The 60948-nt window shown below is 40.8% G+C and overlaps 5 protein-coding genes and 1 long non-coding RNA gene across 6 annotated transcripts in view; 2 read left to right on the forward strand and 4 right to left on the reverse strand.

Annotated features, from left to right (window-relative positions):
• Positions 1–2827, reverse strand: part of LOC145429425 (ubiquitin carboxyl-terminal hydrolase 37-like) — a 3553-nt gene extending 726 nt beyond the window's left edge. The window contains exons 1-6 of the mRNA XM_080302817.1: positions 2337–2827; positions 2121–2244; positions 1883–2034; positions 506–1777; positions 179–336; positions 1–92 (exon numbers count right to left, since the gene is read on the reverse strand). The exon at positions 1–92 is cut by the window's left edge and continues 726 nt beyond it. Coding sequence (XP_080158943.1) covers positions 1648–1777; positions 1883–2034; positions 2121–2244; positions 2337–2440 — 510 coding nt within the window. The 5' untranslated portion in view covers positions 2441–2827 and the 3' untranslated portion in view covers positions 1–92; positions 179–336; positions 506–1647. The remainder of the gene's footprint in view (positions 93–178; positions 337–505; positions 1778–1882; positions 2035–2120; positions 2245–2336) is intronic.
• Positions 2828–16997: 14170 nt separating this feature from the next.
• On the reverse strand, positions 16998–17991 carry LOC113024014 (ubiquitin carboxyl-terminal hydrolase 37-like). The gene is made up of 4 exons (XM_080302575.1): positions 17722–17991; positions 17506–17629; positions 17268–17419; positions 16998–17162 (listed from the first exon to the last, which is right to left on the reverse strand). Exons 1-4 carry the CDS (start codon positions 17823–17825, stop codon positions 17033–17035), a joined length of 510 nt encoding a protein of 169 aa, XP_080158701.1. The 5' UTR covers positions 17826–17991; the 3' UTR covers positions 16998–17032.
• Positions 17992–24153: 6162 nt separating this feature from the next.
• On the reverse strand, positions 24154–32223 carry LOC113023260 (uncharacterized). Its single transcript, XM_026169285.2, has 6 exons — positions 31660–32223; positions 29155–29255; positions 28586–28918; positions 26616–26714; positions 25889–26019; positions 24154–25323 (listed from the first exon to the last, which is right to left on the reverse strand). Exons 1-6 carry the CDS (start codon positions 31674–31676, stop codon positions 25177–25179), a joined length of 828 nt encoding a protein of 275 aa, XP_026025070.2. The 5' UTR covers positions 31677–32223; the 3' UTR covers positions 24154–25176.
• Positions 32224–36055: 3832 nt separating this feature from the next.
• LOC145429426 (uncharacterized) lies at positions 36056–37794 on the reverse strand. Its single transcript, XR_013909653.1, has 3 exons — positions 36935–37794; positions 36663–36828; positions 36056–36475 (listed from the first exon to the last, which is right to left on the reverse strand). It is a non-coding gene; the product is annotated as an uncharacterized LOC145429426 (long non-coding RNA).
• Positions 37795–38009: 215 nt separating this feature from the next.
• On the forward strand, positions 38010–40728 carry LOC113011376 (uncharacterized). The gene is made up of 3 exons (XM_080302818.1): positions 38010–38680; positions 38996–39131; positions 39414–40728. Exons 1-3 carry the CDS (start codon positions 38085–38087, stop codon positions 40164–40166), a joined length of 1485 nt encoding a protein of 494 aa, XP_080158944.1. The 5' UTR covers positions 38010–38084; the 3' UTR covers positions 40167–40728.
• Positions 40729–45102: 4374 nt separating this feature from the next.
• LOC145429297 (ubiquitin carboxyl-terminal hydrolase 37-like) lies at positions 45103–47173 on the forward strand. Its single transcript, XM_080302576.1, has 4 exons — positions 45103–45593; positions 45686–45809; positions 45896–46047; positions 46153–47173. Exons 1-4 carry the CDS (start codon positions 45490–45492, stop codon positions 46280–46282), a joined length of 510 nt encoding a protein of 169 aa, XP_080158702.1. The 5' UTR covers positions 45103–45489; the 3' UTR covers positions 46283–47173.
• Positions 47174–60948: the final 13775 nt, after the last annotated feature.

A 60948-nucleotide genomic window follows, 5' to 3' on the forward strand; every position in this document is an offset into this window, starting at 1 on the left:
GTACTTGTCCTCCAGTGTGCGATGGTGGGCTGGGACGAGTGTTGTTTCTTCTCAGCATGATGATGACCTTCCTTCCATTTCCTGTTTCAGAACTGAGAATGAAGACAAAACTGGTTAACAAGGTAACAGGACATTTAAAAATTCTCTCACTTCAGGATGAGATGCTGTGTCTTCTTACGTTTCTCTTGTAAAACAGCATGTAGGCCGAGTGCTGCTGTTCCTCACAAGCTGCCGATCCGGTTGTGTGGAGCACCTGTGCGTCATTATAGGTGAGCCAGCGATCTGATGTAGAGTGCTGACTCTCCTCAGGATGGACAGAACTACAGATGTAGTGTCCTGAAATCACATTAAGACAAATGAATCCAACTTCTGGAAGTCAGCTGATTCAAGCAAACAGTGATTTTGACTTAGTGCTTCTTAGAACATCAAAAGCTTTTGTGTGTGAGTCCTTCACTGAAAAGTAGAAAGTTTTCATTTTCTGTTTGTAACAAGTCTGTTGTTTTACCTGACTCTGTGCCTCCATAATGATTGATGATGCTGACAAGACTATAACAGCCACCACCCTGAGAAGGAACAAATCCAAAGAGTGTTAGTTTCACAAAGTCTCACATCAGAGCCATAATTAAGCTGATTTGCTGAGGCTACGTCCACACTAATGCGTTTTCGTTTGAAAACACATCGTTTTCTCTCCGCTTTGACCTCCCGTCCACACTGAGATGGCGTTTTCCTCAAGGAAAAACACAGCATCTTGAAAATGCTCTCGAAAACGCACACATTTCAAAACGGAGTTGTCCCGTCGCAGTGTGGACACTCGAAAACGCAGACTTTCTAAAACGATGACGCATTTTAGCCATGTGATGCAGTCATGTGAGCAATTAAACAAAGATAGCCGAGTGCATTATACAGCGGTTGTTTTGATTGCTCTCAACTTTGACAGCCCTAAAAAAGATTAATATCAGTTTGTACATGCTCCGGATAGCTTTTCTTCAAATTCTGTAATCCTCACTCACTTTTGCGCATGCGCAGGACTGGAACGTAAGCGTTTTCGGCCGTTTCAATGCAGACGCACAACTATTTGAAAATGACTGAAAACACTAGTGTGGACACGGAGTTTTCAAATCTATCAGGGCTAGTGTGGACGTAGCCTGAGACGTTCTGCAGTCTGTTTTTACCTGATTGGATGGCACCACCAAGTCCCTCTGCAGCCTGACGGGGTCATCCACCTTCTTAATGTTGTAGGTTTGTGTAAAGCCAAACCTCTTCAGATGCAAGATCAGGACTCTGGCAGAAAAGAAAAAAAAAACACAAACAAGGTAGAAAATAAGAAGAATGAGTGTCAAACACAAACAGAAGATGGGAGAAAACGACTGCTCAAGTATTGTCTCGAAAAACTCTGATATTTGATGCGCCACAGTTTGGAAACCTGGTCAGTCGATCACTTCTGATGTGACCTTACTCACCTTGGCAGTGTATCAAAAGACGACTTCAGTTCTGAGGCCGTCCCTCCACAATCACAGCGAAATTCTATTTCTTGTTCCTGAACAACAGCACAGAGAAAACAGGCTTTATGGTAGAAAGAAATCTCAACATATGCACACACACATACGCACAAACACTAACAAAAAAGGTGTGTTAAGATCGCTGACACTACAACTCTATTGGAATTTGTGATCTTACCTTCAAGTATGTCTCTAACATGTTTATAATAGACCCCTCTGGAACAAGGTCAAGAGACAAGCTGGTGAAGTCCTCGTGCTGTGATGATTGGTGACCACAGCTACACATTTCAGGAGTAACGTAGTTAAAGTAAAGATCAGGTAGGTGGAAAAGAGGTATATGAAAATATTGCAACCAGCTCTGCGTTTCTGAAAGACAGGCTTACCTCTTGCATGTCCTCATGTTTTCCATTTTAAAAATGTGATGCTCTTCTACTGGGCAGGTATAACTTTGGCCCAGGAGAGCTGCGTTCCTCTCCAGGTGAGGTGCGAGCCTTTTGACCTCATTGAGGAACAATGTTAGGAATTCATGAGCGTCCTGAAAGAAAAGCAGAGAGATTTAAAACAGTACATCAAAATCAGAAGGTAAAGCAAAAAAACAAAATGTCCAAATAGCTGACGCACTTTCTGTGCACTGCCGGTGTATTCAGGAGCTTGACTGCTGAATGCCTTCTTAAAAGCTCTTAGGTGGTGATCTTTAAGGCCATAATCTGTTGACTCATGACAGTCCCTGACATCAATGAGCCTTCTGTAGAAAGGAAAGGGTAAACAGACATTTCTGCTGTTAGATCTCTTTGTTCTTCAGGTTTTTGAAGAAAGTAGAAGGTTGACGTAGCGCACCTTAAGAGCTGAGCTTCTGGATCTGTGCTCCACAAAACCTCCTGACGCCTGATGTCTCTTATGAACTCCTCAATGTTGAGGAGGCTCTGCAGGCAGGAGTTCATATAGCAGGTGTTTCCGATGTTTGGAAACCTGACACACACGCACAACGTTTACAGTATCAGTGTAAAAGAATTCATTTTCTCCACTTTGACAAAGTGAGCTTTGGTCTTTGTGCACCACGTGTACTCACCCGAAGCAGTCTATAGTCCCAGTTTGACTTTCTATTATTTCTCCACCGCATGCTACACTGCTCCAAAAAGGTAAAAACACAAACACAAAATTAGGAAAGATGTCAGGATGCTGAGCAGTGTATGTGCATGGATGCATGAGCTTTGAAGTTGAAACATTTTGGAGGACGTCTTTCTCTTACCTGTTAAACACATGCTCCCATCCACTCTCTTGGTCCAGAAGCTCCATAATCCAAGTGTCCCAACTCAGGTCTGCTGGGATCGTTTCCGTGGTGCTTCTTACCTGATATAAATATATAGGACATAGCTGTGTGCCTCATTGCTCTTAATTGCTCTCATTTAACTGTGATGAGTAAATGCTTGATGACAGTGACTCTTTCCATAAAACATACCTTCCCGGATTTAAAAAGAGTCTTCACAGTGTTGCTCTCTGCCTCTGCATCGCTGTCAGTTTGCTGCAGAGGACGAACAAACATAAGTTTATTAAAAAGTACATTTTAAAGAGAATGTGTATTTCATATGTTTTGTGTAAAAGCAAACCGAGGAACAGCAGAAGATGTGTCTCCATTTTCTCTTCTTTTGGCCATTTTCAGGGTTAGCTGGTGTGGCAGCAACAGAAGCATCCGGGATGCTGATGAGGACAAAAGTGTAAATGTTGTGGAAATTTATAAGAAGGAGTACATTTTGCTAATACAGATTGCTAATAAAAGTGAATAACTGTAATGGAATACCAACATGAACAAAATCATGTATTTTATACATTTACACTCTACATTTTCAAACGCTAATCTCTGCATCCATATAAATAATAGACAAGACTAGAAGGAGTAAAAAAGATGTAAATACACAAGGTGGAAGAAAAATGCCAATAAAAGGGAAATAAAAGAGCTCCAACCAAACCACTGCTATAAATATCTCCAGCAGCATTAAAGACTGGCGCATTTCTTTACCTCTGATGAGACGTAGAAGGAATTTCCTTCTCTGCCACGTTTTGTTTGTGTAATTTCTGTTTAGAAACAAGAAAAGCAACATCAGTAATGGCATAAAACAAACATACCAAGTGGGTCTCTCCATGAAAAGTGTCCAGTTAGAGAATTTGGTATTATTTCATATTATTTATCACTTTAGTGAGCTGTCAGCTCATGAAGCAGATATAGGAATATCTTTAAATAAAATAAAAACAATTTATTCATGCCTTAAATTGAGTTTTAAAGTTTGTCCTATGAAATACAAAATCCTTCATTTGGTTCTGATCAAAATTCAGTTTTTACAGAAATCATCCATGAAGCTTCAAAAATGCTTATTCACCATAAAAAATATTTAGAGAAACATCCTGCAAGTCTCTTCGAACTTACCTTTCTGTGAAAAAAAAACGTTTAAACATCTTTGAACTTAATTTGAGGACATGGCTGTGTGCTAAATTGCTCTTAATTCTTCTCATTTAACTGTGATGAGTAAATGCTTGATGACAGTGACTCTTTCCATAAAACATACCTTCCAGAATTTAAAAAGAAACCAGCGACACTTTTTTTGTGTCTTCACAGTGTTGCTCTCTGCCTCTGCATCGCTGTCAGTTTGCTGCAGAGGACGAACAAACATACGTTTATTAAAAAAGTAAAGTCACTTTAAATTAACAAGTGCAATTTAAAGAGAATGTGCATTTCATATGTTTTGTGTAAAAGCAAACCGAGGAACAGCAGAGGTGTCTCCATTTTCTCTTCTTCTTTTGACCATTTTCAGTAACAGGAGCATCCGGGATGCTGATGAGGACAAAAGTGTAAATGTTATTTTTCAAAGTGCAAATTTTTAACAAGGAGTACATGCTGGAGATTGCAGATAAAAATTAATAACTGTAATGGAACAAAATCATGTATTTTGTACATTTACACTCTACATTTTCAAACGCTAATCTCTGAATCAATATAAATTATAGACAAGACTAGAAGTAGTAAAAAAGATGTAAATACACAAGGTGGAAGAAAAATGCCAATAAAAGGGAAATAAAAGAGCTCCAACCAAACCACTGCTATAAATATCTCCAGCAGCATTAAAGACTGGCGCATTTCTTTACCTCTGATGAGACGTAGAAGGAATTTCCTTCTCTGCCACGTTTTGTTTGTGTGATTTCTGTTTAGAAACAAGAAAAGCAACATCAGTAATGGCATAAAACAAAGTATATGGTATGAAAATACAAAATCCTTCATTTGGATTCAAAATTCAGTTTTTACAGAAATCATCCAAGAAGCTTCCTTAAAAGTTTCAAAAATGCTTGTTTACCATAAGAAAATATTCATAGAAATGTGCTGCGAGTCTCTTCAAACTTACCTTTCTGTGAAAAAGAAGTTTAAACATCTTTGGACTTGATGTGATCGCAGCCAAAATCTCCTCAGCTTTGCAAAAGTTCAACTGAAAACAAGCAGTCAAAGGTTGTATATTTATAAACTTTCAGCATAGAACGTTCATACCCTGAACAGCAAACATCATCATTATGATGTATGGGGCAAATTTGCATATTTTGGAATGTATGCTCATTTGAACTGTATGGTGCTCGTCTCCAAGCAACTGCTACACAAAACAGGTCAAGTCAAGTGGCTTTTATTGTCATTTTAACCACGTGCAGAGGTGCTGTACAGAGTGAAACGAGACAGCGTTCCTCCGAGACCCTGGTGCTATATATGACATATACGGACAAACCCAGGACTACATAAAGTGCAGTGTGCATAAATTGCAAAAATAAACAAGACAAAACAGTGCAAAACGTGACAGAACAGGACGAAACAGACACAAGACAATGGAAATGTGCAAAATGCTGAGTATTGTGCAAAAGTAACTTGGTGTCTGTATGTATGTATATGAGTGTGAGATACTGCAGATAAGTGCTTGGTAGTGACATGTGTGAAGGTGTGCGTGTGCCAGTGCAGTCACTGAGTGTTCAGGGGTCTGACGGCTTGTGGGAAGAAACTTTTCCGTAGTTTGGTAGCGAGGGCCCGGATGTTGTGGGACCTCTTTCCAGAAGGCAGCAGGGTGAAGAGTGTGTTTGAAGGCTGTGTGGGGTCCTCCAGCAAGCGGGTGTTATAAGGAGGGGAGAGGGGCTCCAATGACCTTCTTAGCTGCTCTCACAATCCGTTGTAGGGTACTGCGATCCAATACGCTGCAGTTACCATACCAGACAGTGATGCAGCTACTTAGGATGCTCTCATTAGTCCCACTGTAAAAGGTGGTGAGAATGGATGGTGGGAGATGGGCTTTCCTCAGCTTCTGCATGAAGTAGAGACGCTGCTGGGCCTTCTTGGTTATGGAGCTGGTGTTGAGGGAGCAGGAGTGGTTCTCCGCCAGGTGGACACCAAGAAATCTGGTGCTCTTGACGACCTCCACAGAGGATCCATTCATGTTAAGTGGGCAGTGATCCCACTGTGCTCTCCTGAAGTCAACGATCTCTTTTGTTTTGTTTTGGTGTGCTGGGGGAGCAGCACAGCAAAGAAGGACTCATCCAGGCTGGAGAAACTGATCAGGAGGGCTAGCTCTGTGGTCGGCATGAAGCTGGACACTCTGGTGACAGTGGCAGAGAAAAGGACATTAAAGAAACTGATGGACATTATGAACAATGCTGGGCATCCTCTGCACATGGCCATTAACAACCAGAAGAGTCTGTTCAGTGACAGGTTGCTTCTCCCAAAGACAAGAACTAACAGACTTAAAAACTCCTTTGTCCCACACGCCATCAGACTGTTTAACTCCTCTCTGGAGGGGAGAGGGAGGGGAAACAGGAGGACAAAGGAGGGGGGAACAACTAAGCTGTAGTGCCTCTTCACCTCACTGTGCAATACCTTTTGTGCAATACTTTTGTAAATAGTCAACAGTGCAATAGACTCAATACTTGAAATGTGCAATTCACTTGTATTTTTATTTTTTATTCCTATTTATTCTATTTATCCCCTTCGTATATTTTATTTATATTGTCTCTGTATTTATATATGTGTGTGTGTGTGTGTGTGTGTGTGTGTGTGTGTGTGTGTGTGTGTGTATATATATATAATATTCAGTAACTCTGTAACTTCTGTCGGTGCTGTGCTTTTTTGGAAATCGAATTTCCCAGAGGAACCCACCCGAGGGATTAATAAAGTTCTATCTAATCTAATCTAATCTAATCTAATCTAAACATTCAGAGACAGGTTGTTGACTCTACACCTCTACAGATGGCCCGCAGTGCAACCCTTCAGCTTCCTAGTAAATGCACCTATATACAAATTTAAAGACCTAGGAGACTTACTTCTCGTCACAGAGTTGTAGCATTCACAACATTTTCAGAAAACTTGAACTCAAGGTCAAAGTCACTGATATTCAAACTGACCCCAGAACTTTAGTAAATGCACCAATGGCATCAATTCAAAATCCTGCCCCTCGTTCTCGACCAAGCTGAGTATACAATTATGAAACAATCATTTCCCATTTTATTTCACTATCTGTAACTAAGACAAATAAACAGTATTTGGGACACAAGTCACTATTAAAGTGGTTAGTGAGACTGTGTCTTCTTACGTTAATCTTGTAAAACAGGATGTAGGCTGAGTGCTGCTGTTCCTCACAAGCTGCAGATCCAGTTGTGTGCAGCACCTGTGCATCATTATAGGTGAGCCAAGGATCTGATGTAGAGTGTGGACTCTCCTCAGGATGGACAGAATTACAGATGCAGCAGCTGTTTCCGATGTATGGAAACCTGACACACAAACAAAAGTTTACAGTATCAGTGTAAAATAATTCATTTTGTCCAGGTTGAGAAGGTGAGCTTTGGTCCTTGTGCACCACGTGTACTCACCTGAAGCCGTCTCTAGTCTGAATTTTATTTTCCATTATTTATCCACCGCCCAAATGTTTCACTACGCTACTGCAAAAAGGTAAAAACACAAACACACAATTAGACGCTGAGCACTAGATGTGCATGTATGCTAGTGATGTGTCGAGTAATGGAGGGGGCGTTTCCGCGATGCACGTATCGAGGCTTGCTTCATTTATGGGAGGAGCTGAAAATGATGACGTCCGAAGCCTCGCTGCCCGGCTGTACCACGTGACTGGTTCATGAAGTGGTTCGAACTTTGTCGCGAGATGTGACAGCGATACAAACCCCTCAGACTTCAATCAAAATGTGGGTGTTTGATGGAGAGCTGCGGTTAGTGAGAGTTGGAGACAGCTGGGAGGCAGTTTGGAGGTTTATGAGAGTGAGGAGAGAAACTCAGGAGAGAATGGAGCCAGCTAAGAAGAGGAGGATGTCCTCCCCTGTGTGGGAACATTTTGATCTTATTCCTCCCAACAAGGTATTTCTACAGAAGATGTATTTTCATAATACTGATGGTGCAATACAATTTATGTTAAGCTGTATTTACTTTTGTACAAGGTGAAGTGTTTGCTATGTGCCAGGGAGCTGGGATATAACAACAACACCTCATCCATGCTTAGGCACTACAGAGCTTTGCATGAGAATAAGGGGAACAGCGATTGTTGAGCAAGACCAGGTGAGCCATCAAATGCCATGATAATAATAGCATGCCGTAATGTTACTAAATGATATAACAATATTATACAGCTGTAATAAGTTACGTGTGTGATATTTATATTTGTGCTTTGTTTTTATTGTCTTTCCTCAGGAGAACAATCTCAAATAGATGAAGACCTGGTTAGCATGGTGATTGAGGACTCCCAGCCATTTAGCATTGTGGAGGACAAAGGATTTATAAGATTTGTTAAATCATTAAATCCTAGCTATGTTCTCCCCACTAAAAAGGTCATAAAAGCAGTGAAAATTTAGTTTTTACTGAATAAAATATGGGCAGGACTGACGCCTCAGTGTGTAGCTGTCCATACCTCAACGTTACAAAAGCACAACCACTGTCCACACCCCAACCACACCTCACCTCACAGTAAATGATCATTTCCATTTTAAGCATTTCCAAATAATCATTTTCCATACTGCCAGTATAAATACACACAGTATACTGCATCACTACAATATACATGTTTTACACACTCCTTTTGTTGTTGACATTTACAGGCTGTGTGCAAAAGGCCACACTCTTCAAATTCATGCCAACTAATATTTTTACGTCCAGTAGGTGTCCTACTAGAGCAAATAAAGCTTCAAGAAGCTTTGCGCTGGGGTGAACCAATTGGATGAAAAGCTTCAGTGCTTCATCTGCCCATCACTAATGTATGCATGAGCTTTGAAATTTAAACATTTTGGGGGACGTTATTCTCTTACTTATTAAACACATGCTCCCATCCACTCTCTTGGTCCAGAAGCTCCATAATCCAAGTGTCCCAACTCAGGTCTGATGGCATTTTTTCAGTGGTGTTTTTAACCTCTTGGGAACTTTCACTACATTCCTTACTTGATGCAGAAAGAAGAAACGAGTCCATATCCAACCTTCAGAGCAGAGGCGATTAAGATCGGTATGGGTGTCACAGGTGTACCAGTCCGCCTTTTCTTCCAGGGCGAGAGGGGTTGCCATTCTTGTTCGCAGAACTATTCCTTTTATATTCAAAACTCAGATATGTGATCCAGGTGGGAGGTTCATACTTGTTACAGGTACAGTCAACTCCACCCCTGTAGTCCTCTTGAAAATCTATGCCCCTAATTTTGACAACCCTGACTTCTTTAGTAAAATATTCAATCTTGTCTCACAATACAATGACCATAATATCATTATCGGTGGTGATTTTAATTGTTATTTCGATCCATTGTTGGATAGGTCTTCTGCGTCCCTGGCCCCAACCTTGAGAGCTGTTTCTGTACTCAATACTCTTACTAAATCTTTGGACTTGGTTGACATTTGGAGGCACCAGCATCCGTTAGAAAAGCAATACTCTTTCTTCTCCCCTGTCCATGGCAGCTTCAGTAGAATTGACTATTTTCTTATTGATTCCAGGCTTATTTCGAAAGTGGTTAGTTCCACTTATCACAGTATTTTAGTTTCGGACCACGCACCTCTCTCAACGGTAATTGACTTCAACCTATATACCCCCCAATACAATTGGAAATTTAACCCCTCTTTATATCTAAATGACTCTTTTACGGTTTACCTATCTACTAAAATCGCAGAATTTTTACAATTGAATGATAATGGTGTAGTTTCAGACTCTGTTTTGTGGGAGTCCTTTAAAGTCGTTATTAGAGGCCATATTATTGCTTATCAAGCTTCTCAGAAGAGGGACAAACTCAGGCTGCGTACTAATATTGAGGCAGAGCTGTCTGTGTTGGAGGAGAAGTATCGCGATACCGGGGCTGCTGACACACTTAATACCATTCTCAAATTGAAATATGACTACAACCACATGTTGGGGGAGCAGGTCATGAATTGTATTCGTCGATTAAAACAGAAGCATTTTGAGCTTGGTGAAAAGGCTGACAAGGTGCTTTCCAGACAGCTGAAGGGCATTCAAGCTGAAAGGGCGATACACAGAATTCTCTCTGCAACTGGCCAGTTGCTGTCCGATCACAAGCAGATAAATGACAGATTTCGCAGTTTTTATTGTCAGTTATACACATCTAGTACTACGGCCACAGTTGCTGAAATCACTAATTTTCTTAATGCTTTAGACATCCCGACTCTTCCTGAGGCTGCACGGGGCTTACTCGATGCAGACTTTACGCTGGAGGAAATTAGAAATGCAATCTGCTCCTTTCCTAATGGAAAAGCATGTGGTCCGGACGGTTTCGGGATAGAGCTTTATAAGACACATATTGACGTTATCGCTCCCCTGCTACTTCGGATGGTAAATTGCGCAGTGTTAAACGGCTCATTCCCTCATTCTTTCTACGATGCCCATATATGTCTCCTCCTGAAAAAAGACAGAGACGAAACTAATGTTTCTTCCTATCGTCCCCTAAGTCTTCTCAACTCAGACCAAAAGATAATTGCTAAAGTCCTAACCAACCGGTTAAATAAGCACATAGGCTCTATAATTCATCCTGACCAATCGGGTTTTATCCCCAATAGATTCTCTTTTTCTAATACTAGATGTCTCTTAAATGCGATGTACTCAACGACACTGCCCAATTCTGCGGTGATTTCACTCGATGCCCAGCAGGCTTTCGACCAAGTGGAATGGAGTTATTTGTTTGCTACTCTTGAAAAATTTGGTTTTGGGTCGAATTTTTTGAATATGATTAAGTTGCTTTACGCTTGCCCTCGTTCCTCGGTCCTTACCAACCATGAGAGGTCGCTCCCGTTCCTCTTACACCGTGGCACAAGGCAGGGTTGTTGCCTCTCTCCAATGCTTTTTGCTTTAGCTCTTGAGCCGTTGGCCATTGCCATCAGAGCCAATTCCCATATCTCTGGTATAAATTGTGGCACGTCAGAGTACACCATCGGTCTGTATGCAGATGATATCATATTGGCTCTTTCAGATTTAAAGATCTCCCTTCCTCCACTTCTTAAGCTGATTGACAGCTTTGGCCACCTATCAGGGTTCACCATAAATTGGAAGAAGTCTGTTCTTATGCCGCTGTCGTCTGGTCTGGGCCCTGATTTCCTGTCTAGTTTGCCCTTTAAGGTCTCCCAGGATTACTTTTCATACCTGGGTATTAACATCCCTAGGAACTCAAAACTCCTCTTCAGGCTTAATTATTCGGTTCTAACTGATGAGCTCAAGTGTATGATAGATAGGTGGAAACTTCTCCCACTTTCAATGATTGGCCGTATCAATATAATCAAAATGGTTGTGCTCCCTAAATTCATGTACCTATTCCAGAACGTTCCTATTTTTCTCAGGTCTTCCTTTTTCAAAGCGTTGGATGCCATTATCATGCCTTTCGTTTGGGCCTACAAGCCCCCCCGCATCTCGAAGTCTCACTTGCAAAAGCCCTCGGACGAGGGTGGTCTGGGCCTTCCAGTTTTCAGACATTATTACTGGGCCTGTAATGCCAGAGCCTGGGTCTTCTGGAATCTGCCTATAGTTGGTGATGCTGTGGGATGCAGGTCCAGCCCTAAATGGCTCGAATTGGAGCTTAGCACTGCTATCGAGCACACTGGAGCATCCTTGCCAGCTATCTTATTTTCAAAATCGGTTATTAAAAGTGCATGTGATGACTTTATTCTTTGCAACTCCGTAAAAATATTGAATCAAATTAAGAGAATCTTGAACCTCCCGGTAGTGTCAACTTTTGCCCCGATCTGCCACAATCCTAGCTTTACGCCTAGTACAATGGATGCTGCTTTCAAACAATGGCCTGTCAAAGGGTTAATTGCTATAAAGGATCTTTATATTGACAATCATTTTGCCTCTTTTGCTCAGCTTCAGACAAAGTACAATCTCCCTACAAGTCATTTTTTTCGGTACTTACAAATTAGGAATTATGTCAAGCAAGCATTCTCAAATTTAGATACCATCCCCATACAGCATGTCTTTTACAATATGATGAACGAACCTCCCACCTCAAAACACTTAATTTCTCGGCTTGTCAACCTTTTTTCTTCGGCAGCCCCCTCTTGCCATATTAAAGAGGCTTGGACAAGGGACACTGGTTTGGTTATCTCTGACGATCTATGGGCTGAAGTGTTAAGTCGGATAAAACTATGCTCTGTTAACGCCCGGCTTCAGTTAATTCAATTTAAGGTTGTCCATAGACTGCACTATTCCAAAACCAAATTGAACAAGATTTTTCCTAACGTTTCCCCCAAATGTGATAAATGTAAACTTGTGGACGGTACTCTTGGGCATCTTTTTTGGTCCTGTTCTACGCTTACAGCCTTTTGGACTAGTATTTTTAGTTTCTATAGCACTGTTTATGATAGGCAACTGTATCCTGACTGTCTTATGGTGATCCTGGGCTGCTCCGGCGACTCCTTGGCACTTCCCTTTGCTGTTCAACAGGCCCTCATGTTTGGTATGGTGATTGCCAAACGTTTGATTCTGGGGGAGTGGAAATCTGCCTCCCCTCCCTGCTTCAAGAGGTGGCTCGAGGAGATGGTCTCCTGTCTATACCTGGAAGAAATTCGGTTCTCTACGTCTGATTCCATGGAGAAGTTCAGGAAGATATGGGGGCCCTTTATAGACCACATTAAGAAGGACAGTCCACGCCCTGGGTCCTGACCACATTGTTTTAACTGCTTTCATTCTGAGCTGTTGCCCATAACTGTTTTTGCATGATTGTTATCAGCTCCTCCTAGCGATCTTTGGATTTGATCTTGTGGATTGGACTCACTAGATTGTGAGTTGTTTGACATGTATACCAGTTGCTTTGTTTGCTTCTCTGCTGTTTTTAATAAGTGCTGGCCTTGTACCCTGTTGTGTGGTTTGTTGCTCTGTTTTTTTTGTTTGTTTGTTTGTTTTTTTTGGTTGTTATTGTCTTTATTGTCTGTGTTCTTCTGTCCCGCTGTTTGTGAATGTGTAAAAAAATTTTGAAACTTGCATAAATAAATACATTAAAAAAAAGAAAAAAAAAGAAAGAAGAAACGAGTCAGGGATGCATAGCAAGCACAACAAGACACCAGCAGCCCAGACCTTTCACCAACTGAAGACATTTGCAGCACCATAAAACATGACAGAGAAGAGCTGGGACTATGTGAAAGGGTGAAGTGCTGCAGTAAAGTTGCAATGGTCCTATCTTTTATACAGTCTATAGTTCACTCTATTCGATTACCCTTTTCTCATGTTTTTGTTAGTTAGGGAGATAAGACATTGTTATTTGGTTTTATTCTTTTCATAAATAAGTTTTGTACATCCTTTAGATACGGTCCCTTTTGTTTGTTGTTTTGGGGTCCACCCCGAAGCTGTAGTTCGCTCCTTTCCTTTGTTAGAATTCAATCACTGTGAAAAAAAATCACCATCAAAATTGTACTGGTTGTGTGATGTGCTGCTTGGGGTCAGACAGGGGTGGATCACCCTTATATTATGGTCTGGCCACCCTTAGACAGGCCATAACACTAACTAAAATGAAAATTAAAACTAGACTTATAACTGGCTGGCTGGTGTCCTTACCAGTGTCCTTGGGTCTGAACTGTGGGCTCCTCTTTCCAGGTGTTCGTACTGCCTGAGTGGCACCAAGGTGTGCTGTCTTGCCTCTTTTGGCTTTTCTGCATGTTTCTGGCTCAACATGCAAGTATCCACTTCTTGACGTTCGCTGTTGGTTGCAGCCACTTGAGGTTTTTGGGCTCATTTGGGTTCTCAACACTGGGCGACTTTGATGGGAGTGAAAGCATCCTCACAACATAAATCACCACACTACCTGCTTTTGTTTCAGGTTTTTTCTTTATCCTTGTTAACATGTTTGGGTACTGGGTTTACCTGTAATGCATTTTGTGCTCCAAAAGCTGTTATTTTGTGCAGCTGTGCTCCAAAAGCTGTAAGCATGACCTTTCTTATCATTAGATTGTGCCACACCAGCACCTGAGAGAAAAGCTTTGAGTTTGATTTTGTGTTTGTGTTTTGCAGGCACTCAGGAGAATAAGTCATGATGTTTCTTGTGTTTGTCATGTTAGTATCTCAGTGCTTGTCAATCACCAGTCAACAGTGTCACCACTGTGAACAACATCCTGCGACTGTTTGAGCCAAAACCTTCGAGAAGTCCCTGCAGCTGCTTCAAAACTCATCACTGAGCTCGATCTCTCTTTTAACACGCTGGAGACAACAATGAAAGATGACTTTCTTTCATATGCTGCTTTGAGGGCTTTGCTGATGAAGTTCAGCCAAAACAGGAAACATGCAGCAGGAGACAGTAACTTGTTAAAATGTTATAAAAGGTACAATTAAAGATTTTCACCCTACAGGGTTGTCAATGATCCAAGGATAAATGTCTAATTTGGTCAAAAGTTTATAAGCCATTTCTGGAGAGACTGCAGTGGAAATGTTGTCACTTTTGGACTTTGCTACCTGCAGCTAAACATTTGCAGCTAAATCATTTATTTAAAAGCAGAAGCTGCAACTGATCGAGTGAATGTTTGTCTGAAAACTTAAACTGAACTCCAAGCGTACCATTGCTCCAGCTTACCATCTTTACCTGAGTGAATCAGTTTGTTGAACAATCTAAATGATTCAGAAACTTCTGTGACATCAACTTAACTAAGGCTCATTACAAATTTCACAAAACACTGCTGAATACTTTTAATATTTTTTTTATTAGTTATTTTTGTTTTGTTGTTATTTTGATTTTAATAAAACAAAATAACATAAAGAATCAAATTGTTTCTTTGTTTTTTTTATTTAATTTATTTTACAAATAAATTAATAATAATATTAATAATAATAACAACAAATTAGTGCTGTCAGCGTAAACGTCATTAGTTAAAATGACGTTAACGCTGACAGCACTAATTTGTTGTTCCAGAGAGCAAGCCAAACACTGGTCTAGAAAAGGACGATCTCTAGTAGTGCTGCACTACTAGTAGATTTTGTTTTAACCTCCTAGGACCTGGTGTCCACATATGTGGACATAAGATTTATGAGACCAAAATACAAAATTTTGCTCTTCAAAAACCTGATATCCACTTATGAGGGAGGACATTACACTGCCCCTGTTCAATCGAACTTTAAAATGAATGTCCTCATATGTGGATCTCATTTTTTTGAGAAACAAAAAAAAGATAGTCCGAATCTGATGTCTTTGTTTTCACATTCATCAGGTCCCAATCAACCCAAATGGCACAGAGAAATTAAAAATGCATGCCATGAAAGAGTTCAGGTCTTAGGATGTTAAAAATGTCCCTGCTGATGAGACCAGTGAATGTGGGGCGACGGTGGCAAGAAAAAACTCCCTCCTGGAGGAAGAAATCTTGGGAGGACCAGGCTCTCTGGGAGGACCCTTCCTCCTGAGGGCAATACTTACCAGTACTTGTCCTCCAGTGTGCGATGGTGGGCTGGGACGAGTGTTGTTTCTTCTCAGCATGATGATGACCTTCCTTCCATTTCCTGTTTCAGAACTGAGAATGAAGACAAAACTGGTTAACAAGGTAACAGGACATTTAAAAATTCTCTCACTTCAGGATGAGATGCTGTGTCTTCTTACGTTTCTCTTGTAAAACAGCATGTAGGCCGAGTGCTGCTGTTCCTCACAAGCTGCCGATCCGGTTGTGTGGAGCACCTGTGCGTCATTATAGGTGAGCCAGCGATCTGATGTAGAGTGCTGACTCTCCTCAGGATGGACAGAACTACAGATGTAGTGTCCTGAAATCACATTAAGACAAATGAATCCAACTTCTGGAAGTCAGCTGATTCAAGCAAACAGTGATTTTGACTTAGTGCGTCTTAGAACATCAAAAGCTTTTGTGTGTGAGTCCTTCACTGAAAAGTAGAAAGTTTTCATTTTCTGTTTGTAACAAGTCTGTTGTTTTACCTGACTCTGTGCCTCCATAATGATTGATGATGCTGACAAGACTATAACAGCCACCACCCTGAGAAGGAACAAATCCAAAGAGTGTTAGTTTCACAAAGTCTCACATCAGAGCCATAATTAAGCTGATTTGCTGAGGCTACGTCCACACTAATGCGTTTTCGTTTGAAAACACATCGTTTTCTCTCCGCTTTGACCTCCCGTCCACACTGAGATGGCGTTTTCCTCAAGGAAAAACACAGCATCTTGAAAACGCTCTCGAAAACGCACACATTTCAAAACGGAGTTGTCCCGTCGCAGTGTGGACACTCGAAAACGCAGACTTTCTAAAACGATGACGCATTTTAGCCATGTGATGCAGTCATGTGAGCAATTAAACAAAGATAGCCGAGTGCATTATACAGCGGTTGTTTTGATTGCTCTCAACTTTGACAGCCCTAAAAAAGATTAATATCAGTTTGTACATGCTCCGGATAGCTTTTCTTCAAATTCTGTAATCCTCACTCACTTTTGCGCATGCGCAGGACTGGAACGTAAGCGTTTTCGGCCGTTTCAATGCAGACGCACAACTATTTGAAAATGACTGAAAACACTAGTGTGGACACGGAGTTTTCAAATCTATCAGGGCTAGTGTGGACGTAGCCTGAGACGTTCTGCAGTCTGTTTTTACCTGATTGGATGGCACCACCAAGTCCCTCTGCAGCCTGACGGGGTCATCCACCTTCTTAATGTTGTAGGTTTGTGTAAAGCCAAACCTCTTCAGATGCAAGATCAGGACTCTGGCAGAAAAGAAGAAAAAAACACAAACAAGGTAGAAAATAAGAAGAATGAGTGTCAAACACAAACAGAAGATGGGAGAAAACGACTGCTCAAGTATTGTCTCGAAAAACTCTGATATTTGATGCGCCACAGTTTGGAAACCTGGTCAGTCGATCACTTCTGATGTGACCTTACTCACCTTGGCAGTGTATCAAAAGATGACTTCAGTTCTGAGGCCGTCCCTCCACAATCACAGCGAAATTCTATTTCTTGTTCCTGAACAACAGCACAGAGAAAACAGGCTTTATGGTAGAAAGAAATCTCAACATATGCACACACACATACGCACAAACACTAACAAAAAAGGTGTGTTAAGATCGCTGACACTACAACTCTATTGGAATTTGTGATCTTACCTTCAAGTATGTCTCTAACATGTTTATAATAGACCCCTCTGGAACAAGGTCAAGAGACAAGCTGGTGAAGTCCTCGTGCTGTGATGATTGGTGACCACAGCTACACATTTCAGGAGTAACGTAGTTAAAGTAAAGATCAGGTAGGTGGAAAAGAGGTATATGAAAACATTGCAACCAGCTCTGCGTTTCTGAAAGACAGGCTTACCTCTTGCATGTCCTCATGTTTTCCATTTTAAAAATGTGATGCTCTTCTACTGGGCAGGTATAACTTTGGCCCAGGAGAGCTGCGTTCCTCTCCAGGTGAGGTGCGAGCCTTTTGACCTCATTGAGGAACAATGTTAGGAATTCATGAGCGTCCTGAAAGAAAAGCAGAGAGATTTAAAACAGTACATCAAAATCAGAAGGTAAAGCAAAAAAACAAAATGTCCAAATAGCTGACGCACTTTCTGTGCACTGCCGGTGTATTCAGGAGCTTGACTGCTGAATGCCTTCTTAAAAGCTCTTAGGTGGTGATCTTTAAGGCCATAATCTGTTGACTCATGACAGTCCCTGACATCAATGAGCCTTCTGTAGAAAGGAAAGGGTAAACAGACATTTCTGCTGTTAGATCTCTTTGTTCTTCAGGTTTTTGAAGAAAGTAGAAGGTTGACGTAGCGCACCTTAAGAGCTGAGCTTCTGGATCTGTGCTCCACAAAACCTCCTGACGCCTGATGTCTCTTATGAACTCCTCAATGTTGAGGAGGCTCTGCAGGCAGGAGTTCATGTAGCAGGTGTTTCCGATGTTTGGAAACCTGACACACACGCACAACGTTTACAGTATCAGTGTAAAAGAATTCATTTTCTCCACTTTGACAAAGTGAGCTTTGGTCTTTGTGCACCACGTGTACTCACCCGAAGCAGTCTATAGTCCCAGTTTGACTTTCTATTATTTCTCCACCGCATGCTACACTGCTCCAAAAAGGTAAAAACACAAACACAAAATTAGGAAAGATGTCAGGATGCTGAGCAGTGTATGTGCATGGATGCATGAGCTCTGAAGTTGAAACATTTTGGAGGACGTCTTTCTCTTACCTGTTAAACACATGCTCCCATCCACTCTCTTGGTCCAGAAGCTCCATAATCCAAGTGTCCCAACTCAGGTCTGCTGGGATCGTTTCCGTGGTGCTTCTTACCTGATATAAATATATAGGACATAGCTGTGTGCCTCATTGCTCTTAATTGCTCTCATTTAACTGTGATGAGTAAATGCTTGATGACAGTGACTCTTTCCATAAAACATACCTTCCCGGATTTAAAAAGAGTCTTCACAGTGTTGCTCTCTGCCTCTGCATCGCTGTCAGTTTGCTGCAGAGGACGAACAAACATAAGTTTATTAAAAAGTACATTTTAAAGAGAATGTGTATTTCATATGTTTTGTGTAAAAGCAAACCGAGGAACAGCAGAAGATGTGTCTCCATTTTCTCTTCTTTTGGCCATTTTCAGGGTTAGCTGGTGTGGCAGCAACAGAAGCATCCGGGATGCTGATGAGGACAAAAGTGTAAATGTTGTGGAAATTTATAAGAAGGAGTACATTTTGCTAATACAGATTGCTAATAAAAGTGAATAACTGTAATGGAATACCAACATGAACAAAATCATGTATTTTATACATTTACACTCTACATTTTCAAACGCTAATCTCTGCATCCATATAAATAATAGACAAGACTAGAAGGAGTAAAAAAGATGTAAATACACAAGGTGGAAGAAAAATGCCAATAAAAGGGAAATAAAAGAGCTCCAACCAAACCACTGCTATAAATATCTCCAGCAGCATTAAAGACTGGCGCATTTCTTTACCTCTGATGAGACGTAGAAGGAATTTCCTTCTCTGCCACGTTTTGTTTGTGTAATTTCTGTTTAGAAACAAGAAAAGCAACATCAGTAATGGCATAAAACAAACATACCAAGTGGGTCTCTCCATGAAAAGTGTCCAGTTAGAGAATTTGGTATTATTTCATATTATTTATCACTTTAGTGAGCTGTCAGCTCATGAAGCAGATATAGGAATATCTTTAAATAAAATAAAAACAATTTATTCATGCCTTAAATTGAGTTTTAAAGTTTGTCCTATGAAATACAAAATCCTTCATTTGGTTCTGATCAAAATTCAGTTTTTACAGAAATCATCCATGAAGCTTCAAAAATGCTTATTCACCATAAAAATATTTAGAGAAACATCCTGCAAGTCTCTTCGAACTTACCTTTCTGTGAAAAAAAAACGTTTAAACATCTTTGAACTTAATTTGAGGACATGGCTGTGTGCTAAATTGCTCTTAATTCTTCTCATTTAACTGTGATGAGTAAATGCTTGATGACAGTGACTCTTTCCATAAAACATACCTTCCAGAATTTAAAAAGAAACCAGCGACACTTTTTTTGTGTCTTCACAGTGTTGCTCTCTGCCTCTGCATCGCTGTCAGTTTGCTGCAGAGGACGAACAAACATACGTTTATTAAAAAAGTAAAGTCACTTTAAATTAACAAGTGCAACTTAAAGAGAATGTGCATTTCATATGTTTTGTGTAAAAGCAAACCGAGGAACAGCAGAGGTGTCTCCATTTTCTCTTCTTTTGACCATTTTCAGTAACAGGAGCATCCGGGATGCTGATGAGGACAAAAGTGTAAATGTTATTTTTCAAAGTGCAAATTTTTAACAAGGAGTACATGCTGGAGATTGCAGATAAAAATTAATAACTGTAATGGAACAAAATCATGTATTTTGTACATTTACACTCTACATTTTCAAACGCTAATCTCTGAATCAATATAAATTATAGACAAGACTAGAAGTAGTAAAAAAGATGTAAATACAAAACACCAATAAAAGGGAAATAAAAGAGCTCCAACTCAACCACTGCTATAAATATCTCCAGCAGCATTAAAGACTGGCGCATTTCTTTACCTCTGATGAGACGTAGAAGGAATTTCCTTCTCTGCCACGTTTTGTTTGTGTGATTTCTGTTTAGAAACAAGAAAAGCAACATCAGTAATGGCATAAAACAAAGTATATGGTATGAAAATACAAAATCCTTCATTTGGATTCAAAATTCAGTTTTTACAGAAATCATCCAAGAAGCTTCCTTAAAAGTTTCAAAAATGCTTGTTTACCATAAGAAAATATTCATAGAAATGTGCTGCGAGTCTCTTCAAACTTACCTTTCTGTGAAAAAGAAGTTTAAACATCTTTGGACTTGATGTGATCGCAGCCAAAATCTCCTCAGCTTTGCAAAAGTTCAACTGAAAACAAGCAGTCAAAGGTTGTATATTTATAAACTTTCAGCATAGAACGTTCATACCCTGAACAGCAAACATCAGCATTATGATGTATGGGGCAAATTTGCATATTTTGGAATGTATGCTCATTTGAACTGTATGGTGCTCGTCTCCAAGCAACTGCTACACAAAACAGGTCAAGTCAAGTGGCTTTTATTGTCATTTTAACCACGTGCAGAGGTGCTGTACAGAGTGAAACGAGACAGCGTTCCTCCGAGACCCTGGTGCTATATATGACATATACGGACAAACCCAGGACTACATAAAGTGCAGTGTGCATAAATTGCAAAAATAAACAAGACAAAACAGTGCAAAACTAGACAGAACAGGACGAAACAGACACAAGACAATGGAAATGTGCAAAATGCTGAGTATTGTGCAAAAGTAACTTGGTGTCTGTATGTATGTGTATGAGTGTGAGATACTGCAGATAAGTGCTTGGTAGTGACATGTGTGAAGGTGTGCGTGTGCCAGTGCAGTCACTGAGTGTTCAGGGGTCTGACGGCTTGTGGGAAGAAACTTTTCCGTAGTTTGGTAGCGAGGGCCCGGATGTTGTGGGACCTCTTTCCAGAAGGCAGCAGGGTGAAGAGTGTGTTTGAAGGCTGTGTGGGGTCCTCCAGCAAGCGGGTGTTATAAGGAGGGGAGAGGGGCTCCAATGACCTTCTTAGCTGCTCTCACAGTGTAGCTGTCCATACCTCAACGTTACAAAAGCACAACCACTGTCCACACCCCAACCACACCTCACCTCACAGTAAATGATCATTTCCATTTTAAGCATTTCCAAATAATCATTTTCCATACTGCCAGTATAAATATACACAGTATACTGCATCACTACAATATACAGTTGTGTGCAGCACCTGTGCGTCATTATAGGTGAGCCAAGGATCTGATGTAGAGTGTGGACTCTCCTCAAGATGGACAGAATTACAGATGCAGCAGCTGTTTCCGATGTATGGAAACCTGACACACAAACAACAGTTTACAGTATCAGTGTAAAAAAATGTCCTTTGACCTTTACTTTTGTCAAACAGCGGCCATATGGACTTGTACTGAACATCGACAGCACGAGAGGTAACGTGGCAAAGTAACAGAATAACCGATTAAACAAAGATGCGCCAATACAATACGAGGAATAAAATAAATGAAATGAAATACAAAAAACAAAAATACGGCAGTGGCCCCTGTCTGTGCAGAACAAAATACAAAGAACTAAATCACACAAGGCTCCTTTAAAAAATGTGGAAGTGTTACATACATTTTTATAAATACTTACATTCCACAGAAATCTCAGCTCACTTGCAATACTGCAGCACACAGACGATCTCGCAGCTTATCCCTTGCATGGAGAAAATGGCCGCTCCACACTGCACATACAGGTCCTTTGCATCATACATTTAAGAAATACATCATCTTGTTAAAATACTGACGTTTTGCCACTGCACTACAATTATAACAATATGTTTCAATGAGTTATGTGCATATTTAACAATTCCCTACCAACAATTTAACTCCTTCACAACATTCCCGTTCCACATCCACAACAAAAAGAAAGGTAAACAGGAAGTCCCAAGATGCATTTCTTGTTAAGTTTTTTTGGAAAACTGCAGTTAACCCTTAAGCACTGCCCCCCCTCCCCCCCCCGTGACCACAATATGCAACTACACAAACCTATAAAATTAACAGCTTCAAGTGCACACAACATGCAGATAACCCAAGAAATAGCACAAGCAACAACATTAAATTACCCAACAACATTCTTGTCTTACCATACATGGAAACAAAGAAAAACATTTTAAGACCCCTTTTTGAACCTTAAATGGATATTTGGTTAACTGAAATGGAAAATATTATTAATTTACCACTCGGCTACACTCTCCCCTGCAATCAGTCAATGCCCTCGGTGGCTAATAAACCTCGACTGAATGGAAACCCCCCCCCGCAGTGTTGTTTTTCTTTTTTTCTAAACAGAGCTGCCCCTAGACTTGTTCAAATCTGAGATGCCATGTCAGTGCTAATTGCTACAGCATTGCAGGCAGATTTGGGCAAATGAAACAGGTTTGAATGTGACCCTGCAGTACTGCAGATTTGACCTAAGGTGTCCACAGTCGTAAATTCCAGCGGAGATGCCAGAGGGATCAACTGCAACCCAACCAGTGAACCTGCAAATTGGTTTTGTATGGTTTTTTTGGCTTTTTCTCTACTCATTTTTTGTCATGTTGGATTATAGAATCAAGAACATTTGAATTCCCAGTCAACACAGAACACAGAAATAAGTGCATCTCTAGGCCTGGATGTGCCTTTCTCCTTCAAACGATCAAAACAAAATCAGCATTAGCTCAGAGTAGGTTGATTGGATAAGCATAGTTCAAGTGATTTAACTGATTATTATTTAGTTTTATTTCATTTAGCTTTTTTTCCTGCCAAACTGCTTTAATAAAATATCCTGTAATAGGTTCAAATGGTGGATATTCACTTTTTAAACTTTTGTTAAGCAGTGCAGGTAAAAATCCGAGTATTTATCCTTATTAGTGCAAATAGCTTTTACAGGTTACTCCAGCCCTTTAAATACTGTCCAGGCCCGTAAAATTGACCATGTTATTAAGAAGTGCACCAATCTAGAGGGGAGCTGTCATAACAGGTGGGACTGGTAGGATTTGACCTGCAAGGCTACTCAGGTTTTGCTTATCTCATCAGGGGAAGCAGGGAGGACGTGCCGACTTCAACGTATTTAGAGCTGGGCGAGTCCCCCCACCCACATCAGCTCCATCTGAATTGTGCATTTCCTTCTGGGTAAGACCCATAGGATCAGAGATTGCAACCTTTTAACCACAGAGCTGATCCAGGCTTCCTGTATTTGTGGTGCCGGTCCTGCTGATCCTACTGGAAGAGTTTTACAATAGAAAAACTGTCAAGTGCTGCTCTCTTGTGGTTAAAAGTGAGACTATCAGTAGCCATGTGACTGGCTTTTACTCTGCAGGAGACTAAATAAATAAAACAAAACTAACTGATGAATGAATGAATAATCTAAGAGTTCAAATAGATCGTGGCTTTTATTGGTCATATTCTTTTTTTCACTCTGGGACTGCCATTAAAATGTATATTCACAAATTACACTGTTTGCCAAATTTGTGTCAGTAAAACCAAACCATAGCAGGTCTCACATTCACTCCTCATGCTATCCCTTTGTCACAAATCACCCTTCACAGTGGTCTTCACACACTCCAACCTGCCTGCATTATTTTCTTCACCTCTCTGGATTGCCCGTTGTTTTGAATGGCACGCACCAGATACATAACACAGCTACCTTCACTACTTATACTTCTGCAGCTCTGTTGTTACACCTTTCTCCCACTCATTCACAAGTATTCTGTCTTCCTTCTACTGACTTTTATACCTCTTCTCTCCAGAGCACACATCCACCTGCTCCCTGCTCTCACAATGTTGCTTGCAAACATCAGTTCATGGAGACTCCAGCCTGACCCCATCAGTAAACCTACCCACCACTATTGCAAACAAGAAGAAGCTCAGAGTCAATCACTGATGTAATTCCATCCTCACCTTAAACCCATCTGGGACTCGTACTGAAAATCTCACCACTCTATCAAGGTACAACTCCTGACAAAGTCTCCTCTCAAAGCAAACATTCCTCTCAGTGCAGGTGATATGAAGAAGACACTGCTGAAAATAGCCCAGTAACCTGAAAAAGTGGGGAAACAATGCCTAGGAAATATGCTCACAAAACCCTAAATCAAAACAAATTTCACTCTATGAAAGTGCAAGCACCACATAATGCAGGTTTTTATTGACAGCAATGACAAATGAGTTTAATCCAGAACATACTGTACACTCTCCCCTTTGAACAATAAAGATCTTGCAGCATTTACTTAAACCAGATATACTGTTTGTATGTGTGTGCGTGTGTGTGTTTGTGTGTGTTTCATTGAATATTTTTCATTGAATGTTTTTTTTATTATATACCTCAGATTACTGTTGTTATATTCCAGAGCACAGAGCACAAATTATGGAGAAGGTTTGGAATTAACAATAATAAAGCATACAAGCCAAGAAACAAACAAACAAACAAAACTACAACTGTTTCAAAACATGTCTGTTATTTCCATTCTAATAAATGACTGGGTGTGTAAAGCGCTTTGGGGTCCCTAGGGGGACTAGTAAAAGCGCTATACAAATACAGGCCATTTCCCAATAAACAGTCTAACCAGTTATCATCCAGTCTCATCTCCACTTTCAGAACTCTAATTACATCAGTTATTTATATGCGACTGTTATCAAATCAACATTAATAAACCATGTGAGATATCTGCATGTAGAAATATAAACCACTCATCCCCATCCCCACCCTCCCACCCATCTTCGGTGGTTTTTGGCCACAAGTGTGTTTCACATGTCCTCGCATGCACCCTCCAAGTTATAATACATAAACAAGAAACACTCACCACGTGTTCATTTGTGCTAAACTAACAGATGAATAATCAGGCTGCTGATGTTTATTATGGTGTCTGAGGTCTAGGTCCACACAAGCAACAACCCAAACCTATCCCTATGATATCACAATATATATTTATGCTTTTTTCAAATGCCCTCTCAAATCTCAAATAATCAGGGAACAGAGGCAATGCAACACTATGAATGGTCACTTTGAGTGCATCATTGTGATTTATATCACTTCAAAAACAAAAATCAACCAAAAGCAGTGAAACAAAAGAAGAAGAAAAAACACCCCATCAACAGCTTCAAAAGAAACCCTCCAGAAGTGAATAATATTCGACTACATATCTAAACAAGCTCATAGGGGTTTTGTGTTGGCTGCTCTGGAGCTGCTGCTGGGCACCTGTTGGTCTTCATCATAACTTCATACACATAATCATTGGATCCTTGCAGGGAAGGTCTTGCTTTTCTTTCATGGCTTTTCATTTTTCTCGCCTGTCAATAGTAAAATACCACTGTATCAGTTTTCTGTATAAATAGTATGATGGTTTAAGCAGATTTCAAAAAAGTACATCCAGTTAACTTCTAGAAAGTTTTCATTTTTGACAAATGATTTGACACATGGTAAAACAATAAAACAGTGCTCACAGTGGGTACAAAGCCAAGTGGAGTTCTTAAGAAGTGGAGTTTACAGAGGACAGGTGTGTTAGTGTATTATTAACGTTGGGTTTTGTAACAAAGAAAAATTATTTTCATCTTGAGCTAACAGAGCGAAAGACGTGAACAGTGTGATGCACTTTCCAAGGAGCTGCAGCCCTTTCACAGCTGCACTTCAAGATCCAAACAGATAATTCAGTGGTTTCTGATATAATCAGCAAGTCAGCGCAAGAGCGTTTACAGTGTTTACAGCAGTCATACTTGGTTGCGGTGAGGCTAATAAATGTGTACATTTACATGTCTGCAGACAGAAGATAACCACTGCTGCACACCATAGCTGCAGGGCTGGATTACATAACAGTACCTTACATAGAAAGCTTTAAGTAGAAAGAACTGAACTCACCTTCTGGATCATCAGTAGGATTAAGATTATGATGAACAGCAGGATGATGGTGGAAATACTGATGATTAACACCAGAGGTAGATGTCTCTCCTCTGCAGTGGACAAGAGCGCTTTTTGTCTGGAACATGGTTCTGTGTGAAATACAGGGAAACACAAGTGATGTCTTCATTCAGCTACATAAGAAGTTTACCATCCTGGTGCACTCCTTTAATTACACTGTTCTAACTTTAAATTTGCAATGTAATACAGAATTCTCCAAAAGAAAACTCAAGAAGAGCTCATCTAAAAATAAAAGGAAGATTGCTCTTCTCTTTGTATATCATATAGGAAGAGGAAAAGTAATTAAAAGTAATTAAAATCTGTGTTGTCACTGTTTGTTTAAAAAAAACAATAGCCTTTTATATTACTTTTATTCAGCATTACTGTTGAGGGTGTCACCAAGCCCAAATGGCACATCAGTAATTGTGAATTATGGTCTATTGTGTTTTATATCTACTGTAAGTTGAGTTCAGCCCTACTGAAGACCACAACCATAAGAGATATCACAATTGTAAAACTTAACATAAAATCGTTTTCTTTGTTATTGCTACTTCTTTTTTTTATAGCTTCATAAAGTGTGCAAGCTAATTTGTGGCAATGGAAGCATCTGTATGCAGTGCACCTCACTTGGCTGATAACAGCACTGGGAGTTAACAGACAGGCTGTTAGTTGAGAGAATCAAACTGACCTTTGGGATGGTCGGTAGTATTATGCTCACGATTACCACCAGGTAGACGTCTCTTCTCTGTGGTCGTCTGGAGCGCTCTGTTAGGTTTGTTTGTTATTTCTGTATGGAAAAAAATGTAAATACAAATTTAGAATAGCTTTAACTGTACTTTAACAGCAAAAAATTTTTTGATACAAAACCCTTCATAGTCAGGAAGGACAACAGAAAATTGGTATTTTTTGTATATGTCACCTTGACAAGAAAAGTGGATTAGGTCACATCATTTACAAGCTGGAGTAATGAAACATATAGAAGACACATTAAACAGGAGCCCTGTGTTTGTATACGACCAAAGAAGTTGTGTAAAGTGTAAATTAAAACTGAATGTAATGATCTGCAAATCTCATAAACACAGAAAACATGTCAAATATTTAAATTGTGAAATTTTACTTTTTCATGAAAAATATTAAGTCATTTTTCATTTAATGGCAGCAGTTTGTCTCAAAATGATGATGGAGGGCAAAAAAAGACTGTAAAATAAAGTAGTAGCAAAAACAAAGCCCTGCAGGAACACTTCACCTCTTGCTAATTAGGTTAATTGGCAGGAAGTCAGCGTTATAACAAAGTACAAAAAGAGCATTGTAGCGAGGCAGAGTTTCTAAGAAGTAAAGATGGGCAGAGGGCCATTAATTGGTAAAAACTATAATGTTCCTCAATGTAAAACCATTAAGACTGAATATCTCATCATCTGTATTACATAATATCAAAAGATTCAGAGAATTAGTATTGGATGCCAGTGATCTTTGGGCCTTCAGGTGGTAGTTCAGTAAAAACAGGTATGATTTTACCTTGGAAATCATTGCATGGTTTCAGGAACACAGCCATAAATCACTGCCTGTGTTAGTTGACCATGCCATCCTCAAAAGGAGGTTAAAGCTTTATCATGCAAAGAAGCCATATGTGTATGTGATCTAGAAACAGTGCCATCTTCTCTGGGCCAAAGTTAGTTTTAAATGAAGTCGAAAACTGTTCTGTGGACAAAAAACCCGAAATTTGAAATACTTCTTGGAAAACTTGGACTCTTTCAGACTAAAGAAGAGAGGGACCATTAGTGAGGATGCATTAGTGCCTGTGGAACTGAAAGCCTGTACATTTGGCACCATCGATTTTGAAAGGTATATGCAGGTTTTAGAGCAACAAACAGTAGGTTCCAATCTGGACAACACGGTGCCGAGCTCTTCAGCCTGTATTCCAAACTTTCACCAACTGAAAACATTTGGTGCATCATAAAAAGAAAAACATGGCAAGGAAGACCCTGGACTGTTGAGCAGCTAGAGTGCTATTGGACAAAAATGGGACATTACTTTCCTAAAAGTCCAGCAACTGATCTGTTGTTTAAAAAAAAGTAGGTATGCTGCACAGTACTAAATGTGACCCTGTCCTAATGTTTTGTAGATGTGTTGACCTAATTTTTTTCTTTAAATTGTATATATTTTCAGTTTAAATATTCTGTTATGAATAAAATGTGGGTTTATGAGATTTGCAAATCACTGTGTGCTGTTTTTAGTAACATTTTACAGTGAACTTTTTTTTAAAAATGAGGTTATATTTTACAGATTCAGAAGTGCAAAAGTATTAAACTGAAACAGTTGTTGCTGGTACAATAACTTTCTTAAATATATTTTTCAGCAACAGTGGTGTTTATAGAGTGCTATCCTGCCTAAATACTTCATAAAAATACTACATATTGGAGTTTAGGGTTATAAAAAGCTGACTTTCCTGGAGCCCAAATAACCACATCCATGTGTAATGTCACCACTGTGTAGGTAAATATAAACCAACTTCCTATACTGTTGCTACTTCGTAATGTAAAAATCACATCCTGAATTTGTAACTGTGTACTGTACATTTACAGTACACTGTCTTTAGCCCCTCTAAAGTCTTTTAGTTACTGGACAAGATTTTGGAGTTAAATGGAAGAAAACACTCACCTCTTACAAAAACTGTGTAGACTTTGCACTCAACACTTTTGTCTACTGATTCTTTGTAGACACAAGTGTAGACACCAGAATCATCCACAGTCAGATTGGTCATGGTGATGCTGTGGTTCATGGGAGCTCCGTTTGACTCAATCCTGCCTTTGTATTTCGATCGCACAGCGACTTTGCTGTTTACATGGTTTCTATAGTAATACACCTCATTCTGTTCAGTAAACCTATGATACAGATACATCCCAGCATATCGACCATTGTTTTTGGGGCATTCTTCTGAGGAACACTTCAAAGTGATGCTCTCACCAGGCTCTGTGATGATTATAGTGCCTTCTGTTATAAAAGAGACAAAGTCTCTGATTAAAGACATGTCAAAGACACCTGCATTAACAGTGGCTGAATACCAGTTGTTCTGGAAGCACTTTAGACACATATCAAAATGTAATGTGACATTAATTTAAACCAGAAACAAATTAAGAAATGGTAAAAAAGTCCTCTCTCAGCTAGTGTTATTTCATGCAGACATAAACAAAATGAAAACCTCAGAATAGGAAAGTAAATGAACATACCTGAAGTGGAATAAGAAAAAATCAGTACTAGGGCCCAACACAGTCGCATCATCTCTGCAGCAGTGGCAGCATAAACTGCTTGTGTTTCTAATGCTCTCTCTCTATTTACACACACACAGATAAAAGAGACAGTGAGTAGTGTTTCCTGTATGTATGGTCTGGACTGATGATTAGCGCATCTTGTAGGATAAAATCACTGGTTTCAGTTTTAGATAGTGAAGTTGTGTTTAGCTTTTAAATCTCGATGCAAATGTGTTCATGAGAAAAAATACAGTACAAGTATGTCAATAACTTCTTTAAAATGACTCAGATTTACCATTTAAAAGCAAAAAGCAGATTGCCATGCGCAATCTGACAATGAAGAATAAGACAGCAATAAAAAAAACCCCCAACTCATTTCTGTGCTTTACTAACAAAGACACAATGTCTGTTTTTTTAAAAATTAAATTTTTTTAAAGCATATAACCTAGTTTACCTCAATATTTTGTAAATAATGTAGATGTAAATCAAATCACCTTTTACAAAAGTTGACAACAGACAATAGCAGTAGATTTTCAACTGGTCTCACGGTTCACATTCCTGCTCATCATCAGAGTATCATAAGTATTAAGGAATATATAACATACCGTAAGATGAAGAAATACTGTTAAGGTCAAGGTGCCTCAACCAGATGATCCACTATGAGTCTCTGATTGTTGGACTTAGACCTACACAAAAGCAAATTTTGGCTTCTGATAAATGAAGGCTGGGATGTATTAAAGAAGCATAGTTAATATGTAATGATTGGGAAGTATGGACAGTTATTTCATTCAGTTGTTTTTTGGCTATATTACATAAATGTTTGGAGATGTTTCCCTTCCACACTGCAACATTTGAGAAGTGAAATGTTCACTTTAAGCAAGTCCGAATGTCTGTAAAACTTCTTTATTATTTTGGGGATTTCAGAACCATCTGTAACATCTGTGTGTTGCCATATTGTAGTTACTTCACGCAGGTAATGAAACGGCAGCTTTTTTTTCCAGCCACTCCATTTAGGAATCAACATAGTGGGACATCTGCCTCCATCTCACCCATCCTCCACTGTCACATCGCCCTTCTGCATGTCCTCCATCACAACAACCATGAAGGTTCTGTGTGTTCTTCCTTGCTTTAAAGCTGGTGTGCTCCAAATGGCAGCAAAACTATGACTTTGTGGAAAGGCTTAGGGTACTACTGTTGTTCCATGTGCATTAATGTGGAAAACTCTGATGCTTTGGGGATACTCCCAGAGATCTTGGGTCCGTATCCAAAGTTCTTGAGCTGCAGGGATTTATGACTTTCAGAAGAAATAATCTTAATTGAGAGCAGCCTAAGCTCACATGCAGTTGTATACAAACAAAAGCCATGTGCTGCTCAAACCCAGTCTGCCACAATACGCTAAGCAACAACTCAGGTTACTTCCTTCTTAGACAGGTGTGTAGCTTGGTACGGCTGTGGCTGCTCTGTGGTCTCTGTGTCTCAAAATTTCAGCCTGCTAAGTAAAAAGGAATGGCTGATTAGAAGATATGCAGCAGCTGTACCATTCAGCTCAAGCTGGCACTGCTCTCTGAAATGCTCTGCCCCACCTCTGCAGCTAAGCTAAAACCACAGTGTACATCTACAACATTTTGTGTGGTAGTGGGATGTGGCTGTCTTGTCAAAAGACAAAACACCAAATGTTCTTCTCACAGTCACAATCAGAGAAATAAAAGTTTTCCAGGTGTGTGAAAGCACACCAGTGGTTATGTGGGTGCACAAACTGCAATAAAGCTTTTATTTTTAATATTTCCCTGATATCATTTAAGATGTGTGACATTATTGTATACAACACACACAGCAAAATGTATCGTGCCTACTGCATGTTATAGGCTGGGAGGATGCACAGTCATGCACATTAACCAGCTATGTGGTAACTAAGAGTTCTGTAAAAAAAAAAAGAAAAGGGAAGTTAAATTTGATTTCAAATAATATTTGTTTGTTCTTCCTTCATCAGACAGTCTGTCGTTAACGAGCTAACTGCGCTAACGCACTAGTTCCCACCATTTGAGCATTGCGTGGCACATCCGACATACTGTTTTACTTTTGTCCATGACGCGCTTACCATCAGGGTCATGCTTCACATGAAAACCAAAATAGTTCCAAACGGCAGATCTGAATGAGGGTGGGGGCCGTTCAATTTCGGGTAGCGTTGAGGCAGTTGCCATGTTACAATGAGCTTAGCTTCTGTCTTGCTAGCTTGTGCTGCGACAGTGCAGCCTAGGCGGAGTAGTTGAACGCAGATCCACTGAGCGCTCGACACAGACAGCATCGTCAGAAGAAAAGTTGATAAAATAAATAAAAAATGTGTATTGTTCAATACATATGCATACCGAACCGAAAGCACTGTATCGAACGGTTCAATATCGATACGAGTATTGTTGCACCCCTAATATAATATATTAGCACAGGTATCAATAAAGGACTACCGTATTAAACACTTTTACTAACCGCAGGAAGACAGACATTGGTGTTTAGGCGGGCGATGCTGGGACCCACGCGGGACAGCAGCTCCTCAAACTGGGCAAGGGAAAGACGGTGGTACCGCTGAAAGCGGCCATCATCCATATGCAGCTCCTGGAGCAAGTGGTGAAACTCACCAAACTGCTCATGCTTCTAGAGGACCAGATGGACCCAGGTACGGCGAGGACATCCTTTACGCCTCTGCTCTCCACAGTAAATAGAGAAGGAGACTCTCTCTTCAAACGCTAGATTGACAGCTGCCATCTTGCAAACATACCGTCTGGCACTACTTCCTCCCACATTTCCGCTTCACACGCGTGAAAATTGCATATTTTGAAGCGCGACCAATTCGTGTTGGTCCCGCATCGAGGTGCAAATGTGCACGCGACCAGCTAGGGGCGGTCTAATGGCAAGCCATTAGAGCCAAAATTCGCCACTTTCCTAACCCGTTTGGTTAAGAAATGGCGTAAAAAACGCCGTTTAATTATTCAAAACGCCGAAAAAAACGGCGTTCTGTTCCGACAAACGCCGCTTTTCCCGCCACTCGGATGGCGCCCTGAACGCACCATCCGAGTGACGTAAAAAGCGGCGTTCAAAGACAGACGGAAACGCCGTTTTTTACGCTACTCGGCACAAAACGCCGTTTTTATGCATCTTTGAACGGCGTTTTTTACGGCGTTCTCTACCAGCTGTAACGGCGTTTAAAACGGCGTTTTGTTGAAATTATGCAGGGCACTCCCCATGGTTCCCTCATCCAATTACTTTCAACTCATTTCACCCAATCAAAGAAGAGGAAGTGCAGACCACACTAATGCATCACCGATTCACCTTGCTGCTAAGTGATTGCCTATTCAGTACCAGTGCTTGTCACAGTATTCACTTGTATTATAATCCCACTATGCATTTTGATGTGTTTAAGGCATGATCGAGCAAACAAACGACAGAATACTTTTTCTGAAACCTTAACTGTGTTACCTGTTATGGCAGCTAACAGGTAATGAGCTGAGCTTCTTTCTTATTTTCCTCTTTACTTCTCTTAACCTTAAACTTATGTCTTAGCAATCAGATCCTGCCATCTTGCATTACCGCTTCGTGCTAGTTATGTTGACTTTTCTCTTCTTTTTACTCCACTTTTTTCACCCGTGTTTGGACACTCGGGGCATGGCTCCTTTGTTTACATTAGGGATCAGCTGTTAGCGCTGCGCCCTGCAGCTGCGCTACCGGCAGACAGACCCTACATCCCCAGTGAGGGAAGAAACGGGGGTGATGTCTCCCGAGGACACCTCACACACCATCTCTCCTTCCTGTAATCACTTTAAATGTGAGATCGCTCCCTGATATGATTGAGGAGCTAATGACGCTAACCCGGTCACAGTGGCAGTATCCCGGCACTGCCCGGCTTCCAGCTGCTGCGGGCGGACAAGACGAGAGACAGCGGTGAGAGGAAAGGAGGGGGGCTGGCGGTGTTTGTTAAAGACGGTTGAGGTATCTCTGGGCACATCGCTGTGAAAGAACAACTCTGCAACACAGACATTGCCGTTAGCATTAGCGTTAGCCGTTAGCATCCGTGGAGGTAGCCTGTGACTCTGTGGTCCGCAGACTGCAAACGCAATCTCCGAGAGCTCTTCTTCTAATATCAGGGGACTTTAATCATGTCTCGCTGGACTCCACACTGCCCACCTTCACCCAGTATGTGACCTGCCCCACGTAGGCAATAAAACATTGTACTTAATGTATGCCAATGAAAAAGTGGCATACAGTTCATCACCTCCCCCTGCCCAGGGAAGATCCGATCGTAACCGAGTGCGTCTTGTCCCTGTGTGTGCAGCCCTTACTGTGCAGGGAGCCACTAATCACCCACGCAGTGCAGAGATGGTCCGCGGAGGGCATATAAATAAATAATAAAAGCAAGTAAATGACAGTATGCTGTTTCTGAAACAAACGGAGACCTTAACTTTTATCAAAATACCGTTTTACTCAGTTTAAAGTAATACCACTGTATAATAGCCTTCAAATTTAATAATGTTAACAGTATCTCAGGAATATTTTTGCCCTTTCAACATGCATTAAAAAAATAGATATACAGTTTTGAATCAGACCTGTATGTACGTTTTCTCAAAAGTGATGTAAATAATCTCAAGAACCTGAAATAATAGTTTCCCATGTAAACTGGAGATGTCCTTGTCAATGTCATCAGAGTACTCTGGATGTCTTACACGAATTTGAAACATAAAACCAGAGTGGCACATGACAGTGTTGCACATAACATAACTAGTTTATATGACATGAAGTTATAAAAAAAAAAGAATCCATGTAACATGGTAATGACATCTTTCTGATAACTGTCGGCTGCAGTGTGCATTATCTTGACAAAAGTATAAGATACTGAACCCACTGATATCATGTGGTGGAGGAGCACAAATACCTGGACACCCACATATATACATTTGCTGAACTGGAAGATCAAAACAGAAGCTGTACACAAGCAGTGTATGGGCAGGCTATTTTTTGTGAGCAAGCTTGTGCAGTGCACTTTGATGTGTTCTTCTTGGATCAGGAGAGCAAGCTCTGTGATTGGCTGCACTTCGGAAGCTGTGGTGGAGAGGAAGTGAGTGAACAAACTGCCATGCATCATGGATATTCCTCTCAATCCACCTCACCAGGTACTTCTCTAAAAGTGTGACTCAGGTCTGTTGCCCCAAAGGATACAGGAAATGCACTGATTTCCATGACAGAATTCACAACAACACAGACACAGGTCGGTTCTTTGAAACGGGCGTTTATTACTTGGGCCTTCTCTCCTCGGCTTCACCATCACCAGTACGCCGATACACCATGAGAACTGGTCACAAGCGAACAGTACAAATCAATTAGCAACTTTAGAGTACACATATTAAGTCCAAACACAAATAACAACATTTCTCAAATGACAAATACCTCGTTGGCTGCTTGTCCTGAAAAGAGGTCCTTATGTCCTTGTGTTGCTTTTTCTTTTAGTAAACTTTTAACTTAAAATCGCTTCATGAGAGACATCTGCTCCCTCGCAGTCCATGCAAAGTCTCGTGTACTCTCGTTAAGGGTATTCTCACGAGACACTAGCTCTTACACTTTACACATGTACATTTCAAATAAAGACATTTCAACACAAACTATATATATTCATGATATTATGTAACTTATTATAAATCAGTCATCTACATCATGAAATCCACACAGAACATTTTAACAGCATTTACACCACTACTCAATGGTACATAGTAAACACGTATCATAACTTTTCACATTGTATGTATCCAGTCACCTAGTTATTTTGAAGTCTTTCCACTTGCTGCTATTATGTTTCAGTCATTAATTGAACTGTCTCAGTGATATGTGGAGTCCAGAAAGTATATTAAGCCAGTGATGAGCTCAATACCATGACTCCCTCTGGTGCCACTTAGTGGATTAAACAGTTCTACCACTTGCTCCATCACCATTCCGTCCAGAGTAAATTCAATGTCTGGCACAGTAATCCTCTCAGGCCAGTCGACCAGCAATCCCAGCTCATCTGTACCATGAGCAGCAGCACCACCACCAGAATCTGCACCTGAGCCCTGAGCAGCAGTCGTCTCACTCTCAGTGGCTGTCACACCACCATCAGCTGTCCCACCAATAGTCCCATCAGCAGCAGCTGCTCTGGTCTGAAAGATGTCCTGCATGGCAGTTGAGAATCGGCCCTGTTGCTGGAGGCTGCCTCGGACAAAAATCTGTAATGGGCTCAAGTGTCTCTCTGTCCGCAAGCCATGATTGTTCCACTGTTGAGTGAAGTCTTTCAAATCTCTGTTGATCCTTGGGAGATAGATGTAATGGAGAGCCCAAAGGTGCATTTCATTGTCAATGTCAATGATGCCTTCCTCCTCCAGGTGGTGAAATAAATCACAGTACACATTGGTCATTCCTCGCCACAGATCACCCCAGAGCCTCTCAATTCTCTGATTATGGGTACTCCTTCCTCTTAGGGCACTTCCACGATCAAAGCCTCTGAAAATGTTCATCATCAGGCAGACAGCATTGTTTTCCCCTCCTCTGTCTGTCCGGACCCTCGAGGGTACACCATAGGATACCACGGCTCTGATGAAACTTGATAAAACAGTACTGCTTGTTTGAGGCATGAAGGAAGACCACAAGACGACTGTATCCATCAATAGCCCCATGAATGACTATCCTCCACCTAAAACCGTGGTCCATAAGAAGAAAAATCTTATTTCTGCTTTGTTATTGAAACAATGGAAACACACACTCTTAATTGATTTACATGGCACTATTGCATGTCAAGTTTGTCTGTACGTTGCTTGCGATGTCTGTGTTCTCTCATTTTCCCCTTTAAACATAACCAGTTGTGTTAGAGGACTGCCCATCCCAGGGCCTGGCTCTATTGGATGTGTCTTACTGTTCAACAGTTATATTTGATGTAATGCTGAATTTCACTTTGGTCAAAATAGGTGTTCAACAAATCAGTGTGCTTGGTTACCTTATCAGCTTGTGATTTCCATCAATGTGCCACAATGAGTTTGGACCTGCAACCTGATATGTTCTTCGTTCTGGTCTCCGCAAAACTGCTCTTATGGCAGCTGCTCCAGGATTTATCCGTAGCATGCTTGCTCGAACCCTCCTTCGCTGTACACGTAGTCCACGTACTCGCAGGGAGGCTCTGACAGCCTCAGGACCAATTTGTTCATTGCCAGCGACAATGTCCTGCACATGTTCATCCAGCGCACTGTCAGTCAGTTCCGCATACATTGATGCACGGGTGAAATGATACTGTCTGAAATCAGACAAAAAGAACACGAGTATTTTATCACTGCCATAACAACACACATCATTACTTGACTAGTTAGTGCACATTCAAATATACTAATTTTTACAATTTCACAATACCATTTAATTTGAATAAACAGTGGGTGTGTGTCACAAAAGAACTGAAAGTCACACTGGTTTCAAAAGTCACTGACCGCAGACGTCTTCGAATTGTACGAAGTGAAACATTCAAAATATCAGCCATCTGAGGTGCAGTGAATCCACATGACTTCAGGAATGAAAGCTGTTCCCGAGTGATAAGGTAAAGGGATCTGCCTCTACCTCTGTTGAAAACCACTGGTGCCTGGTATCCAAAAGAGCCTGAAAATATATAAGCGTTTGGTGTATTTGGAAAATAGGTTAAGACAGAGTCATAATTTATTTCACACTTTTGATCAGTCAAGGAATCGACACAATATGTGCTTACCTTGTTGGCCATGCTGAGTAGACAGTTCGACCTCCTGAATCAATTCAGCCAAGTCACGCAGAAGTTGATCTGCTGCAGTTACACTGATCAGTCTTCCTCTTGCCCACCGAAGGCTTCTCTGCATTGTCTCCAACCTCAAAGACATCAAAAAATTACTTCTTAATTCATGTTATATTTTCAGGCCATATTCCCCTTAAACATTTTATGCAAGTTAAAATGTTAAATGTTTTCCATCATGCTTTCATCATACCTCCTTAACGCTAACTGTAGCACATCTGGCCCAACATCGTCCATCAGCAGCCGCCGTGTACAGTCATTATGAATGTTCTTGCACCTTGAGATGAAAATCCTCCAGGCCATACTTTGTACTGTGATTCTACAAAGACAAAAATTTAAATTATTGCTTTCAACAGGTTTATATATTTAAATAAATCAAAAAATTTCATGTTAGTCTTCTGAAAATTGTGACTGAGCACTTTTGGAAACACTCTGTCATCACTAAGTATTGGGACTGTGAACAGTTACAGAATGCATCTGAAATAAATGTCACATTCTAACAGGTTATAGTTCTGTTAATAGAGCTTTTGAATCTACGTTTCATACATATTCCTATCTTTAATAGCAGTATGTCAACGATGTCAACCAATATTTTCATATTTCAAACACACACCCAAGTTAAAAATTTGAATCTCCGCATCTTCTACTCAGCATATCTGAAAAATCTTTTTTGATAATGTTCCAATTCCATTGTCAAATGTTCCCATCCATGTTATTCATCTTTGTTTATTTTAAATGCTGTCATTAGTTTTTTTTTTTCCAACTAATTACCAAAATGAACATGGTCTACATTGTTTTGCTCACTTAAATAAAACTACATTTTTGTATTGTACCCTGGGTTCATGAAGACCATGCTGTCTTTTAACTTTATTATTTATTTTCTGCATATACTGACTGTTCTTTATTCATTTCTTTACTTTCTCCTCTCTTCTTCTTCTTCAGTCAAGTTTAACGGCAGCTTGCATCCACTTTCTCCTCTCAATAGACTACTTGCACTAGGGCATGTGACGTATTTCCGTTTCCAAATAGTACCGCTTGTGCGTTTCCGGTACGTTTGCTTATCTATCGGTAGCTATGCTAATGTCGCTTCAGAATGAGTATAAAAAGGAAAGTATTTAAAACAGAACATTTTCAAAAACAGGAGAAGAAATACTCCGAGCATTGCTGTGTCCCACTTTGTTCAGCTTCAGCCAAATTTAACGGCATACTAAGTTTTCATGCCTTTCCGACCCATTCCGACTTGAGAAGACAATGGCTGGTAAATATACGCCGGGATCATTTCACGATTACCTCTCACACCAGGGTCTGCTGCAGACACTTTGCCAGTGATCAACTTATAGAGCCAACAACCCTCGATGGTCGAAGGCGGCTTATTAAAGGTGCTGTACCAACACTTTTTGAGTGGAATGGCTATAAAGTTGAACCACCGCGGCGTAGTGTTTGGGAGAGAACGGAGCGACGCCCTGAACTAGTTCCTCCTGACGATCAAGAAGAGCACAGTCTTACAAGAGATCATGACTACTGCTCAGTCCCTGAGCCGTCTGCATTGGACATATCTGCATCAGCTGCAGAAGACCTGTCCGAAGACGTGGAGACTCTGAGGAAGGAAATACAGGAGTTACGTGTCCAGCGAGAATTTGGGTTACAGCGTTTTGCTGGCTCCGACACTGACATCCGATTCTATACCAGGTACACCTAAGTTCTATTCAAGCTAACTGTTTAAAATATACCAAGGTCACCATCAGTTAAATTTAGAAAGTTTTTCCAGTCTTAATGAAAACAAAATAGAAATGTACTTTTTCTCTGCTGATTGTATGTTTTATGTAGATGCTTTAGTATTTAAACAATATCCTAATGCTACAGGTAAAATACAACACCAAATACTCTTAATCAGACTATATTATACAGCATACCATTAGCATATTTGTCACAGTTCACATTATTTTTATGTCAGTGTGTAATGTTAATAATGATTGACACGATGTATGTCTCTCTCGTGAATAGATTTCCAAGCTATGATCATTTGATGGCATTCTGGGTTTTGATTGAGCCTTGCATCTATAAAATGATCCGGGTTTCAAGAGCCAAGTCAGCTGCCAATCGGAACGAAGAAGTGTTGACACCTGCACGCACATCAACAGTAGGTTATGGGTTTGTTGGTAGTTAGAACTAGAGGTGTAATGTTATTGTATTTATGTACAATAACATTACATTATGTACAGTAGCATACATACACAGGTGTATGTATGCTAGACTCAGTATCCTTTACATACATACACCTGTGCACTACAGCACCTCATTGTTTACCCCATGGTACAGTATGGTATGCCTAACCATTACAAAACATTTAGCCAAGAAAAGAATAATTTTACTAGTTCATAGCTTAAGGAGTAACATTTTCCCTTTTGTTTTCACCTTCCAGAGGCAGCTGCTACAGCCAATTGATGAGTTTTTTCTTTTCCTGGTTTTCCTGTCAGTTGGTTTGAAGGAGAGGGACCTGGCACACCGATTTAACATACACCAGTCCACAGTGAGCCGCATTATTGCAACATGGACAAATTTTCTTGCCACTGCACTGGGGTCTCAGTGCATCTGGCTTACACGTGAAGAAGTGCAAGCTTACCTCCCTGAGGAATTCAAAGATTTCTCAGACACCCAGATGATCCTTGACTGTACAGAGCTGAGGTGTCAGACACCATCCTCACCACTTCTCCAAAGTGAAATGTACTCTTCGTACAAATCCCACTGTACGATGAAAGCCCTGGTTGGCATAGCTCCACATGGTCCAGTGACATTCATCTCTAATCTGTATGCTGGTTCGGTTAGTGACAAGGAACTATTCAAACAATCAGGCATTGCTGAGAAGTTGACTGAAGACATGGCAGTGATGGTAGATAAGGGCTTCCTAATCACTGATTGTTGTAAATGCAAAGTGTACTGCCCACCTTTTCTATCTAAGCAGAAGCAGATGCCAGCATACCAGGTTAAGGAGACGCAGGCCATAGCCAGACTCAGGGTACATGTGGAGCGAGTCATTAGGAGGATCAAACAGAACAAACTTTTTGATAGCATCATTACCATGTCACATGTTTATAATATCAACCAACTGTTTGCAGTGGCATGTATGCTGTCAAATTACCAGAACACAGCATTAGTTAAAAAATGGGTTAAGTGAGACAAGATGGATTTTTCCCAAGACACCAGTGCCAGTAACTTATGGAAAATGACCTGCAGCTGAGGCCACTACAGTTGAATTTCTTCCTTCTCAGCTGACAATACTTGATTACAGAACTGGTACTTGAGTGCCGATAGTTGAGTTTCAGTTATTGATAATTCAAATTCATTGCAAATGTTTAATGTTAATAATACTGTTTAATTATACTACTATTATTACTATTCAGATTCAACAAAACTATTTATCAAAATTATAAAGTAAATCACTAAATCGTTTTAAAACCATAAGTGACATTGAGCTTTTGGAACATCAAAAATACCATTTGTCATTTTCTACAGTTCAGTTATTGTCTAAATGTATATCAGTATGCTAGGCATGGAGTTTTAAATACTTACCATGTAAATAAGTTCTGCACAAATTCAACGTTTTAATGTGTGTTTTTAAAAATTTAATTGATGCCATTGCTTAAATAACTGTTTATTGATGTCACATAAAAGTAACATGTAACAACAAAAGAATTCATGAAATATATTGAAAATAAAACATCAGTTATTTTGTTCCAGCCAGCCTGAAGGATCTGTTTTTCTTTTTGCTGTTTTCACTGTTCATTTTTTCAAACACAGGTATCTTGGCATATATATGTAAAAAAAGAAATAGTCTGCCTTTTCTCTGATTGCATTGTGCACATCTGTATCCATGTATATTCTTTGCACTAGGTAGTCCTCTTGTGCCCACACAACAAAGTCACACCACTGCATCCCACTGATGAGCAGTTGTCCTTGCACTTGCCAGTAATATGCGTGGCTCTTTTTTAGTTTAGGGGTACCACATTCCATATGCACATATTTGCAGTCAATAAAGTTTTGTACATTGGGACATTTGAATTCGACGAAGCCAAACTGGGGGTATTCATTGGGGTCAAAAACAACACCATCAGGAGATGCAGCAAGCCAGGGGGCAATGGGGTGAATGACCAGACCACAGGGTGAGTAGTTAACATTCATTAGCCTACTATACTCTGCTGCTATTGCAGGCTCCATCTCAGTTCCTCTCCTCATGTCTGCTGTCTGCCTTGTTCCCTTCAATATACGCTCTGCTAGTGACTCGGCCGAGCTCTGGCCTCTGACGTGACACACCTCCCGAAACCTAGAGGCAGTCACTCTGGGCCTGCGGAGCTGATGCCACTCAGACGAAGAGCTTTGCTCACGTGTAGCTTCCTCTATTTTGTGAGCCATTTCCAGAGTTACAGACAAGCTTTTCAGATGCAGAAGCTCTTCTTCTGAGCACACAAACACACAATCTGATGGCAAGATGTCATACCCCTCCAGAGGCAAGTGCGGTGTTGGTGGTGCATCGCGGTGTAGTGTGATGTACCGGGTTGTCAAAACCGGCTGCTGATATGACAGAACACTGCCCTCCTGCACCAGCCCAAAGGCACTTTCCACAAGGGGCTTGTCAGGTCTCATGTTCATTGTGGTCACAAGTGGCCTGTCCTCAATATTAAATTTTGCATATGCCTCCGTTATTCTGAACAAGCAGGGATCTGGTAACGGACCCACCATGCCTCTGTAGAAGCCACTCCTAAAGAAAACATCAATGACAATAATGTAAGGAAGAAGGTTGTTATACTGAACAACAACTAAACTAAAAACTAAAAGGTGTAAAACAGTGGTGCATAAGTTAGAGACTGGGATGTATATGTACATGACTGAGTTAGCCGTCTTCAGAAAGTGTAATGTTGTATGTAAATTAATACCTATTCTGACACATGTATGTATGAAAAAAATAGCAACATACATTTGTAACACATGAAACCAAATTTTACAAATGTAATTACCGTACTCTAGTCTGGGCCATCCTATTTGGTACTGGCTTAGTGAAGATCATGGAGTTGATGGGTCCTGGCCTCACACCCTAACAGAAGACACATTTACTATGGATGGTGTTGCTGTTCATATGTAAACATGGACTAATTCAAAAACTTTAACCTCATTTAAATTACCACTGTCCGTGGCTTGTGCCATTGCTGTTCAGATTCCGTGCAGCTATGCACAGGGGGGACAACCGGCACTCTGAGTTGTGAGTAGTGTGCTGTTTGGAAGAGCAGTGCCACTGTGTGATTGCACATAACAGCGCCTGCCACACAGGAGCACTGGCTATGTGTCAGTATCACCGGCGATGAATCCAGAAGCTTAATCTAAGAAGAAAGAACGAAAATTAAAAATGTAACATCTTCATGGAAGAGCTGAACAGGAACATAGTTCAGTGTTATGGTTACGTACCCTCTTGAATGCTTAGTGTTTCCTTCTCTCCCTATTAAAACAACTTAACCATCCTTGATAACTGTAATAACTTAGATTGTGTATATTTGCAGTATTAACTTGTTGTTAAATGTTTCTGATCACCCAAACACACGTTGATTTAACTATCTGACTAGTCAAATTAGGAGTGATAAAGCAGGGAGACAAGGAAAACATTCAAGTTGATGGGCCTTTAGGAATGAACTTAACTAATGCTTAAATGAACTGAACCCCACTGAACGGGGATTAACAACTTTACACAGCTTCCTGCCTACACTTAGTCTGTGTGGTGCCTCACTCTTCCTCATCGACCTGTAGCACAGGGCTCTCACACCGACCTCCCCTGACAACCTGTCTTTATTGGACACTGAATAAAGATACAAGTACCATTAGCATTATTTCTGTATTACTCATTTCAGCGTGTCTTAAACATATATATTTTACACTTAGCAAGAGTAGCATTAGGTAGTTAACTACCTCCATAGTTAGCCAACTACCTAACGCTAATATAACAGTGTCTAACAACAAAAGTGACATTAGTTAAGAAAACCTCAACTATAGTTTAGGACGACATAAAACACCGTTTAAGAAAACATGTAATGTAGAGAACTGACATCAAATGAAGGACATAGCGGAGTAACGTAGTGTTTGCATTTGACGTTAGCTAGCGTTTCTTTGTCGGTTAATTTACGTTTTCTTACCTTCGTAGTTGTGTATATAAGATGCAGCATATAACTTAAATCCTTTATCTAATTTGCTGGCGGGGGTAGTCGTCACTCTGCAAATCCGATGAACATCGGTGATGTTCAATTTTGGGAGCTCTTGTAGGCATCGAGTGTAGAACGTCGCCATGGTTTAACCGCACCGGAAGCACTGGAGCAGGACTACATAGAACGCGGAAGTGTTAGTGCAAGTAGTCCATTCCGCTGAGATTAATTCCCGCTCTACTGTACAAGACTTGTGAATGGTTACCTGGAGGGATGTACCACTGTGAGAGGGGTGATACGGAACAGTCCAGGTGATCGCTGCTTTAATTTACCGGTCAGATATACCTAAATTGCACGTCGACATAGCTAGTGAACTGTAACTAGACCATAAATCAGTGATAACAAAAGAACATTCAATCTACTTTCTCCGGTACTTTATAGAAAAAATCAACATCAATTCAATGTCGTCTTGCTATCTGGGATGGCAGTGCAGTACCGTGTAGCCTAATCCGGCTAATGTAACAAGTGATATAAAACCGTATTTTAAATAATATAAAGTGGCTAAACGGAGTACCATATTAAAGACCTTATTAACATGCCTCACCTAAAATGGCATGTTGGCAACATTCCTAACGGACAAAGGTTAGCATGACTTGTCTGTGAAGGTTCTCAGCATGACTTTTTTTTCCGCCTACTACAATACAAAGCTAACATATAACATGTGCTTAAAAGGACAAAGCAATGTTTTTGAATCATCGCTTCGCTTTTAGTTAGCAAAGTCGAACAATAATTGAGATTAACTAGGGTACTTACGGTGTTTTTTGTTGGCGCAGAGATTTCGCATGCATTCATCTGTATGTAGTTTGTCGCACATAGCTTGATTGAGACAACACAAATATGAGGTTGACTGTGATTGGTTAACACAAATTCTGATCACAGGTTGTGGTAAGGGGTGGATTAAAAAAAAACACAACCTTCAGTCTTGCTGATCCAATCACAAACAATGTACCTTCTCCCGCCGTACTTTGAATTTTAGGGATATCACTAAAGTGATAAATAATATGAAATAATACCAAATTCTCTAACTGGACACTTTTCATGGAGAGACCCACTTGGTATGTTTGTTTTATGCCATTACTGATGTTGCTTTTCTTGTTTCTAAACAGAAATTACACAAACAAAACGTGGCAGAGAAGGAAATTCCTTCTACGTCTCATCAGAGGTAAAGAAATGCGCCACTCTTTAATGCTACTGGAGATATTTATAGCAGTGGTTGAGTTGGAGCTCTTTTATTTCCCTTTTATTGGCATTTTTCTTCCACCTTGTGTATTTACATCTTTTTTACTCCTTCTAGTCTTGTCTATTATTTATATGGATGCAGAGATTAGCGTTTGAAAATGTAGAGTGTAAATGTATATTATGTATAAAATGTATAAAATACATGATTTTGTTCATGTTGGTATTCCATTACAGTTATTCACTTTTATTAGCAATCTGTATTAGCAAAATGTACTCCTTCTTATAAATTTCCACAACATTTACACTTTTGTCCTCATCAGCATCCCGGATGCTTCTGTTGCTGCCACACCAGCTAACCCTGAAAATGGCCAAAAGAAGAGAAAATGGAGACACATCTTCTGCTGTTCCTCGGTTTGCTTTTACACAAAACATATGAAATACACATTCTCTTTAAAATGTACTTTTTAATAAACTTATGTTTGTTCGTCCTCTGCAGCAAACTGACAGCGATGCAGAGGCAGAGAGCAACACTGTGAAGACTCTTTTTAAATCCGGGAAGGTATGTTTTATGGAAAGAGTCACTGTCATCAAGCATTTACTCATCACAGTTAAATGAGAGCAATTAAGAGCAATGAGGCACACAGCTATGTCCTATATATTTATATCAGGTAAGAAGCACCACGGAAACGATCCCAGCAGACCTGAGTTGGGACACTTGGATTATGGAGCTTCTGGACCAAGAGAGTGGATGGGAGCATGTGTTTAACAGGTAAGAGAAAGACGTCCTCCAAAATGTTTCAACTTCAAAGCTCATGCATCCATGCACATACACTGCTCAGCATCCTGACATCTTTCCTAATTTTGTGTTTGTGTTTTTACCTTTTTGGAGCAGTGTAGCATGCGGTGGAGAAATAATAGAAAGTCAAACTGGGACTATAGACTGCTTCGGGTGAGTACACGTGGTGCACAAAGACCAAAGCTCACTTTGTCAAAGTGGAGAAAATGAATTCTTTTACACTGATACTGTAAACGTTGTGCGTGTGTGTCAGGTTTCCAAACATCGGAAACACCTGCTACATGAACTCCTGCCTGCAGAGCCTCCTCAACATTGAGGAGTTCATAAGAGACATCAGGCGTCAGGAGGTTTTGTGGAGCACAGATCCAGAAGCTCAGCTCTTAAGGTGCGCTACGTCAACCTTCTACTTTCTTCAAAAACCTGAAGAACAAAGAGATCTAACAGCAGAAATGTCTGTTTACCCTTTCCTTTCTACAGAAGGCTCATTGATGTCAGGGACTGTCATGAGTCAACAGATTATGGCCTTAAAGATCACCACCTAAGAGCTTTTAAGAAGGCATTCAGCAGTCAAGCTCCTGAATACACCGGCAGTGCACAGAAAGTGCGTCAGCTATTTGGACATTTTGTTTTTTTGCTTTACCTTCTGATTTTGATGTACTGTTTTAAATCTCTCTGCTTTTCTTTCAGGACGCTCATGAATTCCTAACATTGTTCCTCAATGAGGTCAAAAGGCTCGCACCTCACCTGGAGAGGAACGCAGCTCTCCTGGGCCAAAGTTATACCTGCCCAGTAGAAGAGCATCACATTTTTAAAATGGAAAACATGAGGACATGCAAGAGGTAAGCCTGTCTTTCAGAAACGCAGAGCTGGTTGCAATATTTTCATATACCTCTTTTCCACCTACCTGATCTTTACTTTAACTACGTTACTCCTGAAATGTGTAGCTGTGGTCACCAATCATCACAGCACGAGGACTTCACCAGCTTGTCTCTTGACCTTGTTCCAGAGGGGTCTATTATAAACATGTTAGAGACATACTTGAAGGTAAGATCACAAATTCCAATAGAGTTGTAGTGTCAGCGATCTTAACACACCTTTTTTGTTAGTGTTTGTGCGTATGTGTGTGTGCATATGTTGAGATTTCTTTCTACCATAAAGCCTGTTTTCTCTGTGCTGTTGTTCAGGAACAAGAAATAGAATTTCGCTGTGATTGTGGAGGGACGGCCTCAGAACTGAAGTCGTCTTTTGATACACTGCCAAGGTGAGTAAGGTCACATCAGAAGTGATCGACTGACCAGGTTTCCAAACTGTGGCGCATCAAATATCAGAGTTTTTCGAGACAATACTTGAGCAGTCGTTTTCTCCCATCTTCTGTTTGTGTTTGACACTCATTCTTCTTATTTTCTACCTTGTTTGTGTTTTTTTTTTTTCTTTTCTGCCAGAGTCCTGATCTTGCATCTGAAGAGGTTTGGCTTTACACAAACCTACAACATTAAGAAGGTGGATGACCCCGTCAGGCTGCAGAGGGACTTGGTGGTGCCATCCAATCAGGTAAAAACAGACTGCAGAACGTCTCAGGCTACGTCCACACTAGCCCTGATAGATTTGAAAACTCCGTGTCCACACTAGTGTTTTCAGTCATTTTCAAATAGTTGTGCGTCTGCATTGAAACGGCCGAAAACGCTTACGTTCCAGTCCTGCGCATGCGCAAAAGTGAGTGAGGATTACAGAATTTGAAGAAAAGCTATCCGGAGCATGTACAAACTGATATTAATCTTTTTTAGGGCTGTCAAAGTTGAGAGCAATCAAAACAACCGCTGTATAATGCACTCGGCTATCTTTGTTTAATTGCTCACATGACTGCATCACATGGCTAAAATGCGTCATCGTTTTAGAAAGTCTGCGTTTTCGAGTGTCCACACTGCGACGGGACAACTCCGTTTTGAAATGTGTGCGTTTTCGAGAGCGTTTTCAAGATGCTGTGTTTTTCCTTGAGGAAAACGCCGTCTCAGTGTGGACGGGAGGTCAAAGCGGAGAGAAAACGATGTGTTTTCAAACGAAAACGCATTAGTGTGGACGTAGCCTCAGCAAATCAGCTTAATTATGGCTCTGATGTGAGACTTTGTGAAACTAACACTCTTTGGATTTGTTCCTTCTCAGGGTGGTGGCTGTTATAGTCTTGTCAGCATCATCAATCATTATGGAGGCACAGAGTCAGGTAAAACAACAGACTTGTTACAAACAGAAAATGAAAACTTTCTACTTTTCAGTGAAGGACTCACACACAAAAGCTTTTGATGTTCTAAGACGCACTAAGTCAAAATCACTGTTTGCTTGAATCAGCTGACTTCCAGAAGTTGGATTCATTTGTCTTAATGTGATTTCAGGACACTACATCTGTAGTTCTGTCCATCCTGAGGAGAGTCAGCACTCTACATCAGATCGCTGGCTCACCTATAATGACGCACAGGTGCTCCACACAACTGGATCGGCAGCTTGTGAGGAACAGCAGCACTCGGCCTACATGCTGTTTTACAAGAGAAACGTAAGAAGACACAGCATCTCATCCTGAAGTGAGAGAATTTTTAAATGTCCTGTTACCTTGTTAACCAGTTTTGTCTTCATTCTCAGTTCTGAAACAGGAAATGGAAGGAAGGTCATCATCATGCTGAGAAGAAACAACACTCGTCCCAGCCCACCATCGCACACTGGAGGACAAGTACTGGTAAGTATTGCCCTCAGGAGGAAGGGTCCTCCCAGAGAGCCTGGTCCTCCCAAGATTTCTTCCTCCAGGAGGGAGTTTTTTCTTGCCACCGTCGCCCCACATTCACTGGTCTCATCAGCAGGGACATTTTTAACATCCTAAGACCTGAACTCTTTCATGGCATGCATTTTTAATTTCTCTGTGCCATTTGGGTTGATTGGGACCTGATGAATGTGAAAACAAAGACATCAGATTCGGACTATCTTTTTTTTGTTTCTCAAAAAAATGAGATCCACATATGAGGACATTCATTTTAAAGTTCGATTGAACAGGGGCAGTGTAATGTCCTCCCTCATAAGTGGATATCAGGTTTTTGAAGAGCAAAATTTTGTATTTTGGTCTCATAAATGTTATGTCCACATATGTGGACACCAGGTCCTAGGAGGTTAAAACAAAATCTACTAGTAGTGCAGCACTACTAGAGATCGTCCTTTTCTAGACCAGTGTTTGGCTTGCTCTCTGGAACAACAAATTAGTGCTGTCAGCGTTAACGTCATTTTAACTAATGACGTTTACGCTGACAGCACTAATTTGTTGTTATTATTATTAATATTATTATTAATTTATTTGTAAAATAAATTAAATTAAAAAAAACAAAGAAATTATTTGATTCTTTATGTTATTTTGTTTTATTAAAATCAAAATAACAACAAAACAAAAATAACTAATAAAAAAAATATTAAAAGTATTCAGCAGTGTTTTGTGAAATTTGTAATGAGCCTTAGTTAAGTTGATGTCACAGAAGTTTCTGAATCATTTAGATTGTTCAACAAACTGATTCACTCAGGTAAAGATGGTAAGCTGGAGCAATGGTACGCTTGGAGTTCAGTTTAAGTTTTCAGACAAACATTCACTCGATCAGTTGCAGCTTCTGCTTTTAAATAAATGATTTAGCTGCAAATGTTTAGCTGCAGGTAGCAAAGTCCAAAAGTGACAACATTTCCACTGCAGTCTCTCCAGAAATGGCTTATAAACTTTTGACCAAATTAGACATTTATCCTTGGATCATTGACAACCCTGTAGGGTGAAAATCTTTAATTGTACCTTTTATAACATTTTAACAAGTTACTGTCTCCTGCTGCATGTTTCCTGTTTTGGCTGAACTTCATCAGCAAAGCCCTCAAAGCAGCATATGAAAGAAAGTCATCTTTCATTGTTGTCTCCAGCGTGTTAAAAGAGAGATCGAGCTCAGTGATGAGTTTTGAAGCAGCTGCAGGGACTTCTCGAAGGTTTTGGCTCAAACAGTCGCAGGATGTTGTTCACAGTGGTGACACTGTTGACTGGGGATTGACAAGCACTGAGATACTAACATGACAAACACAAGAAACATCATGACTTATTCTCCTGAGTGCCTGCAAAACACAAACACAAAATCAAACTCAAAGCTTTTCTCTCAGGTGCTAGTGTGGCACAATCTAATGATAAGAAAGGTCATGCTTACAGCTTTTGGAGCACAGCTGCACAAAATAACAGCTTTTGGAGCACAAAATGCATTAGAGGTAAACCCAGTACCCAAACATGTTAACAAGGATAAAGAAAAAACCTGAAACAAAAGCAGGTAGTGTGGTGATTTATGTTGTGAGGATGCTTTCACTCCCATCAAAGTCGCCCAGTGTTGAGAACCCAAATGAGCCCAAAAACCTCAAGTGGCTGCAACCAACAGCGAACGTCAAGAAGTGGATACTTGCATGTTGAGCCAGAAACATGCAGAAAACCCAAAAGAGGCAAGACAGCACACCTTGGTGCCACTCAGGCAGTACGAACACCTGGAAAGAGGAGCCCACAGTTCAGACCCAAGGACACTGGTAAGGACACCAGCCAGCCAGTTATAAGTCTAGTTTTAATTTTCATTTTAGTTAGTGTTATGGCCTGTCTAAGGGTGGCCAGACCATAATATAAGGGTGATCCACCCCTGTCTGACCCCAAGCAGCACATCACACAACCAGTACAATTTTGATGGTGATTTTTTTTCACAGTGATTGAATTCTAACAAAGGAAAGGAGCGAACTACAGCTTCGGGGTGGACCCCAAAACAACAAACAAAAGGGACCGTATCTAAAGGATGTACAAAACTTATTTATGAAAAGAATAAAACCAAATAACAATGTCTTATCTCCCTAACTAACAAAAACATGAGAAAAGGGTAATCGAATAGAGTGAACTATAGACTGTATAAAAGATAGGACCATTGCAACTTTACTGCAGCACTTCACCCTTTCACATAGTCCCAGCTCTTCTCTGTCATGTTTTATGGTGCTGCAAATGTCTTCAGTTGGTGAAAGGTCTGGGCTGCTGGTGTCTTGTTGTGCTTGCTATGCATCCCTGACTCGTTTCTTCTTTCTGCATCAAGTAAGGAATGTAGTGAAAGTTCCCAAGAGGTTAAAAACACCACTGAAAAAATGCCATCAGACCTGAGTTGGGACACTTGGATTATGGAGCTTCTGGACCAAGAGAGTGGATGGGAGCATGTGTTTAATAAGTAAGAGAATAACGTCCCCCAAAATGTTTAAATTTCAAAGCTCATGCATACATTAGTGATGGGCAGATGAAGCACTGAAGCTTTTCATCCAATTGGTTCACCCCAGCGCAAAGCTTCTTGAAGCTTTATTTGCTCTAGTAGGACACCTACTGGACGTAAAAATATTAGTTGGCATGAATTTGAAGAGTGTGGCCTTTTGCACACAGCCTGTAAATTGTGGTGTATTCATAATTGTCTCTGGTACATTTGTTGTATGGGCAGTATGTGTTCACTGTTTGATTGTGTAATCACGTGTTACACACTGGCAATGCATGCCGGTAGATGGTAATACAGGAAGTAAAAGAGATGGTCTTACCGCACACAGTGGTCCCGCGTACTTATTCAGATTCAGAGTAAGAATCACACATGGTGTCAGAAGTGCTGTGTGACTTGTAAGACTCCATACATCTGCCGAGTGTGAGGAGAAGGGGAAGGTGGAAACAAAATGCCGAATGACGACGTAGACGATCGTCCGAGGGCAGGAGTTAGCACCGCGGCTAGCACTCCCAGCGCTACGTTTAGCATCCAACCACCGGAGCCCTTTGATTTTTCCAAACCACACGAATGGACAAGATGGGTCCGTCGCTTCGAGAGATTCCGTCAGGCAAGTAATCTGTCTGCGAGCTCGGAGGAAAATCAAGTGAACACTCTCATATATTGTATGGGAGACGAAGCGGATGACGTCCTGAGAGGACTAAAGTTAAGTGATGTAGACCAACGGGACTATGCTAAAGTGAGAGATAGCTTCCACAACTTTTTCATTGTCAGGAAAAATGTTGTTTATGAGCGCGCACGTTTTAATATGCGCAAACAAGAGCCGAATGAGACTGTTGATGCATTCGTGACCAGAGATGGGCAGTAACGCGTTACTTGTAACGCGTTACTGTAATCTGATTACTTTTTTCGAGTAACGAGTAAAGTAAGGGATTACTATTGCAAAATCGGTAATTAGATTACCGTTACTTTCCCGTAGGAACGCTGCGTTACTGCGTTACTAAAACCGTGATTTTTTGCGAGAATGTCTCACGACAGTGACGTAAGCGAGTGCGCCGTTAGTGACAACAGCTGTGTGCAGATCAACAATGGATCACATATCGAGTGCGGGAGAGAGTATGAGCATGCAGCGTTTAAAGCGTGGAAGTACTGACCTTACTTTGAGTTTGATTCCATAAAAAGTGACAAAAACATTAGCGTCCATCGTGCGTGGGAAGAAAACTTCTTTTTACAGCGAAAAAAACCCCTAAACTTCCAAGGAAGCACCAAGAGCGCAACGACGTAATGGGAAACTCACAGAGACACTACCGTATCCTTCCACTGACCGCTGCACACCTGCACCAGGGTAAACCTCCGCCTACTGCAGTCCTGCTTTACAGGTGAAAATAGAGCAACAGGACCGCTGAGTCTTTGACTTTATTTATGTTCTGCTGTGTTTTACTTGCATCTATTTGAAAGACTGAGTGTAAACACAAAAAATTATTTTATTTTATGTGCTGGAATGTGCAGAAAATAGGTTTAAATGTTAAACTCATTTATTCAAGTCAGAGAATGTTGCATATAATTAAATTTTTGCTTGATGCATAAAGTTAAAAGATTAAAAATGATAAAACAAGTTAAAAAAAGAGACTTTTCCATTTGATTACATTTTGTATGATGGATTATGTAGAAAAAGTAGAATTGGGCTGAAAGATCTATCGCTTTATCACCTCTTCAGGTTGTAAATCGTGTTTTTAAAAAGTAACTAAGTAACTAAGTAACTAAGTAATTAATTACTTTTGAAAATAAGTAATCAGTAAAGTAACGGGATTACTTTTTTGGGGAAGTAATCAGTAATTAGTTACTGATTACTTTTTTCAAGTAACTTGACCAACACTGTTCGTGACTGCCTTGCATGCATTAGCAGAGCACTGTAACTACGGACCGCTCCACGATGAGCTGATAACAGACAGAATAGTAGTGGGCTTGGCCGACACGAGGCTGTCTGAGCGCATGCAGATGGAAAAAGACTTGGACTTGGATAAAGCTATAAATATGGCCAGGCAGTCAGAAGAAATCAAAAAGCAACAGTCAGCTTTGAGAAGTGAAACAAATGTAATGCATGTAAATGCGAAAACAGTTGACAGAGTGATACAAAAGCACGACAAAACAAAGTTCAACATGTTCAAAAATAAAACTGTCAAAACACAACAGCAATATAGCAAGAGACAAAGTAACAAATGCTACAAGTGCGGAGGCTCTCCACATCAGAAACCTGAGTGCCCAGCAAATGATGCAAAATGTCATTTATGTGGAAAAAAAGGTCACTACCAGCGAGTCTGCAGACAAAGCAAGACAGTGCAAAGTATTGAGGAGGAAGAGGAGCAAGGTTTCTTCCTAGGCTCAGTTTCCAGTGACGGCCAGGCGTGGACAGCCAACATACAAGTGAAAGATGCAAAAATCACTTTCAAACTGGATACTGGAGCAGATGTGACTGTAATAGCTGACTCGGACTTATCAAAGATTTTTGCTAACGAACACAGACCAGTTCTCCAGCAGCCAGAAAAACCTTTGTTAGGCCCTGGAAAAACACCACTGGACGTTGCAGGTTTTACAAAGCTACAGCTCAACTACGGAGCGAAACAGACAACAGAGAAGGTCTATGTTGTAAGAAACCTGAGCACTCCACTGCTAGGCCTGCCCGCCATTACAGCTCTTGGCCTGCTGGTGCGAGTTGACGCGGTTTCAATGGACACTCTGAAGACTACTTACCCTAAACTTTGCAATGGTCTAGGGAAAGTGCAGTGGGCCTATCACATTAAACTCAAACCGAATGCTGTGCCGTACTCACTCAAAACTCCGCGAAGGCTTCCTCTGCCTCTGATGGGAAGGGTAAAAGAGGAACTCCAACGAATGGAAGAGCTTGGTGTCATTACCCGAGTTGAGGAACCAACGGATTGGTGTGCCGGCATGGTTGTTGTTCCAAAGAAAAACAGCCCTAGGCTAAGACTTTGCGTAGACTTTACCGGACTAAATGAGTATGTGTGCAGGGAAAAATATGTGCTGCCATCGGTTGAACAAAGTCTCGGAATGCTCGCAGGAGCCAAAGTGTTTAGCAAACTGGATGCCAACATGGGCTTCTGGCAGATTCCCCTGTCCGATGAGTCTGCCAAACTCACCACCTTCATCACACCCTTTGGGCGGTTCCACTTTAACCGCCTACCGTTTGGGATCAACTCAGCGCCCGAACACTTTCAGCGCATGATGGCGGAGGTCATCGAGGGTCTCGAAGGAGTGGTGTGTCACATTGACGATGTGTTGGTGTGGGGACGTAACCATCAGGAGCACGATTCCCGTCTCCATGCTACACTGCAAAGACTGGAAAAAGCAGGCATAACGCTGAATGTTGAAAAATGCGAGCTCTCCCAGAGCAAGGTTGCTTTCTTGGGTCACATCATAGCGGATACAGGAATCAGTCCTGACCCGAAGAAAACGGAGGCAATTACAGAAATGACAGAGCCAACTAATGTGTCAGAGTTGCGCAGTTTTCTGGGCATGGTGAATCAAGTGGGCAAGTTCATCCCCCATTTAGCTGAAAAAGACAAAGCCCTGCGAGATCTTCTTTCCAAAAAGAACGCATGGTATTGGGGAACTGACCAAGTGAGAGCTTTCAAAACATTACGAGATGCCCTGACCTCACCCCCAGTGCTCGCAATGTATGACCCCAACAGAGACATTAAAGTATCAGCAGATGCTTCATCCTATGGTCTCGGAGGTGTTCTTTTGCAGCTGTGGGAAGAAGGATGGCGACCAGTGGCGTATGCATCGAGGTCCCTTTCTCCTACAGAACAACGATACGCACAAGTGGAAAAAGAGGCACTGGCATCTACATGGGCGTGTGAGCGTTTTCGTGATTTCCTGATTGGTAAACATTTTTGTCTTGAAACGGACCACAAACCTCTCGTTTCCTTACTGGGAGGACAAGCTCTGGATCTCTTGCCACCCAGGATCCAGCGATTCAGAATGAGACTCATGCGTTACTCGTACACTGTGCAGTACGCCCCAGGGAAATCGCTCTGGACAGCAGATACTTTGTCCCGCTCACCTCTGAAAAAACCAATGAACCTGTCAGACAAAGAGCTAATGGAAAGCACAGACATATATGTCGACAGTATTGTAGCAAACATGCCTGTCAGTTCATCATATATGCAAACACTGAAGGAACAACTGAAAAGCGACAGTGTGTGTGCTCGCGTCATGGACATGTGCACCGAAGGCTGGCCAGAACATGCAAAACAAGAGCCTTTACTGCGAAATTACTGGCCTGACCGAGCCACGCTCACTGTTGAAGACGGCCTTTTGTTAAAAGACACACGGCTTGTCATTCCTTCAGCAATGAGAAACGAGGTGCTGGAAAAACTACACGAAGGACATCAAGGTGTTGTAAAATGTAAAGCTCGTGCACGCCAAACAGTGTGGTGGCCCGGGCTGAGTCAACAAATCTCTGAGATGGTGCTCAAGTGCAAAACGTGTATTCAAGAAAGACACAATAACAGTGAGCCACTCATGCCAACAGAATACCCTGCCCGCCCATGGCAGAGAGTGGGCACAGATCTTTTCGAGCTGGGAGGGAAAACTTACCTTCTCGCTGTTGACTATCACTCTAGATTTGTTGAGATTGCTTTGTTAAACAGGACAAAATCAAACGATGTCATTACTCACCTGAAATCTTTCTTTGCCCGTCACGGCATCCCAGAGGTCCTCATGTCTGATAATGGGCCACAGTATTCAGGTCAAATCTTTACAGACTTTGCAGCAGCATACGGCTTCAAACACATCACAAGCAGTCCCAAGTTTCCGCAAAGTAATGGAGAAGCAGAACGTGCTGTGCAGACTGTAAAAAATCTTCTGAAAAAAGCAGCTGATCCTTATCTAGCTCTTCTTGCCTATAGAGCTACACCACTGCAGTCCGGATACAGCCCTGCAGAGCTTTTAATGGGCAGACGTCTGCGAACCACACTGCCGATGCTTCCATCGCAGCTGGAGCCCACACTGCCGGACAACGCACTGCTCGCTCGAAAGGAAAGGGAGAAGAGGATGATGGACATGGCAAACTTCAACAGGCGCCACCGCGCAAAACCTTTATGCAGCCTGTCCCCAGGAGAGCAAGTTTGGGTGACTGATGTCAAAACTACAGGCACTGTTATCCAAAATCACTCTACACCCCGATCATACACAGTGGAGTTACCACAAGGGACTGTGAGGCGTAATCGTGTGCATTTGATTCCTTTAAGTTCACCTGTGCATGAACCTGCTAATGTGCCTGTGTTGCAGAAGCCTCAAACACCCAGTGTGATCCCTGCTACACCTGTTAACACTGATGTGGTCAGAACCAAGTCAGGGAGGCCAATAGTTAAACCTAAAAAGTTAGATCTGTAAGAAAAAAAAAAGGTTGTTGTTATGTAACTGTGTTATAATGGTTTTGTAGAGCACAGTAAAATAAAGCTAAAAAGAGTTGTTAAGAAAAGAAAAGAACAAGAAAACAAAAACAAAAGGTTAAAAATGTAATGCAGATTGTTTGCCAGATGTTCTTGTATGGCTTTGAAAAAGAGAAGTTCTGTCCTGAGAAAAGGAATATTCTGTTTTTGTTTAAAAGGGGAGATGTGGTGTATTCATAATTGTCTCTGGTACATTTGTTGTATGGGCAGTATGTGTTCACTGTTTGATTGTGTAATCACGTGTTACGCACTGGCAATGCATGCCGGTAGATGGTAATACAGGAAGTAAAAGAGATGGTCTTACCGCACACAGTGGTCCCGCGTACTTATTCAGATTCAGAGTAAGAATCACACATAAATGTCAACAACAAAAGGAGTGTGTAAAACATGTATATTGTAGTGATGCAGTATACTGTGTATATTTATACTGGCAGTATGGAAAATGATTATTTGGAAATGCTTAAAATGGAAATGATCATTTACTGTGAGGTGAGGTGTGGTTGGGGTGTGGACAGTGGTTGTGCTCTTTAACGTTGAGGTATGGACAGCTACACACTGAGGCGTCAGTCCTGCCCATATTTTATTCAGTAAAAACTAAATTTTCACTGCTTTTATGACCTTTTTAGTGGGGAGAACATAGCTAGGATTTAATGATTTAACAAATCTTATAAATCCTTTGTCCTCCACAATGCTAAATGGCTGGGAGTCCTCAATCACCATGCTAACCAGGTTTTCATCTATTTGAGATTGTTCTCCTGAGGAAAGACAATAAAAACAAAGCACAAATATAAATATCACACACGTAACTTATAACAGTTGTATAATATTGTTATATCATTTAGTAACATTACGGCATGCTATTATTATCATGGCATTTGATGGCTCACCTGGTCTTGCTCAACAATCGCTGTTCCCCTTATTCTCATGCAAAGCTCTGTAGTGCCTAAGCATGGATGAGGTGTTGTTGTTATATCCCAGCTCCCTGGCACATAGCAAACACTTCACCTTGTACAAAAGTAAATACAGCTTAACATAAATTGTATTGCACCATCAGTATTATGAAAATACATCTTCTGTAGAAATACCTTGTTGGGAGGAATAAGATCAAAATGTTCCCACACAGGGGAGGACATCCTCCTCTTCTTAGCTGGCTCCATTCTCTCCTGAGTTTCTCTCCTCACTCTCATAAACCTCCAAACTGCCTCCCAGCTGTCTCCAACTCTCACTAACCGCAGCTCTCCATCAAACACCCACATTTTGATTGAAGTCTGAGGGGTTTGTATCGCTGTCACATCTCGCGGCAAAGTTCGAACCACTTCATGAACCAGTCACGTGGTACAGCCGGGCAGCGAGGCTTCGGACGTCATCATTTTCAGCTCCTCCCATAAATGAAGCAAGCCTCGATACGTGCATCGCGGAAACGCCCCCTCCATTACTCGACACATCACTAGCATACATGCACATCTAGTGCTCAGCGTCTAATTGTGTGTTTGTGTTTTTACCTTTTTGCAGTAGCGTAGTGAAACATTTGGGCGGTGGATAAATAATGGAAAATAAAATTCAGACTAGAGACGGCTTCAGGTGAGTACACGTGGTGCACAAGGACCAAAGCTCACCTTCTCAACCTGGACAAAATGAATTATTTTACACTGATACTGTAAACTTTTGTTTGTGTGTCAGGTTTCCATACATCGGAAACAGCTGCTGCATCTGTAATTCTGTCCATCCTGAGGAGAGTCCACACTCTACATCAGATCCTTGGCTCACCTATAATGATGCACAGGTGCTGCACACAACTGGATCTGCAGCTTGTGAGGAACAGCAGCACTCAGCCTACATCCTGTTTTACAAGATTAACGTAAGAAGACACAGTCTCACTAACCACTTTAATAGTGACTTGTGTCCCAAATACTGTTTATTTGTCTTAGTTACAGATAGTGAAATAAAATGGGAAATGATTGTTTCATAATTGTATACTCAGCTTGGTCGAGAACGAGGGGCAGGATTTTGAATTGATGCCATTGGTGCATTTACTAAAGTTCTGGGGTCAGTTTGAATATCAGTGACTTTGACCTTGAGTTCAAGTTTTCTGAAAATGTTGTGAATGCTACAACTCTGTGACGAGAAGCAAGTCTCCTAGGTCTTTAAATTTGTATATAGGTGCATCTACTAGGAACCTGAAGGGTTGCACTGCGGGCCATCTGTAGAGGTGTAGAGTCAACAACCTGTCTCTGAATGTTTAGATTAGATTAGATTAGATTAGATTAGATAGAACTTTATTAATCCCTCGGGTGGGTTCCTCTGGGAAATTCGATTTCCAAAAAAGCACAGCACCGACAGAAGTTACAGAGTTACTGAATATTATATATATATATATACACACACACACACACACACACATATATATAAATACAGAGACAATATAAATAAAATATACGAAGGGGATAAATAGAATAAATAGGAATAAAAAATAAAAATACAAGTGAATTGCACATTTCAAGTATTGAGTCTATTGCACTGTTGACTATTTACAAAAGTATTGCACAAAAGGTATTGCACAGTGAGGTGAAGAGGCACTACAGCTTAGTTGTTCCCCCTCCTTTGTCCTCCTGTTTCCCCTCCCTCTCCCCTCCAGAGAGGAGTTAAACAGTCTGATGGCGTGTGGGACAAAGGAGTTTTTAAGTCTGTTAGTTCTTGTCTTTGGGAGAAGCAACCTGTCACTGAACAGACTCTTCTGGTTGTTAATGGCCATGTGCAGAGGATGCCCAGCATTGTTCATAATGTCCATCAGTTTCTTTAATGTCCTTTTCTCTGCCACTGTCACCAGAGTGTCCAGCTTCATGCCGACCACAGAGCTAGCCCTCCTGATCAGTTTCTCCAGCCTGGATGAGTCCTTCTTTGCTGTGCTGCTCCCCCAGCACACCAAAACAAAACAAAAGAGATCGTTGACTTCAGGAGAGCACAGTGGGATCACTGCCCACTTAACATGAATGGATCCTCTGTGGAGGTCGTCAAGAGCACCAGATTTCTTGGTGTCCACCTGGCGGAGAACCACTCCTGCTCCCTCAACACCAGCTCCATAACCAAGAAGGCCCAGCAGCGTCTCTACTTCATGCAGAAGCTGAGGAAAGCCCATCTCCCACCATCCATTCTCACCACCTTTTACAGTGGGACTAATGAGAGCATCCTAAGTAGCTGCATCACTGTCTGGTATGGTAACTGCAGCGTATTGGATCGCAGTACCCTACAACGGATTGTGAGAGCAGCTAAGAAGGTCATTGGAGCCCCTCTCCCCTCCTTATAACACCCGCTTGCTGGAGGACCCCACACAGCCTTCAAACACACTCTTCACCCTGCTGCCTTCTGGAAAGAGGTCCCACAACATCCGGGCCCTCGCTACCAAACTACGGAAAAGTTTCTTCCCACAAGCCGTCAGACCCCTGAACACTCAGTGACTGCACTGGCACACGCACACCTTCACACATGTCACTACCAAGCACTTATCTGCAGTATCTCACACTCATATACATACATACAGACACCAAGTTACTTTTGCACAATACTCAGCATTTTGCACATTTCCATTGTCTTGTGTCTGTTTCGTCCTGTTCTGTCTAGTTTTGCACTGTTTTGTCTTGTTTATTTTTGCAATTTATGCACACTGCACTTTATGTAGTCCTGGGTTTGTCCGTATATGTCATATATAGCACCAGGGTCTCGGAGGAACGCTGTCTCGTTTCACTCTGTACAGCACCTCTGCACGTGGTTAAAATGACAATAAAAGCCACTTGACTTGACCTGTTTTGTGTAGCAGTTGCTTGGAGACGAGCACCATACAGTTCAAATGAGCATACATTCCAAAATATGCAAATTTGCCCCATACATCATAATGATGATGTTTGCTGTTCAGGGTATGAACGTTCTATGCTGAAAGTTTATAAATATACAACCTTTGACTGCTTGTTTTCAGTTGAACTTTTGCAAAGCTGAGGAGATTTTGGCTGCGATCACATCAAGTCCAAAGATGTTTAAACTTCTTTTTCACAGAAAGGTAAGTTTGAAGAGACTCGCAGCACATTTCTATGAATATTTTCTTATGGTAAACAAGCATTTTTGAAACTTTTAAGGAAGCTTCTTGGATGATTTCTGTAAAAACTGAATTTTGAATCCAAATGAAGGATTTTGTATTTTCATACCATATACTTTGTTTTATGCCATTACTGATGTTGCTTTTCTTGTTTCTAAACAGAAATCACACAAACAAAACGTGGCAGAGAAGGAAATTCCTTCTACGTCTCATCAGAGGTAAAGAAATGCGCCAGTCTTTAATGCTGCTGGAGATATTTATAGTTAAAATTTGCACTTTGAAAAATAACATTTACACTTTTGTCCTCATCAGCATCCCGGATGCTCCTGTTACTGAAAATGGTCAAAAGAAGAGAAAATGGAGACACCTCTGCTGTTCCTCGGTTTGCTTTTACACAAAACATATGAAATGCACATTCTCTTTAAATTGCACTTGTTAATTTAAAGTGACTTTACTTTTTTAATAAACGTATGTTTGTTCGTCCTCTGCAGCAAACTGACAGCGATGCAGAGGCAGAGAGCAACACTGTGAAGACACAAAAAAAGTGTCGCTGGTTTCTTTTTAAATTCTGGAAGGTATGTTTTATGGAAAGAGTCACTGTCATCAAGCATTTACTCATCACAGTTAAATGAGAAGAATTAAGAGCAATTTAGCACACAGCCATGTCCTCAAATTAAGTTCAAAGATGTTTAAACGTTTTTTTTTCACAGAAAGGTAAGTTCGAAGAGACTTGCAGGATGTTTCTCTAAATATTTTTTATGGTGAATAAGCATTTTTGAAGCTTCATGGATGATTTCTGTAAAAACTGAATTTTGATCAGAACCAAATGAAGGATTTTGTATTTCATAGGACAAACTTTAAAACTCAATTTAAGGCATGAATAAATTGTTTTTATTTTAT

This window comes from Astatotilapia calliptera, chromosome 6, assembly GCF_964374335.1.
Source record: "Astatotilapia calliptera chromosome 6, fAstCal68.1, whole genome shotgun sequence".
NCBI classification, from domain to species: domain Eukaryota; kingdom Metazoa; phylum Chordata; class Actinopteri; order Cichliformes; family Cichlidae; genus Astatotilapia; species Astatotilapia calliptera.

What these genes read in the sequence shown, in the direction of transcription:
- LOC113023260 (XM_026169285.2), bottom strand. An exon ending in TTTTTCTTATTCCACTTCAG is followed by an intron (nt 28,919 to 29,154) that starts GTATGTTCATTT and finishes CTTTTATAACAG; the next exon opens with AAGGCACTATAATCATCACA. An exon ending in TACTACCGACCATCCCAAAG is followed by an intron (nt 26,020 to 26,615) that starts GTCAGTTTGATT and finishes TATTTCACACAG; the next exon opens with AACCATGTTCCAGACAAAAA.
- LOC113011376 (XM_080302818.1), top strand. Translation starts at nt 38,085, where the DNA reads ATGAGTATAAAAAGGAAAGTATTTAAAACAGAACATTTTCAAAAACAG. An exon ending in GACATCCGATTCTATACCAG is followed by an intron (nt 38,681 to 38,995) that starts GTACACCTAAGT and finishes TCTCGTGAATAG; the next exon opens with ATTTCCAAGCTATGATCATT. An exon ending in CACCTGCACGCACATCAACA is followed by an intron (nt 39,132 to 39,413) that starts GTAGGTTATGGG and finishes TTCACCTTCCAG; the next exon opens with AGGCAGCTGCTACAGCCAAT.
- LOC113024014 (XM_080302575.1), bottom strand. Translation starts at nt 17,825, where the DNA reads ATGAACTCCTGCCTGCAGAGCCTCCTCAACATTGAGGAGTTCATAAGA. An exon ending in CCAGAAGCTCAGCTCTTAAG is followed by an intron (nt 17,630 to 17,721) that starts GTGCGCTACGTC and finishes TCCTTTCTACAG; the next exon opens with AAGGCTCATTGATGTCAGGG. An exon ending in ACACCGGCAGTGCACAGAAA is followed by an intron (nt 17,420 to 17,505) that starts GTGCGTCAGCTA and finishes CTTTTCTTTCAG; the next exon opens with GACGCTCATGAATTCCTAAC.
- LOC145429297 (XM_080302576.1), top strand. Translation starts at nt 45,490, where the DNA reads ATGAACTCCTGCCTGCAGAGCCTCCTCAACATTGAGGAGTTCATAAGA. An exon ending in CCAGAAGCTCAGCTCTTAAG is followed by an intron (nt 45,594 to 45,685) that starts GTGCGCTACGTC and finishes TCCTTTCTACAG; the next exon opens with AAGGCTCATTGATGTCAGGG. An exon ending in ACACCGGCAGTGCACAGAAA is followed by an intron (nt 45,810 to 45,895) that starts GTGCGTCAGCTA and finishes CTTTTCTTTCAG; the next exon opens with GACGCTCATGAATTCCTAAC.